A 72,089-nucleotide genomic window follows, 5' to 3' on the forward strand; every position below is an offset into this window, starting at 1 on the left:
AAAGTAGGCCTCCGCTTGACTTGACTGAAAAAACGTTTGGCTATAACGCGAAAGGCGCGTGCGTCTGAGGAGCGGACCGCATAATATGCCAGCTAAATGTGTGTTGCTTCGGAGTGTATGAGCGCAGGAGGTCCGCGATGACTCAGGCGAGGAAGGTACGGCTGTGGTCATAGTTAGCACTTGTGTGTGTCGTAATCTTTTGTCCCTCGTCTCTGAAGTTTGCGCTATAGTAGCATCAATGCATTACCAACTAGCCAAAACATGCACATTGTAGTTTATAAGCACCTGTAGCAGGGAGCACTGCGCTAAAATCACGTCGTGGAGTAGGAAATGGGCAATGTCAGCTGCACAGCTGGTTGGGAGAGCTCGGGAAATGGCCTAACGCTTTGCGTAATCGGCAGCCCCATTGGTTTACCTGTTGCCGGAGCTGAACACCGAAGTGCTGCCAAAACCAAAACGATAGAATGGCTGGAGTGAAACATCGGAAATTGCCGCACAGTTGCTGTGTGTTTCCGATGTCTAAAACGCTTGCAGGCAGCAACCCGTAAGGAGGGAGGCCGGATCAGTAGACGGATGCGGGCATAGGTACGAGCAACGTCAAGGAGCCTTGCAGTTGTTGAGTCATGAAGCTCACGAAGCACGCTTGAAGGAGTGCGTCGATGAGCGGCAAAAAGAAGCGACGACTCGCCGAGATGAATGTTACAGCTGCAAAAGGTGCCCTTGATGAGAAAGAACAGTCGGGACAGATTCTATTCAGTCATTGAGGCTCCGCCGGTAGCGTAATAAAGAAACTTGGAGGTCGCCTTCACGCGATAGCGTAATGGGGACCCATTCGCCAGCCTCGCTTTGCTTCTCGGCGGGCACCGCAAGGAAAGAAACGTCAGTAAATGAGCCGCTCCCGAGAATGCGTCTTGGCAGTACACTCGAGAAGGGCCTATTCCTTTCGCGAGGTGCCCACTACGCGTCCGTAAGCCAGCACGTGCACCTGCACACGTTGTTGATACTGTTGTTGACAACGATAATTCATTATGCCTGCGTGATTTGTAATTGGTGGGCTTTTAAACCAACCACTCGTTGCGCAATTCACATGTTATGACGCCTGGTGTGATTCTGTGCTTCTGCCACGCAATGTTACACGTGTTAATGACAGTCCTCGCACTGCATAACAGTGTTCCTTTCCGAATCAATTTCAGGCACGGGTGTGGCTCTGTGTAGAACCCCTGCTTGTCACGCAGAAAAGTCCTGGGCTCGAACTCGAACGGAAGATTTCTTATTACTTCTCTATTTGCATCTACCTTAAATTTTCGTTCACGGATAACACTGATTTTTCGCTCAAAACCAACGACGCCGACGCCGGAATTTCTGTGAAAGGGGCTATTTAACGCTACCGTGTTAATAATAATTTAGTGCGATTTACGAGACAAAATCACGGTATGATTATGAGGTACGTCGTACTGGGCTGTTCGGATTGACATGGCCACGTGGGATTTGGCCGCCTGTTAGCCGCAAACGGCTAAGAAATGTTTCTTAACTTTTGAGTGAATCAATAATTTTTGTACTAAAGGAATTAAACGGGTCTATGTAAAAATGACATGAACTAATGATAGCGCTGTTATATTTTGATGCTAACCGTGACAAATGCTGCTGTTAAAGTTCATGAGTTCACAGCCGAAGGAGTTGCTAAAGTCCTTAGTTTCTTTTTGTTTGCTCTAAGCAGTTCCTAAGAGAGGAGCGCGCGTTTAAAGTATTTTGTGTTCATGATGTTTTCATTTTTATTTCAGTATGAAGACTTCATGGAGAATTTCACGGTAACGCAGATTCCTATATGAGATGTTTATTCTGCTTGCAGTCCGGCCCCTCGCGTGCCTCTGTGCACAATGAGTGATTAGTACGTTTGTAATGCTTGGTGCTAACGAGCCGTGTTCACGTTTTTAATGAAAGAACGGCAAGGGTTCTCGAGGCATGGGTGAAATGTATATTGATGCTTAGGCCGAGGGGCCACAGTTAACATAGTCGTTAATGAAGAATTACGAAAAAGTGGAAGAAAAAAAAAAGGCTTGAAAAAGGTGACAATTTCGTGTCTGTGCGGTTGCCTGATGGTAATAAAGCAAAACAAACAAGGCGGTAAAGCAGACAGGGCAAGAGACACCCGCCTGTCTGAACGTCTATAGCGCTTGCGGCGCTTTACCTTATTGCGTTGTCCTATCTTGTTCTGCTCGAGTATCACCCCCCCCCCCCAAAATAAAAAAAAAAAACGAAATCTGTTTACAAGTACAGAATTAAGCACGCACAATGCATATTGATATATATGTGATGCAAAGTTTCTGTGAAACGGTTATTTAAACACTTTGACACTGCTTGTCTTCTGCAGCGCATTTTGTAGCAGAGCAATAGCGTGGTTTACCACCAAAACACCGATAAGCTAGAACTCTGCCACCCAAATCATTTATGCGACTGTCGAAAAAACTGTTTGCAGGACTTGCACTTTTCAGCTTCCGGAGACTGGCCCGTCCAGGGGTTGCTAATCTCTTGGACTGGCTGACCTTAGTCGCAAATAGGTCGACTTATCAGGTGCGCCAAAACCAGGGGAAGAGGGGAGTTCGCCTTAACGTAGAAGTTATGAGCTTGCAATGGTTATTCAGAAACAAGTACCACTGCGCGATGCGGTTACACGCGATCAGTGCTCCGCCGAGGGGGCAGCATATCGGCTCCTTCGTGAGCAGTGTTGTCGTGCGTGTGGGGAGATTGGCATTATGGGACAAGTGCGGGAACGTTCGCATGAAAGGCTTCCCTTTCAGAGACCAACCGTTTCACTACTCACGGCAGATCCGATGAGGCAGAGCTGGGTGAGCGCCCTACTACTTTCAAAGCCAAAATACTTTCCTGTTGTGCACTTAGCATGCCGAGAGCAATAGTAATGCTGGTACAAACACCCTTGATTCAGTAGAAAGCGACGGCCCAAGGCAACGGGCATCTACAAATCGTGTCCACGTCCGTTGTGTCGCCGTCGTATTGTACATTCCACAAGTCCGCTCTGTTAAACAAAAACAGCGGTGCTCATCTTGTGCCATTGGAAGCACCCTGAAGGCACATCTGCAAATAACATGCAACGCAGACGCATTGCTTCTGGTCGATTCCACGAAAGATCAAAAAAGGGTGTATATTTGATGTTTCCGATTTTCCTGATAATTTTGTATGTTGTGCACATATCACTGCACAGCACGAAATCGCAGTTCGTTTTCAAATAAAAAATTTTTTCAACACAGCAAAATTCGACAAGTGTCGCTGGTTGACGACGTCCATTTTACGAAGAGTGCGTTTTCGTAACTTCGGAACCATGCTGGCAGCTACTCAAGCTATATATTACAAATATCTTTCTTTTTCGCGGAAGTAGAAGTAAAGAGGAAATAGCTCTTATCATTTCATGGAATTTTGAGCAAATTATGTATTTTTAAAAATTCACGAAAAACGCTGCGTTTTTGAAAATCAGTCAAATTTTGGACGCTATGGCTACTTCTGTGAGCATCCTAGCTTGTTCATATTTGCAGTATAAATAGGCCTTTATGTGAATAATGAACCTCTGCATTTGTATTTCTCTAATAATTTTCAAAGTAGTAAATTTTCATGCTCGAAACACCAAAAAGAGAAAAGTGCTCCTCAAATCGAAAATCTATAATAAAAAAACCCCAACCTCAATTTTGTTCAAAGCCCCCAAAATGTTCTCAAAGGACTGCAGAATGATATTATGAAAAAACATGTTGCATCATTTTTATTAGAACAAAAGCAGAAAATGTCAAATGTTGTGTTTCCAGAGCGTGGTGGCTACTGCGTAAAGGACATTTCTAGTAACAAGAAAATACAGTAACACGTGTTTTTTCTTCTCTGAGCTTCGCTAAACAACAGTTATGATCTATTGTCGGAAAGTGGGAACTGTTTCGTAAAGAAAAAAAGATCGTTCCAAATAAATGCATTTGCGACACCGCTTATATTCCTCGTCGACGGGCAGCACGGATATCTTCATTCCTCTGGATAATTTTTGTTGAGTAAATGCGCTTACCGTATATAAAAGCAAGGAAGCTAAACGCGAAATTTGTGTAGCCGAGTCGATCATGCATTGTAAGAATGTAAGAAATCGCAAATGGCGACATTGGTGAACGGCGAGTACCGCAGTGCAACCTAAGCACAGCAGCCACACATTGTTTGCAAGGCTTTGTCGCTCTGCACGAGAAAATGCTGGGGTGTAGATTGTGTTGGTTACACGATACATTTTTCACCGCTCGTCGCTCTCCCGCCCGGTCTCTGGATCCGCACCGTGCGGATCGTGTGGCGGATCGAGTGGCCCGCTCAACACGCCTTCGTGTGAACGGAGTAGCATGCGTTAGGCGGACAGGTGCAAAGGGCGGAACGATAGACGCCCGCCTGAGCAGACGACAGCAACGAGCACGGCTGTGCCAGTCAGCCAAACACCACCTGAGATAGAAGTTAAGCATCCAAATTATGCTTCGCTTTGATGCGATCACTGTCCTACGCTCTGAAGGTGGCTATGGGTAGGCGTTACAGCCATGACCGAGATTTTGTACGGACTGCCTCATGGTGCACAAAAAGAAAATTCCGCTGCAGCGGAATTTTCGTTATGTAGAAGGTATCGGATCAAGTCTCTTTTGCGAAGGGTCATGAAGTACGATGCGCGCTCAAGAGGGAAACCAGATCTGCCAGCACTGCTTCAAGAGATACAAGGAGATGCAAAACAAAGCAGATGCAATGCAAACAAAACATGTTTTGTCCGTGGCCAGAACTGCTGCCACCAATCTTCACGTAATCGATTCTTTTTAAATTCTGCATTGATCACATAAGGTTTGACAACGTACACATTTGGGCCAACAAAAACCCCTCTTGGCAACCGCTCTCCAGAAATTAATTTCCATTCATGAAGAGACCTTGGCTTTTACACCAACCTCTCAATTCTGGCACAGCACAACATCATAAGAGACGCATGGAGGGAATGCGTTCTTTAGCACTCAAGATATTATTATACTCAACTGAAATAGATGAAAGAAAAGGAGGCTATAACTGAAAGTGCCTACTGTGGACTGAGGGATGTCTAACACTGCGTGAAGTCGCAGACCACGCGAATGCATTTAATTGGAACGGTCTTTTTCTTTACAAAACAGTTCCCAATTTCCGACCATAGATCATTACTGTTGCTTAGCGAAGCTCAGAGAAGAAAAAAGACGTGTTACTGCATTTTGTTGTTACTAGAGATGTCCTTTACGCAGTAGCCACCACGCTCTGGAAACACAATGTTTGACATTTTCTGCTTTTGTTCTAATAAAAATGATGCAGCATGTTTTTTCATAATATCATTCTGCAGTCCTTTGAGAACATTTTGGGGGACTTTGAACAAAATTGAGATTGGTTTTTTTTTATTATAGATTTTCAATTGAGGAGCACTTTTCTCTTTTTGGTGTTTCGAGCATGAAAATTTACTACTTGGAAATTATTAGAGAAATACAAATGCAGAGGTCCATTATTCACATAAAGGCCTATTCATACTGGAAATATGAACAAGCTAAGATGTTCACAGAAGTAGCCATAGCGTCCCAAATTTGACTGAAACGCAGTGTTTTTCGTGAATTTTTAAAAATACATAATTTGCTCAAAATTCCATGAAATGATAGGAGCTATTTCCTCTTTACTTCTACTTCCGCCAAAAAGAAAGATATTTGTAATATATTGCTTCAGTAGCTGCCAGCATGATTGCGAATTTACGAAAACGCACTCTTCGTAAAATGGTCGTCGTCAACCGGCGACACTTATTGAATTTTCCTGTGCTGAAAAAAAAATTTTATTTGAAAATGAACTGCGATTTCGTGCTCTGCAGTCATATGTGCACAACATACAAAATTATCAGGAAAATCGGAAACATCAAATATACACCGTTTTTTGATCTTTCGCACCGTAAATCTCCTTCGTAAAACCGTAAAATCTCCTTCGCACCGTAATTGTAAGAGTTGCATGTTTAAAGACGGCAGGCCTTAGCCAACCGGCTAGCTTCTCGATAATATGGAAATGCAGCTGGCTCTAAAAGCGCAGCTCCAGAGATTCCTTATAACTGCCGAAATGCACTTGGTACATGACTGAGACGGGAGCAAAGAGACACGGGATGGGGAATGTCGTTCTTTCACCGTCCCGTGTCTGCCGCTGTTTCTTCCCGTCGTGATAGGGGATGGATGGATGGATGGATGGATGGATGGATGGATGGATGGATTGATGGATGCTATGAGCGTCCCCTTTATAACGGGGCGGTGACATGTCTGCCACCATGCTCGAAGAAAAAAGAAAAACTTCCTTGTTTCATGCTGGCCTAATACCTTGTCTACATTGTTTAAATCTATCTTATTATACCAAAAAAATTTATAAATTCACGGTCTATCTCTCTGCCTCTTAAGGCAGAATGACCTTATTCCCCCCCCCCATTATTTATTTTTGTACTTTATCTCTACTCTTCTGCCACCAATACTCTAACCGTCTCTTAAGCCTGTTTCACATGCAGCGATTTTGCTCCAAGAGCGGAGCGGCTGCCGTCGCGGAAGCCCAAAAACAGGTTTTTTAGAGCGACCAGTGGACGCGCGATCGAGATCGCCGGAGTTGGAAAAATTCGCAAGCGGCAGAGCGGCTGCCCAAGGTCAACCAATGGGGGAGCAGTGACGCGGGGAGCACGTGACCATAGGGATGGAGACGAGAGCAGCCGCGCGCGCCGGGAGGAACTCGCTCCGACTCGGTTTCCTAGCAGACGACATTCGCTGCAACGAGCTGGCAGTGTAGAAAACGCCGTTCTTTTCCTTTTGTTGTTCTTTACTGCGCAACCATCAAAGCAGACAAATCGTTTGCACGTGTCATTTTGTTCTTTTGTATTTTTATCGAATCGTGACACCAACATAGGTCCGGACAGGGGGAACCTACGACACTCCGCACTTGTTCGCAGTAGACGTTTCAGTTTTTTTTTTTACTACTCTGGTGCAGCGCGTTCGAACAGTTTACTGTTTTCTTTTCCTTTTTTTTTTAGTGGTCACGTACCCCGAAGACGACAAATGCCGCCGCCTCTTTACTGCAGAATATCAATAGGCAAAAAAAAAAGAGACGAGCTCCTTCACAAACCCACAATGTCGTCGACTGGGCCGTTGGCATCCGCTTGCCGGCCCGTACGGCGCACCAACGCCTTGCAGCATTCGAGACCAAAAGCCACCGAAAGCCCTGTGAAAGCTTAAAACCCCAAAAACAAATTCTTTCTTTTGCTTTTCCATGGCCAAGTGTATGTGCGTGCAACATGACTTGCGTGGTAAAAAAAAAGAAAGCTGGAACAGAAATAAACGTGACTACTGAAGTTGTTTAATTGCACTCTGATAAACTGCACATTTTCATCATTCAAGGTTTAGGCGCGTGAAAATCGATCACCGAAGTAGAAGGCTGGTGAAACTTGCAACCCAAGCGCACCAAAGCAAGCTAGCCCGGAGAAAGGAAACCCGCGGATAACGGGCGCTTCCCACAACCATCACTGCGCATCGCAGAGGCGCGCGCCGCGCAAAAGCGGTGCATGTGAAACGAAGCCGCGTCCGAGCGTCCTGCAGCCGCTCGATCGCCGCGGGCCCCGCCGCTCGGTCGCTCGCATGTGAAACAGGCTTTACTTATTTCTATCGCGGACGTGTTCAGCTTTCCATTGTTGTCCCTAAAACCCAAGGCTTCCTGTAGACTCGTGCCCACAAGTATACCTGGGTGAATATCGCCACATTCAATCAGTACATGTTCCATCGTTTCCTTAGTTCCCCCGCAGCATGTACAGTGTTCGTCTTCGTTACTGAATCTCGCTTTATAACTTCGCGTTCTAAGGCAGCCCGACCTTCCTTCAAACAGTAAAGCGCTTCCCCTTGAATTATCATAAAACCTTTCCCTCCTTATTTCGTTTTTCTTCCCTTTCGGTAGTTACTCAGAGCCGGCTTCTTTTCCATCGCTGTCATCCAATAAGTCCTCTCCGCCTCCCTGACCTTCCGCTTAATGCTCCTTGTTGCCATATCGCCCGCATTGCTGGCCGTATATTTACTGGTGAGCCTCCTAGTTCTTTTTCTCCACTGCGTGTCAACACTTTTCCTATACAAATACCTGAAAACCTTCTCTGCCCATCTACTCTTCTTCATTTTCCTCAGCCTCTCTTCGAATCTCATTTTGCTCTGAGCTTCCCTCACTTCAAAGCCTGTCCATCCCATATCACCCTTCACCGCCTCATTTGTCGTCTTCCCGTGAGCGCCCAACGCGAGGCGGCCCACCGTCCTTTGATTTACATCCAATCCTGATTGTACCTCTGACTTCATGCAAACCACTGAGTTCCCAAATGTAAGCCCCGGGACCATCACACCCTTCCACAGCCCTCGAAGCACCTCGTACCTATTGTATCCCCATAAAGCTCTGTGCTTCATAATTGCAGCATTCCTCTTTCCCTTTGCTACCGCTGCTTTCTCTTGTACCTCCATATATCTATCCCCCTCATTTACCCATACTCCGAGGTACTTGTACTCGCTTACCCTCGGTATTTTTTGGCCCTGTATGAAGACCGCATGGTCTTCGTGATCATTGAATACCATCAATCCACATTTTGTTGCACTAAATCCTAGTCCTAGAGCCTCACATTCCCTTCCGCATATATCTGCCAGTCGCTGTATATCATCTTGACTGTCCGCAAATAAGACAATATCATCAGCATAAAATAGACCTGGAAGCTTCTGCTCAACCATCGTGCCGACCTGTTTGTGTGACAAATTAAATCCAATGTTGCTACCTTCTAGCGCTTTTTCCATCCTCGCCATGTACAGCATGAATAACAGCGGGGACAAAGGGCATCCCTGTCTCAGCCCCTTGCTAATTTCAACGCTGTCCTTGCTAATTATTCCTTCCCATTCTATACAAACTGTATTTTCTCGGTATATTTCCCTCAAAAGCTGTACACAGTCGTCAGCTATGCCGACTTCCTTCAATATATCCCACAAAATTTCCTGATTAACGTTGTCATACGCCCCGGTGATATCTAGATAAGCTACGTATAAGGGCCTGTTTTCTATTTTAGATATTTCTATACACTGGGTAAGAACAAACAGATTATCGTCTAACCGCCTGTCGATTCGAAATCCATTCTGAAGTTCTCCCAAAATATCATTTTGTTCTACCCACGCTTCTACTTTTAATTTTACTGCCTGCATCGCCAACCTGTATAGCACCGATGTAATTGTTAGCGGTCTATACGAGCGAATGTTATCCCTTTCTCCCTTGCCTTTATAGATTAAGTTCATTCTACTTTTTCGCCAACTGTCTGGTATTTCCCTCTCATGTAAGCACTTTTCTACGGCTTTCAGCAGTGCTTCTTTAGTGTTATGTCCGAATTCGTTAATGAGGCTGACGGGAACCCCATCTAAGCCCGGAGTAGTGCGCTTAGGAATTTTTCCTTCGGCCTTCTTCCAATTGAAATTCTCTAGTACTACATCTTCGTCGGTTGCACCCCTTTGCGTACTTTTACTCACCGGGGGAATCCCCTGGGGGACCTTTTTAAACGAATCGGCTGTTATCTTTCGGATGTAACCTAGCGCTTCATATCCTTCCAATTTATTTCCTCCTTCATCCACCATATGTTGTTGCATTGTGACAGACTTCCTACCCAGCGCTTTTAGGTGGCTCCAAAATATCCTAGGCGCGGCCTTCTTGTTTTCGCGAATCTCTGTCATCCAGCGTTCACTTTCACCTTTAATTTTTGCCTCGACTAATTTCTGCACAATGGATTTTTGCTCTAAATATATTTCCCATATTTGGTTGACTTCGTCCTGTGGCCGCTTCTCCTTTTTTGCCTGTCTGTGCTCCCGTGATGCCTGACGTCGCATCTCGATCGCTTCCCGGATTTCTTTGTTCCACCAACTTTTTGGCTTTTTCTTTCCTTTACAACAAATAGTTTTCTTCTCTATTTCCATTTCTTTCGTGATTACATGTAGCAGCTCACTATACTTCCAGTCTTTGCCTGGTAGTTAGTCTACTTTTTCCTCGACTCTTGCGGCTATATTTGTTATTTGTTTGTCATTTAGATACGAGCTGCCAAACTTTGATTCTATGTTCTTATTTTCAGTTTTATATCCCATTTGTAATATTATGCGTTTATGATCACTACCGAAGCTGTTAATGCCTTCTTCGTCTATTCTCATCTCCCTAAGTTTGTCATATATTCCTTCTGTCATGAGACAGTAATCAATGCTCGATTGCCTGTTTCTGACTTCCCACGTGATCTGCCCCTCACACTTAGGCCCCACGTTAACTATCTCAAGACTATGTTGCTCGCAGAGATCTAGCAATAACTTGCCATTGGTGTCTGAATATCCGTCAAGGTCATGAATGTGAGCGTTCATGTCCCCTAGAAGGATTATCTCGGCATCATGACCAAATTCTTTAATATCGGTGCTTATGCATTTCACTATCTCCAGATTCTTTTCTCTGCAGTTATTCCCTGTCCACAAGTAAGCTACACCTAGCCACGTTTTCTTTCCACCTACTGTGCCCGAAACCCATATGTGCTCTGAACACGTTTGTTTCACTCTCTCCCATTTTGTTCTGCTATGAATTAGCATTCCAACCCCCCCACCTCTCCTTTCTGATGTGATCCTGTTACATCCTTCCCAAACATAATTTTATTTATTTATTTATTTATTTATTTATTTATTTATTTATTTTTACATACTGCCAGTCCCAATGGGGACTATTGCAGGAGGGCAACCGAAAGATACAAGAGATACACTTACATTGAAAAAGTGAAAGTGTATGACTATAATTCTTATACGATACCACATGGATTATATAGGAGCATAAGCAATGTGGTGAAAAACTTTTACAACTCAGATATGGTACATGGTGGACCGTTTCAATAACATGCAAAAATGTCACTAATAACATGAAAAACAAATTCACTGCGTATGGCACTGAAACAATTATCATAATCAAAAGGCACTCAAGAATTTTTATAAGTAGAGGAGAGAAAAAGAACAACATCAATTCAGCTATGGGTGGCACGAATATGGTTATCAAGCAATGTCAAAAAAGTATTCAAGTCATTGCTATTGGTTATACAGCCGGGTAATCTGTTCCATTCTCTAATTGACTGTGGGAAGAAAGAATACCTGAAGCAGTTGCTGTTAAAATGGTATTCCTGTAAAGTTAATGGATGTTTGTGGCGAGACTGTCTGGCTTCCGAAATGGATATGAACCTAGAGCTGTCGATGTTTAGCTGTTTATGAATAAGTTGGAAGAGCATTTTTAGGCGTGAGAGTTTAGCGCGATTTCGTAATGTTAGTAGCCCAGCTCTTGCGATTAATTCAGTAGGTGAATCGAGCAAACTGTATTTATTGTATATAAACCTAACCGCCTTTCTTTGCACACTTTCTAGCTTTTTAGTTAAGTTATTTGTGGCAGGGAACCAGACTAAGTTAGCGTATTCTATTGTAGGTCGAATGAAGGTTTTATAGGCTAAGAGTTTTGTTTGAGGTGGTGCGGATCGCAGTCGTCTTTTAAGGAAAAATAATTTTTTTAAGGCTGAAGAAGTAACATAGTTAACATGTGCCTCCCATCTAAGGTCACTAGAAATAACTAATCCAAGATACTTATGCTGTTTGAGGGAAGTCAGTAGCGTGTTGCCAATAGTGTAGTCGAAATGTGAAATGTTTTGTTTACGGGTGACTCTTAACAAGGCTGATTTTTTTACGTTTAATGTCATCTGCCATTTCGTGCACCAATCTGACACAGATAGCAGAGCATTGCTGAGGACCACATGATCTGAAGGGGAGTTAATTTCTTTGTATATAATGCAATCGTCTGCAAAAAGCTTATGTTGATTCCGATTGATTGGGGCAAATCGTTAATAAAAATCAGAAATAGAATAGGAGCCAAGACGCTGCCCTGTGGTACACCTGAGGTAACTTCCGTTAGTTCCGATGTTTGCTGGTTTATTTTCACAAACTGCGTCCGCTTGGTTAGATATGCACCAATCCAGTCTGCGATTGGTCCTTTACCTATTGTCGCCTGTAATTTTTTTATAAGTTTTTGATGCGAAACCGGGTCAAATGCTTTTGAAAAGTCGAGTGAGATAAGGTCAATCTGCTTTTGATGGTCAATGGCTGTTGACAATTCATGTATTAATTCGGTAAGTTGCGTAACGGTGGAAAGACCTTTACGAAACCCGTGCTGAGACGGTGTCAAAATGTTCTCGTTTTCAAGGTAAGTAGTTATATGTTTAAGAATAATGTGTTCAAATATTTTACAGGTTGTGCTCGTTAAGGATATCGGGCGGTAATTAGCGACGTCAGCTTCACTACCCGATTTGTGAATTGGTATGACCTGTGCCATTTTCCAGTCATTGGGCAGTGAAGATTTTGTTAGGGACATGTTAAATATAATAAACAGATATTTAGTTATCCATTCGGCGTAACGGGTGAGGAACTCATTCGGTATATTATCAGGCCCTGGCTGTTTCTTGATCTTTGTTTTTAGCAAGAGGTCAAATATACCTGCTTCGTTTATGCGGAGAGGTTCAATGGGGTTTACGCCATGAGTTTCAAGAGGTGGTGGGATGTCGTTGTCTGTAGTGGCGGCTCTTCCAAGTCTCTAAGGTGTGTTTCTGTAACCGCATAAACACCTATCTGTTCCTTGTTTAACTGTCCCTCAATCTCTAACCATTTTGCCTTTTTTCTGCCACCCTGCATGTTAATGTAACTAATTGCAACACGCGCCTTCTCCCTTCTTTTACCTTTTCTCTGTTTTTTCGCTATACTACCTGTCAAAGAGTCCCCCTGGTTGTTTTCCTCATTACAAGCAACCATGGGCACCGAAGGGCCCGCGTGCCCCCCAAAAAAGCTACTGCGCGTCCTGCAAGACGCCAACCCACCTCATGGCCAAGCCTCCTATCGAAGTGTATTCCGACTCTTCGAAAACCACCCCACCTGTGCACCTCTGTGTTTATTTCCACTACCTCGATGCCTTTCTCTCTACTCATCTGCCATATCTCTTTGTTTGCGTCGACAACCGCTCTTTGCAGGTTGCCGTCACGCACCGGTACCTCCGGTATTGTGCATACCACTATCTGCACCTGAGGGGAAATGGCGCGCATGTCATCGACCCCTTTCGCCAATGTGGTCGCTAGTTCGGCTGATTCGTTACTCAAGACGTCGTTTAGACCTCCCGCGATTATCACGAGGTTACGTCCATTAGACTTAGTTGCGAGTTTTGCGTTAGCTTGTCTCATCACTGATCCCAGCCTATGGCCCGGGAACTTCCCTATTAAAACTCGTTTGTCGCCTCTCACTCTTTCCTTGACTGCTTCTGCGCATGTAGCTAAATTCGAGTCCCCGGCGATTATCACGTGATCCGACTTTTCTGCTGGACTTTCCCGCACCTGGCCACTGCACCTGTTACTAGCGCGTGCTACTGCTGTTGTTTTGTCCCCTCTCGTTCCCAAGACTACTTCGCGGAAGACTACTTCGCGACCAAAATGTACAGCGCCATCTCTCGACAATCCCATAAGCTCAATCCGCCATGAACGAAACCAGTCGCATATCGCAGCCTTTCAGGTGATAGCTACTAGTTTATTTTATTTTCGTTCTGCGATGTCTTCCCAATGTTTCCCGCGCTGTTCAGGCAACGAGGGAGCCCAGGTAACGTCGCGAACAAAGAAACACTATTTTTAACCGAATTTATCAGTCACCTGAACGAAGAAAGAGATGTACCGACGCGAACTTGTTTCGTCGGCAAGGTCGGCACTGTGCTTTAATTCGGAAATGATCGGCGCACAAAAGCGCTCTTCAACGTCAGTTCTTATTTCTCCGTGGAATTCAGTTGCTCGCCTGCAATATAAGGTAGACTTGCAGAACAATATCACGATATATGCATTGTAAAACCGACGGCCGACTTCGCACACGCGCGAGAGAGCATGATTGATCAACATTAGTTTGTCGGTGTTGAAGATCGACGAAAGCAAGGATTTACGTACGTAAACGTGTGTAAGCAGAGTCACAGACGCTGCTGCGTGCGTTCGCGGAAAATCAGTGCCGCCACACAAGACTTGATCGGCGTAACGTAGATCCCAACAGGCATCTCTTTGCAAGCTTTGCGAGGCAGCGTGCGCCGAAGTACATAGTCCGCATGCCGCGTCTGCCCTTCACTTTACACCTCCTTATCCCTCCCCTTTTATTGTTCTTTTGCTTTCTTCGTACAGCGTGTGCTGTGAACACTGAGCCAAGAGTTACGGAGCCGTACAGTAGGTGGAGCTGTTTGTCCAATAGATATCGCACTCATCTTTCCGCTGATCGCGGGCCCAAGCCGCCGTGGGATGCGAAAGCAAAGAGCGCAATATTTCACAAAAATAGGCGAATAACCGCACACGTATAGCGTTAAGAAAGCCAGAACGACATCACTAAATCGGCGCCATAGATTACGACCACAAAACGCTATAAACAACCAGTGCGCATGGAAAAGAGCGTTACTCGGACCGCTTTTGTGTACAGTTTAAACGCGCGAGTAATATTTTTGCTTGGTTTGCGGCGCATCGCTCATGCATATGTCCATGCCGCGTTTATTTAAAGAAAAACTACAACACACAATACAGCGGAGGCTGTGGAGATACTTTCGGCTAAAAAACGAGCCGAGGCAAGCAGCACAGTGCTGCACAAGTCGCGCAGAAACAACAAGGTGTCGATATCTGACGAGTGCTGATGACGCGTGTATATAATCGTCGTGCTAAATACAATGCAGGTGTATTGCAGCTTGACAGTCACATCTCCTCTGCAACGAAGACTTACCTCTGATCGGAGGCAGTTCGGCTTTGCGAAGCAGTGCGCCTCTTGCAGCTGCCGTCCGGATGAGTTCTTATGCGCGCAGAACTCCGATATTGTGTGCTCGTGGATTTGTGGCAGCACAGTGAGATTCTCTGACCATTCGGCTCTGGGTGTCCAAGAAATCGGCAGCATTTTCTTGGCTCGAAAGCGCCGCGAGCGACTGCTGCTCACCCTCTCCGTGGCCTCTCCTTGTGGAGCCGCGAGCAGACGATTCCGCGACGGCGCCCAACAAAAAATGGCGGAAGCGCCCAGTGTTGCCGGAGCACCAAGCATTATGAATATCCCCTATTCTTGTGAAAATAATGAACGCTTTTCAGTTTTAACGCCGGAGCTGTTCAAGGCGGCCGTGATGTGTTCCAACGCGCAAAAAAAAAAAGAAAAAAACTTCGCACCGCGGTGACGTGCTCGCGCGTTGCCTAGCACAGTTGCGCCCCTGCTTCGCTAGCCCATACGCTGCTCCGTCCTAAGCCCGCCTGCCTGGACACTGCGCGAAACCACTCGTTCCGAAACCACTTCGTTCTGAATAAAGCTGGCGCGTGGCAGTGGCGCGCGGCGCCAGACGCAGGCATGGGGAGACCGAAGAAGGTTCGCACTGCCAATAAGGAAGCCGCTTACCGGGAATCACGGCGCGCTGCCAAGCGACACTGCTGGACTCGGCTCGTTTAAAGTAGTCCGCGTCGTAGTGCAGCCGAAACGGTGAGAGGTGATTGTGCTCGAATCGAATGGAAGTTGCCATCGCTTGACATCACTTCGTATAACTTAGCATAGCTTGTCATGGCCAGCTAGGAACCGATCAGCTCCACAGTGCCTTTCCTTTAGTTTTGCGCCACTGTTTTGCGAACTTCTTGAGTGGACGCGGAATTTATTGTGGCATGTTTTGATGTAAGCAAAACAAAGACGTAGCTGAAACGGAAGAGCAGCTGTTTCTTGGCGTCTGATGACGTTGGAGCCAGCACGTACAAATAGGACTCGCGGCGGCGTTTGTGCCGTTGTAGCGTCATCATCATCGTTTTCCAGTCACCAGCTCTCGCGCAGCTCATGCCTAGAGCCCGAGGCGCTAGCCAGAGTAGAGCGCGCTCACGCTCCTCGCGGTCTGGACGCCTGCAGCCGCTCCATTTAGCCTTGTGGCGAGGCAACGGCACGGCCACATCGGCCCCCTTCGCGTCGCTTCGTGTCCATCGCTACACTGTCTTTAGGCGCCTGTCAGACAAAACTAATCACGAAAAGTGTAACGAAGGCCGCAATAAATGGAATGCGCCTGCTTCAGCGCCAATAAAACGGTAGGCCATCCAGTAGGCAAGCAGCTTGTGGCGAATTAAGCGACAATTACAAACGGCCAGAGGCGATCTTCTGCGCACACATGCCTGCACATTTTTAGAATGATGCCGTCGTCAAATATTGGCAGTGGCGCTTCTGGTGCCGCAGTGACGTCACAAACTCAAACCTCTGGGCGAGTTTTGAGTTTGTGACCACTACCACCATGACGGGGCAGAACAAACGGAAGAGAGCGTAGCTTCGCATTAAATTTCTTACTTATAACGTGTGTGACCGACGTTGCAATGGTTACTCAAAGGAACCTGTGCCGACCTTTACCACGTACGGCAGCCGAAAATGAGTGTGGATTGCTTAAGATGGGTAGGTTTGACATTGCAAGTGAATGTCAGGGCAATTGTAGGAAGCCCTCTGTAGTACGCCTACAAAATGCAGGTAAATACTGCCAAGATTACTACTGCTGGTGTCTGTGACGCCTACATATTTTTTATTTCAGCCCGAAGTGAAAGCCGCCACTGGAGCTGCTTTGGTGGAGTGCGAGCGGTCAACGTGAAGTGGTTACAAGCACAGGGGCTTCTTACAGCCGCCCCAAGACTCGGACCGCATTGCTCAATAAATCTTTAACACTAAATGTATTAGGTTCATAGAGGCCTGTCGTTGAATAAGCGAACGAAATATGAGGTGCACGTAACACTCGTTACTTTTTCTAGGGTGCTTTCATCAGCGACGATTCAGTAGTGGGATCGCTGAAACGACTTACTCAATTTTCAGTGGAACTTTGTCAAATGCAAGAAATCATAAATCAAGCAAAGTTACTTCTATTCCTACTAAAAGTGCCTTTGTTATGGATCAGAATTAGGTATACGTCTTTCAGATAGCAATAAGCGACAACGCAGATAAGAATAGGAAATCTTCTGATGCTTGTCTATAAAAACAAGAACATTTGCTTCACGGCTGCAACAGCACGGACTAAGAAATAAGGAGAAGCCAAAGCACAGCTGTACCTATTCACAGAAGTGTATTACATGAAAGCGAGAAATTAATAAGGAAGAACAGTCGCGTGGTTTTTACACCTTAGCATAAACAAGTTACTACTATGACAAAAGCGTTTATTTTGAAGAGCCAGGCTCCTGCAAGTGAAACGTAAGCCAAAACCTGCAAAAAGCGCACGAGAAGAACAAAAGCAGAAGAAACATCTGGGTAAAATTTGTGGAAAACGGCCATATCGGTTTAACTAATAGGAACAACCTTAAAGGACCCCTGACACCAAAATTGAAACCTCGAGATGTTTGTGTTGTTTGACTTTCCTGTATACGGGGGCACATCTGACCGATTATTAGTGACGAACGTTGCCTTTAAGATATCTTAATTTGGTTTTAAAACAAGCGTGGAGTGCTCACTTGAGTTGGCTGCACCTCGCGACATCTTGGTACGACGTACATAGAGGCCCCGCGTGACGTTCCACGAGTAAAGCAAGTATTGTGGACGGCACAGAAGGTTCGCGGGGCGCACGTGCACAATGCGACAACGGGCACCCGGCGAGGCCTATTGTTCCGCACCCCTCTTGCTTTGTTGTCGGCCTGCTCTCGAGGTAGTTTTCGTGAGGGGAAACGCGCTTAACAGGTTTAACCCATACCGAGGCACCCACATACTTTCAATCTCTACCGCGCGCGGGGCCCCGATTTGAAAACCGCGCTTTCAACGTCACCACAGCTTGTGTGCACGTGGTCTTTGACGCTCCCCCGCATGGGGCGCCAGTTTCTTGTGGTTTTTAGGCGGGCGTTTTGAAGTGACGCTAAAATGGTCGTAGTTAACTACGCTAGAATGAGTTATGCGATACGCTAGAGCATTTACGATTTAACTTAGGGATTGCCAGACACAAAGCTACAAATTACAGTAAAAAAGTCATCAACGAAAATTTGGCTGTCAGGGGTCCTTTAAGGCAACTTCACGCTGGTGGTGCCACGCCTCAATGAACAACGGCGCTGACCGGCCTTCCTCAGAATTCCAGCGAAGCCAGGAGAAGAGATAGCCAGTTATACCAGTGGTCGGATACAAGTTTAGAAGTCTGCGGAATTTCGTCGTCAAAGGCGGGTTCACGCAAGCCTGCCCCAATGAGCGCGCACTTCGGACTGACGCTGAAACGGGCGGCCGGCGACCTCGCTTTCGGATAACGCTGCCGAATGCATGAACGGCGAAGATACGACGAAGTTTAGACGATCTAGATTGCGCCGTTCATGCGTTTGTAATTTGGCGTCTGTTCGCCATCGTCGTATGAGGCGAACGGACGACAAATAACATTGGCATAAACAGCGCCATTTGGATCGTCTGGACCTTGTCTGTTCGCGTCGTCCGCTCGCCGTCGCCGTATGAGGCGAACAGACGACAAACAACATACGCATGAACGCCGCCGTTTAGATCGTCTCGATTTTGGCGTCTGTTCCCCTGCAGGCAATGCATTTCTTATAGAGCGAACAGACAATCGCAGGCGATAACAGAGTGGCGTTGACGCGCAGTACGGCAGCGCTCACACACTCTTCGTACCTGTCGATGTGTTCTGCTTCTGGCTGGGCATACGTTCACGGACAACATGGCTAGAGTGCCTCAGAATGAAAGAGAACTCATCGTGGAGTTAGCACATGAAAGAGTACACGCAACGTCAGATTGCTGCGATGACTGGTGGGTCGACGCATACGGTGAACATAATCATAAAGGCGTACAAAGAAGAGAAACGAATCTGCGACGCACCGCATGACCGCCGCCCTCGAGCTACCACTGAGCAACAAGAGCAAGTTCTCGTTGCAGGCGCATACGCCAGCCCCTTCAACACGGCGAAAGAAGTAGGCGAATGCTGCGGTGTTGAAGCTAGTGTATCAATACTCAAGAGGAGATTCGCCGAACAAGGGTTAAGAAGTCGCATAGCAGCGCAAAAACCCCACCTTTCGAGGCGAAACAAGACGTCGAGGATGGGTTTCGCCGTAAACCATGCAGCGTGGACCGTCAATGACTGGAAAGACGTAATTTTTTCCGACGAAACTACAGTTCCTACAGTTTGGGACCAAAAACGCCGTGTGTGGCGCCCTGACTGCACGAGGTACGAGCAATGCTATCTTCAAGAGGTAGCAACGAGTGGACGTACCACTGTCAATATTTCGGGTGCGATGTCACGCGACGGACTCGGAGCGCTGCACCGCATCGGCGGAAACTTGACAGCAGAGAAGTACGCCAACATCGTGGAATACGTACTCATTCCGTACGCGCTTGACGGGTCATTTCCGGATGTTGATTATTACTACCAGCATGACCTGTCGCCAGTACATACGGCGAAGAGAGTGAAGCGGCTCCTCTATAAACGCGCCAGCTAGAATGGCCATCGAAAGGGGCTGGCATGATTGAGCACGTGTGGGCAAAATGTCCCCCACCAGCGCATCTGCTGATGTTCTATGGAATGCAGTGGAGACAACATGGGACTCTCTTAAGGAGAGTCCCATGTTGTCTCCACTGCATCTGCATGTTGTCTCCACCGGTCACTCCCACATCGGATGCAGGCTGTAATTGCCGCGAAAGGAGGCATGACGCGGTGTACAAGCAAAAACAAGACAGGGACAGGGTGTACAAGCAAAAATAAGAAAAAATGCCTCGTACGATACCACGCATCTCAGCATAGTGACATTATGTTGGCAATTGGGAATTTCTCTCCATAATTGCTTACGGGATGGGTGACTGTACAATGGATTTCTTCTACCCGCTTGATCTGATGTAATCATCTGAGTTTTGAGTATCGACTGGTATGTTTCTCATAATCGGGTGATTCGACTGCTAGGTTGCTAGCGTCCGCCGCGGTGGTGTAGCAGTTACGGTGCTAGGCTGCTGACCCGAAAGTCGCGGGTTCGATTTCGGCTGCGGCGGTCGCATTTCGACGGAGGCGAATTGCCAGACGCCCATGTGCTGTCCTGTGTTATGTCAGTGCAGGTTAAAGAACACCGATGGTCGAAATTTCCGAAACCCTCCACTGCGGCGTCTCTCATAATTTTATCGGGTTTTGGGACGTCAAACCCCAGACATTATTATTTCTACGCTGCTAATAATGAGTGTATATAATATAAGAATGGGTACACATTTTTACCAAGAAAGTGGTTCAAGTTGAGGTGGCATGACGTTGCTGAAAATGAGTCAAATCGTACAAATACCTTGTCGAGGTCGCGGGTTGCTGGTAATACTATAGATTAACCTCTCGCTGTAGCACAGTGCCGTAACATTCACAAGTAATGGTAAGCGATACAAGCTACGCGTTAACTAGATTCAGATTCCCCTGACCACCATCGTAAGAAACTTCGCAGAGTGATAGCTCTCGATCAGGGTGTTGTAATTCACTTCCTCAAATTCCACCAAAGTCATTCGTCGTAGTCACTATTGGCACCTTCTTTTAATGAGCGATATGGCGAAAGGTAAAGTGATTGTAAAATTCACTATATAAACTACAACACAAAGACAGTAAGGCTTTCGAAGGTTGGACAATCAGATTAAGCTTAGAAAAAAAGAGCTTCCTAGGAAACATTCAAGGTAGCGGTCAATGAGTGCCATGACCAGCATGATACTTGACCTTATTCGCTTCACTCTTCACACCGCGTCCTGCAGCGTTTCATGCCGGCCTCGAATATGTTCTGTCCAAGCAGTTAACCTCAACCATTCGAAAGGTTTGCTAGTTCTAAGTACTTGGTCTTGTACCAAGCAGCACAACCTAATATGGCGAGTCTTCTGCTTCTGTGAGAAGGTTATCCAGATTGCCGCGAGATTCGTGACCAGCGCCGTTTCAAGCTGCCACATTGTATCTGCAGCGCGCCAAGAGGGGCTCTTAGGATTGCCGCGTGTGCGGCCGCAACTTCACTTCCAAAGCCATTATTGCCGTACTAATTGTAATTACCTTCCATCACTTTCGAATAGCTATAGTTTCTCTGCGTACTTTCAGGCCGATTTAGCATGACTACGGGCTCTGGGACCTGAAAAGGAAAAACAGTGTTCAGAAGCAGCGTTGTAGCCAGTTGTCCTCAGCTGCTTTTATACAGCGACCGTACCTGAATTGATCGTGCGAATAATTTGACAATTTTCTACAATAGGGTTTAAAGCAATTACAAAAAAGCGGTTACAGGAACTCTTTAAATAGTAAATACCGACAAGCAATGATACCAACGAAGGATTATGTTTACCCTCGAGCCACTGCACAAAGGTTGGCATTTTTTCCACACGTACTGCACTTTCGTCAAGCAGGCATTGCACTTGTACAGATAGTCTGCAACTGCACGTGTAAAACTTCATGCTACTCAAACAAGTAAACTGTACACACAGAATGCAACGACTGAGCTGCAACAGTAACACTCCGATAACCCAATGTCGCCATCCCTGGCAGGCACATATGTTTGATGAAGCTGAAGCGATAAATACCTTCCTAGTTTTGATCGTAACCTGTGATCCTCTGGTAGTGTCTGTTTGCCTACTTTGTCTCCTCGGGTTGTGCTTATTTCTATCTCCCAACAAAGAAAGTGAAACAGGTCGTAAACGTATCGCTTTTTAAATAAAAGTGCAAGATGATCGTTGATATGGTGGTATATACTCCTGAGACCTGAGTGAATTTGTGGCCACACAGGTGAAATCAGAACACATTTTTGGAATGCACACACAGCTGTATCAAACCAGAAAAAAATTGCGTCTGTACGGCAAACAGTTTTTGCACAGCAGTGTGTGCATTATAATGCACACTGGGTCTCAATGCACGGAAAACGAACGACACTCGCCTATAACGAAATTTTACATTTGCTCGCAAAAAGCACGCTTGTTTGTTGTGAAACTGCCTGGAGAAGTTTCGCGCAGATGTTATGCAAAGAACGATGTTGCACGTGATACACCGTAACTTTGTGCGCTGAGCATAGGCGTGCGCAGGGTTCCCCATCAGGGGGGGTGGGGGCGAAGGTTCATCGCAGTGTCCTCCCAACTAAGGCAATGTACGAGGCAGATTTTGCGCCCCCCCGCTCTCTTCGGTGACTAGGGGTGTCAACGTATGGGGCAGATTTTGCGCCCCCCCCTCTTAGGTGACCACAGGGGGCGGCCGACCCCCTGCACCCCCCCCCGTGCGCACGCCTACTGCGCTGAGATTATCCTGGGTTTCGGCACCTGGAGCAGGATCCCTAGTTCCCAAGCTCTGAAATGTGGCTTGCTTGCAGTTCTTGGCTCAGAAGGCATGGGCCCGACCTTGGCTTTCAGTAGCTTCCGTGGTGACTCATTATGGAGCTTTCCAGTAGCGTACACAAAGCTTTGCATTGGTTTTTCGCGCAACCACGCATGCCTCGTACGCTTCCGCTTGCGGGCTCCCGTTCAGTGACGGAAATAGCGGGCCGCAAACGCTAATGCTAACTTAGCGAACGCTATTCGAAAACTGCCTATTCTCAAATTTTGCACCTGTCTTCCGGCAACAGGTAATGAGGAAGGGACAGCCTCATCGTATGAGAATTCTAGGTCCGAAGTGTCGTTGCTGGTTATTGACTCAAGAACACGTTTCTGTATCACTGATTCCTAGGTGAAACAAACGCCAAAGCTTAATGCCAACGAGTAACGAACCACATGAGATTGGCAAACATACGCAGGAAAAAGCACTCATTGAGACCGAGTGTGCATTATAATGCACATACGAAGAAAACAGCTTGTGATAACAAAAATACTCGCCCTTAGGGTAACATCACGTGCCCAAACCCTTCCTAAGTAGATTTAAACAACAATTAAGAAATATCGCACGATGATTATTGAGCAATTTGTGAATTACTTGGACGCCATGAGGAGAACGTCGAAGACGAGAATGACGACATGTTTCAAAGAGGGAAAACGGGGCTTCCACTGTAGTATGCTTCCTGTATTGCTAACCAGATGGCACCACATGATAGAGAATGCTATTGCACCAAGATTGTTGGCTCTAATAGTGGCGCGAATTTCGAAAACCGGGAAAAAAACAAATGTGCATTTTAATGCACGCGGGGTCTGATGAGGATATATTTGCAAGTAGTACCAATACATTGCGAGCTGCCTGAGTATATGCGGGATTTGCATTAAGATTTGGTGCGATGACACAAGTAATTAGCACCACGCACAGCATGGTGAGTGTTGATCACTAGTGACTTAGAGGTAGGAGTTCGTAAAGACGACTGGTAGTTTCCCCTTGAAATGCCATTTTGTTTGATATGCATGATGACATGGTGCGACGAAGACCGACGGCAGTGATGCCTGATTGGTGATTGCGCGTCACTAGTGACTCGGTAACAGCGCTTCGTGAAAATGACCATTGATCAACCCATTCAGAGACCTTTCTTTTGATATGCATCATGACTATGTTCAAAGAAAATAGATGACGAGAAATAAGAGGTGAACTATGGTTATCACTAGTGACTCGGTAATAGGTCTTAGCAGTAATGACCACTCGATCCGTCTTGAAGTGACATTTCCATTGACATGCGACATGACATATTGGATATGCATTTGAAAATGACTTTTCCAATTAGTGATTCGTAATCACTAGTGATCTACACACACAGCCTCTTCGTTGGAACCATTCGATTCGTCTTGAAATTGCCTCTGCATTGATATGCAACATGGCCAGGTGCATTGAAAAGAATCAGAAAGGCCACAGTGTGGTGTTGATCACTAGTGACTTATAGGTAGCAGTTCGTAAAGACGACTAGTAGTTTCCTCTTGAATAGCCATTTTGTTTGATATTGTCACGTGGTCGTGACGTCGACGAAGACAGCAGTCAGCACGTCCGAGATGAAACTGTTTATTTGGCCGAACTTGTGGCCGGGAAACTGAAAGTCAGACTACAGCAATACACTGATAGCGTCGAAGAGGGCGTCGACCGTCGATCAACTGACAAGAGGTCAAGCGTGTCGGCTTTTATACAGGCGCTATCGAACTTTCCAGCGATATCGCTGGTGGCGGCGTTATCTCTCGACAAAGCTGGAACATTCGCGTGCGGCGCGCAATCTTAACAAAACGATCTACAATGATCGGGAAACTTCGCGAACAATGTGGCGCGGTTTGCGCTGAGCGTTGCTGACAGTCTTGGGGGGTGTAGCTTCAACTCATGAAACATAAGACACGCGGCAATATGCATGTTGACATGGTGCGACGTAGACCGACGGCAGTGATGCCTGATTGGTGATTGCGCGTCACTAGTGACTAGGTGATGTCGCTTCGTGACAATGACCATTCATCAACCCATTCAGAGACCTTTCTTTTAATATGCATCATGACTTTGTTCAAAGAAAATAGATAACGAGAAATAAGAGGTGAACTATGGTTATCCCTAGTGACTCGGCAATAGGTCTTAGCAGTAATGACCACTCGATCCTACTTGAAGTGACGTTTCCATTGACATGCGACGTGAGATATTGAATATGCATTTGAAATTGACTTTTCCCATTAGTGATTCGTAATCACTAGTGATCTACACATCCTATTTGTTGGAACCATTCGATTTGTCTTGAAATCTCCTTTGCATTGATATGCAACATGGCAAGGTGCATTGATAAGAATCAGAAAGGCCACAGCATGGTGAGTGTTGATCACTAGGTAGGAGTTCGTAAAGACTAGTAGTTTCCTCTTGAAGAGCCACTTTGATATGCATGATGGCATGGTGCGACGCAGATCGACGGCAGTGATGCCTGAATGGTGATTGCGCGTCACTAGTGACTAGGTGATGTCGCTTCGTGACAATGACCATTCATCAACCCATTCAGAGACCTTTCTTTTAATATGCATCATGACTTTGTTCAAAGAAAATAGATAACGAGAAATAAGAGGTGAACTATGGTTATCCCTAGTGACTCGGCAATAGGTCTTAGCAGTAATGACCACTCGATCCTACTTGACATTTCGTTTGGTATGCATCATGACTATGCTCAGAGAAAATAACTCCCACTGAAATGTGAAAAATCATTTTCACTAGTGACTAGGCACTAGAACTTTTTAATAATGACCACACTATCCTTCTTTAAAGACATTGTTTGACATGTCAAGATAACATTCACTTTATCAAAGACACGATTAAATGGGCGTCGGATAGGTATCTGGTATCACTAGTGACTAGCTGACATGTGTAGCACTTTGTTGGTAACATGACAGGCCATTTTTGCCCATGCAATAGCGTTAATAAACGGCTTAGCTTGCATAAGGATTAATAAGAGGAATGTGGACAATAGGTGTTTCGGGTGTGCGTGTGATCAAGGCAAGCTCAGATCGTAGGTGAGGGGGTGATCCAACATGACAGAACAACATTAAGGCCTGGAAATAACGGGCACTGAAAGACACTTTCAGCCTTGGAGCTCGGTCGGCCACGCATTCCCGTGTTGCAAGTCATATTCAGCGCCACTGTACATGATTGCTTTTGCCTGATTAAGTGCGCTGCTGTGAAAGCTTTCACACCCATTGCCCCGCCACGGTGATCTAGTGGTTATGGCGCTCGACTGCTGACCCGAAGGTCGCAGGATCGAATCCCGGCCGCGGCAGCTGCATTTTCGATGGAGGCGAAAATGCTTGAGGCCCGTGTACTTAGATTTAGGTGCACGTTAAAGAACCCCAGGAGGTCGAAATTTCCGGAGCCCTCCACTACGGCGTCTCTCATAACCATAGCGTGGTTTTGGGACGTTAAACCCCAGATATTATTCACACCCATTTAACTCTTTCCCTGGAGAGTTTTTTGGTCAAAGGCGATACCAAAATACCGATATTTCTTATTTGGCTGGTTGATTCTAAGCGTCTTGAAACAACTGATAAGTTATTCAGGCACTTTATTAGCACGGTGCATGCGATATATTTTTTGTATGTTAGAAAATATGCAGATTGTTGACTTCACCGCACTGAGTGGCAACAGACTTCACCGCACTGAGAGGCAACAGACTGAGTGAAAATCAATTGCAAGAAGCGGCTAGATTGCGATTTGGTGCCCTTTAAGGTTTTAGCCATTATACCATCCGGGCCTGGTGAACTGCAAGGTTTGAGGTTGTCGATTAAGTTTGTGATTCCTTGAATATTAATAATAACCTCCAACATTGTCGAAGAATTATGAGATGGCAACGTACGAATATTGGCAATAGGTTCATTAGAGAAAAATGAGTAAAAATAGGAGTTCATGACATCAGGACGCTGATCCCGTGGAACAGTTGACCCGTCAGAGTTAATAGGCGCTATGCTATGACATCAGGTGCGTTTTGGTGAGAATGAGTTCCAGAACTTGCGATGGTTCTCTCGCACAATGCTCAGAAGGTCGAGGTGAAAATATTTACGCTTAGAGTGCCTCAGTAAGCCGGTGTATTCACGCAGCACCGTAAAGTATCTGTCCCGTTTTGGTGATTGTTACTTCGCTTGAGTTCACGGAAAATTTGTTTTTTTTTCTGGATAGCTTTCAGAGGTTACTGGTATACCAGGGCCTCCCAGCATCTCCGCGAATGCGCACGAGAGGAACATAGGCATCACTAAGAGACAAAAGTTGGCCCTTGTAGAGTGTCCAGTTTTGCTCAACTGTACGGACAGAGGCTGACCCCTGGAAGTCTTCGAAGAAAGATTCAAGGTCATTGGTCATTAAGGAAAAGTTTGCTTTGTTATAATCTCGGCTGTACTTGGTCGACGGCTGACGGTCAGCGAGCTGAATGGCTATGTTAAAAAGCAGGATGTTGTGGTGGCTAACATCTTGAACACATTGTAAGGAACTAATTTGTTCACTATCGGTAGTTAGAACTAAATCGAGGATGATACTAGCTCGAGTAGGTGTGGTCACAACTTGGCTTAAGCTGTACATGAGGACGACTTCAAGGAAATCTTTGGATGCGGCCGCCGATGCGACGCAATTATTCCAATTAATATCCAGAAAGATGAAGTCGCCGCATAACAAAAGATTTGCACGAAGAAAGCGGGAGATTATATCGGATATGATGAAATTAAGTTCGTTTGTAAATTAAATGCTGGAATCAGGCATCGCTTGGCAAAAACGAAAACCCCACCGCCTTTACGATCGGACCTGTCACGCCTAAAAACTGTGTACGACGTGTTGTTCAAAAGCTTGTCATCCACAATGTCCGAGTTCAGCCATGATTCAGTGATAATGACAAGGTCAGTGTCATCGTCTGTGATGACTGCTTCCAACGTTTCTTTTTTGGGCAAGAAACTTGGAGCATTAGTTAGCATAACCCTCATCCTGTGAAACGTTGGGCTTCTTGACGGTGGGTGGCTCGGAGGGGTACGACGGGAAAGTGGAAGGCCAGCGATACGAGTTGATGGCTACTTTGTTAATTGTATGACTGAATCAGAATCCGCGTCATAAACGAACTGCTTGTCGTCAATGGGAAGCTTGTCAAAACGGATCTTGAATTAAGAACCCATTTGCACACCAAACGTATGTAGCTTCTTACGGGCTGCGCGCACGCGCGCAGTGTAATCTTCTCGAACAGCTAAAGAGGAGCGCTTAAGTTTGGAAGCAGCTTGAAGGATAGCGGTCTTATCTTTAAACCGTGCGAATTTCACGATAATCGGTCGATGTTTGTTTTCATGGAACCGACCTAATCTGGGTGCGCGTTCTAAATCAGTCGTTGCAATCGAAATGTTTAGCTTCTCTGACATGAATGAGGTTACACGCAATTCAGACTGCGCCCAGCTTTCATTGCTTGCGTCTGGAATTCCCAAGAACAGTAGGTCAGAACGTCGTTGACGGTTTTCCGCATCATCACATTTTTCTGCGAGGACATTTAATTGGGAAGCAAGATTAGCGACAGAATCCCTTGCGCCAGAAGCAGGTTGCGGGTGCAGTGACTGAACTTCATCAACTCTTTTCTAGAGGATTTCAACTCGAGAAGAAAGTACAATCAAAGAAGCTTCAATGTTAGTTTGGGAACTACGGATTAGTGAGAGTTCGTTGAGCATGGTAATTTGGGATAATTCAAAACGAGATAACGCTTTTGAAATTGACTCGGGCGATGAAGCAGAGCCGGACGCAGGACCTGGGTTCAGTTCTACGTCGCCTGCTTCTACAAGAAGTGATACAATGTGAAACGTAAGGTAACAATAGCAAAACAGTTTGCACAGTAGTTGCGACAACTGTCAATCAACTAAGGGGGGCACGACACCGCAATTAAAAATGGATCATTAGAACGAGCACAACTTGCGTTGGCAAGGTAACTGACCTGAAGAAAAAATTAACACCATCTTCCCAAAGGAAACCCTGATGGAATGCGAAGCAGCAGCGTTGCGCACGGGTGGCGTCACGGGTTGAACAGCGCTAACGCCGGTGCTGGGGTGAGCGCTGGAAGATTCGTTTGAAGCGAGGGCTGGCGTAGGTCTTGGCATTTCTTCAGAGTGGACAGGGATGCTGGACGGGAGCTGGCGCGCGTTTCGCCTTGACTACCACGGCCTTGTGATCGGCGAAGTGCACGCTGAGAGGTTCCTGCAGACATTCGACGTCGAAGTTGAGCCCCGCCACGGTGGTCTAGTGGTTATGGCACTCGACTGCTGACCCGAAGGTCGCGGGATGGAATCCCGGCCGCGGCGGCTGCATTTTCGGTGGAGGCGGAGATGTTTGAGGCCCGTGTACTTATATTTAGGTGCACGTTAAAGAACCCCAGGTGGTCGAAATTTCCGGAGCCCTCCACTACGGCGTCTCTCATAATCATATGGCGGTTTTGGGAAGTTAAACCCCAGATATTATTTATTATACGTCGAAGTTGAAGTGAGAGACAGGTGACAAGTACAGACACGTTTCAACGCGTTCGTTAGGCGGGCGTCAGGTTTATTGCGCGTGAACCGACGAGTCGGCGGTGCAAGAGCGGCGGTCGCGGTAGCGGAGTGAGCGGCGGTAGCGGCAGGTGTTGCGGGCGAACGGACGAGGCGGCAGCTGCGGGCGCTGCGGCGAGCGCGCGGCAGGCGAGGGAGACAGCGACGTCAGCACGCACTGCGAGCGGAGCGTGACGTTAACACGCAGCTGCGGCGTGACCTACTTGGCATCGCTCCAACACCTGCGGCGAGGGGAGCGCGTTGCGGCGCGTTCGTACGGACGCACAGAGGTACAGCGTTACACAGGCTAGTCAAAGAGCTGCTTCGCATCTAAAAAATCACAGCATATCCACGGAGTGAATGATGATGAGTGGGCGAAGCTGCGGAGGTTCATCGGTAAACCGTGAATCTTCCGTGAATTCTGCCCAGTACATCATCACCGACGTGATATCGGGCGCGTTTATACTAAAGGTTCGATGAGTTATGACGACTTGCAGCTCACTTTAATTTTACATGTACGCTGTGAATTTTCATTGTTTAGAAAACCATTGCTTTAGAAAACATCTGGCGTCTTTCGTTAAGCAGCTGGCGTCTTTTCGTTTTGCATTAGAAACATCTGGCGTTCTTTCGTTTTGCTTTTAGAAAACATCTGGCGCCTTTCGTTGGTTTATTTCATCAATCAACGGCGTTTTGAACAAAATTTTTATTGTTTAATCATGCACAGGAGAAATCTCACCAGGCACTACCTTGGAGGTAAACAATCGCTGCTAATGGGAATGAGAGACAGAAGAAGTCGTCTTTTAGCTAACACTTACACTTCTACTTCTACTAACGTTTCCTACTGGAACATGCCAATGGCTGCTAATGGGGAATGAGAGACGGAAGAATTCGGCTTTTAGTTAAGGCGCACGCTGCGAATTTTTTATTGTTCAACAACGCACAGGAAAAATCTCCCACCGGCACCACCTTGGAGGTCAAGATCTGGTACTAGCGTTACGACTGGTTACGCACTACGACTACGAGGGACGAACGGGTGCCGCCTTAAGGAGCTTCGCCCCTAAAATGGCAGTTGCATGACCCTGTTCCATACGGTGGCGCGCCCCGACTTGCCGCGAAGCAACGCTGGACTAAACAGTGGCAGCTGGGGCGTGTCGGCCGTGCTGATAGTACAGTCCGGTTGCCAGGCGAGAAATGCGCTCGTGTCCACGTACGGCGGGTTGGCAGAAGGATGATTGGATTCGGGCTGAATGGGTGGGTATTCTGGTTGTGATGGTCGGTTGGAATGAGACATCCAGGCTACCTCGGCACGCTCAAAGCAGTCGAACGAAGGGCGGTGGCCCACAGAAGGGTGGCCTGCAGAAAAAGTGGCAGTTGCATGACCCTGCTCCATACGGTGGCGCGCCCCCTACATATAAATATGTATAAATATATATAATAAATATGTCGTCCAAGAATCTTCTGTAATACAAAGGTTTCAAGGCGCGCCCCTCTATAATTGGGATTTCAAGAGATGCCATAAAGGTGCTCGCAAAGTTCGGGGTCATTTTTGTGTCCATTGCAGTGCCACTTACCTGAAAGAAGTGCTTGCCATTAAACTCAAAATGGTTATGACTTAGTACAAGATCGAGAAGTGTAGACAGTACCTTGCCACTTACACCGGCCGATGAGTGAAATTTCACATACTCAAAAACCGTAGCCACTATTCCGTCGCGGTGGGGTATGCTAGTGTACAGTGAGCAGATGTCCATGGCTACCAGAAAGCTATCACCTGGGATATTGAGATTTGAAGTTTCGCGGATGAAATGGTTTGTGTCCTTTAGTTAAGAGGGAAAAGTCGTTGGGATGTCTTTTATGAGGGAATTAATGAATTCTGATATATTTTCTGTTGATGTACTGCTACTGGATACTATCGGACGTCCGGGATTGCCTGCTTTGTGTATTTTAGGGAGTAGATAGAAGCGACCGGAAACGGAATAGGCCGGCAATGTCGCTTTTAGCATTTAGCCGGTACTTTTATCTTTCCGGCGGAGAATATTTAGCGTTGGATTCATCTCACTTTCAAATGCGTGAGTCGGGTTCTTTGGAAGTTCTTTGTAGAATTTTGAGTCTGGTAGCTGTCGTTCCCCTTCCTTTAGGTATTCCGACGTGTTTAAAATTTCCATGCAACCCCCTTCATCAGCCAAATTTTACCTAAGGACCTCCGCCTGGCTTGCACCCCCTCAATGCCAGCGCTAAGTGAAACCGAAAAGAGGAAGTGGGAAGCAATCTTACTTGAAGCGTCCTTGAAATTGACGCATGTCATTGCGGGCCACAGTGAGCGTAAGGCTGTCGAGTACAGTGTCGCGGAGACCACACAGAAATCGTTGTCTATCTCGGAGAGCATGAGGCAAGAGAATTGGTAGAGTACGAGGCAAAAAAGAGACAGCGAATTTCAAAAGTTAAAGAGCGCAAATTTTACCTGGACAGTAGAACTTCCACTGCTCAGTTACATGGAGGAAATAGGGGTGGGACTCCACAAGATGGCCAGAGACCTGCCGTACATCAGCTCAACAATTAAGAGAAAAATTAGCACTCAAAACAACAGCGTAGTCTTGGTCAAAGCGACCCGATTCTCGAACATGAAGGTGACACTCACGCGCCACAAGATAGTCGAACGCACTCAAAAACTTATGAGAACAATGTCCTTAACCTGTCCAGTACAATGCTTACACCCGCGCAGCTCCAACATTTGTCGAGGGGCTTAACCTTTTGTCCACAATCCGGTAGATTCAATGAGTTTGTACTCTACCAAGACCTTACAACCTTGCGCGCAATCTCCGCCTCCGTGAATGCCTTCCTGATCGGAAAGACAGTAACGGCGAGAATAGATTGATTAGTGGTGACAAATCGTGGTGTACAAGTGACTAGAGGGACAAACACCTTGATATGTGTATATCAGCTGTCCAAAAAGATGTAATCGGAGTGTTCGAAAAAAATCTGCCATCTCGCTACAACCTATCAAAGTCAGAACAAAGAGCACTCGATGAACTCCGAAGAAAAGCCGACATTACCATCAAGCCTGCTAATAAAGGGGGCTGCATGGAAATTCTAAACACGTCGGAATACCTAAAGGAAGGAGAACGACTACTATCAGACACCAACTTCTACAAAGAACTTCCAAAAGACCCGACTCCCGAATTTGAAAGTGAGATAAACGCAACTCTAAATATTCTCCGCCGGAAAGAGAAAAGTACCGGCTAAATGCTAAAAGCGACATTGCCGGCCTATTCTGTTCCCGGTCGCTTCTATCTACTCCCTAAAATACACAAAACAGGCAATCCCGGATGTCCGATAGTATCCAGTAACAGTACATCAACAGAAAATATATCAGAATTCATAATTTCCCCGATAAAAGACATCCCACCGACTTTTCTTTCTTACCTAAAGGGCACAAACCATTTCATCCGCGAAACTTCTAATTTCAACATCCCAGGCGATAGCTTTCTGGTGACAATGGACGTCTGCTCACTGTACACTAACATACCCCACCGCGACGGAATAGTGGCTACAATTTCTGAGTAGGTGAAATTTTACTCATCGGCCGGTGTAAATGGCGAGGTACTGTCTACACTTTTCGATCTTGTATTAAACCATAACCATTTTGAATTTAATGGCAAGCTATTCCTTCAGGTCAGTGGCACTGCAATGGGCACAAAAATGGCCCCGAACTTTGCGAGCGTTGTGGTCTCCCTAACGTCCCTGTTTGTGAGCGCTCAATATGTTTTCGAGTTCAGTTTACCAACACGCCCCAAAAAATGGCAATGTTGAATTAATTTGCGAGCACCTTTATGGCATCTTTTGAAATCCCAATTAGTGAGGGGCGCGCCATGAAGCCTTTCTACTATAGAAGATTCTAGGACGACAAATTTATTATGTGGAACCACGATGAGGGGAGGTTTCTCCGGTTCATAAGGGATTTGCACGAGCTCCACCCATCGATTAAGTTCACACATAGCATTTCCAAAACTAGTATCAACTTCCTGGACGTCACTGTTTTGGTCAATAATGAACCCCTGTCAACAAAACTTTACAAAAAGCCTAGAGACCTGCAAATGTACGTAAATTTCAACAGCAGCCATCCAAGACATTACGAAACGGTTATTCCATATTGTCAGGCCTACCGGTATCGAAGAATATGCACCGATATACAGGAATTTGAAAAACACGGAGAACGCCTGAAGAATGCCCTATCACAACGAAATTATCCCGAAGACATTATTGACGATGCCATACTACGTGCTCGCAAACGTGAACCGGAATGACATAATCAAGGAGCCAAAAACAGTATCCAAAACAACTTCCCAAACAAATCTTGTACTAACTTACTCCTCATCAGTGCCACGAGATAACAACAAACTTTCCCGCCATTTCAACATAATCAGGCAAAGCAAACGACTGACTTCCATCTTCGCGGAGCCACCTCGGGAGGTGTACCGCAGGGATAAAAACCTGAAGGACATTCTTGTCAGAGCAAAAAGAAAATACCGCCAAATTGAGCCAGGGTGCCGCCCCTGCGGAGAACCTCGTTGCAAGGTATGCCCACACATGGTCACAATGCGTGAATCGAAAGCAAGTGTGGTAGAGTTAGGCAGCCGAGCTGCCGTACTCAAAGAAACAACAGTGTCAATTGCAGAACAAGGAATAATCAGTGTTTATTCTTGGGCCACGCTTTTATATTGTCATGCGGTTCCTTATCCGCTGCCACGTCAGCGCAGCTGATGACGAAGTGGAACGTCACGCAGTGGACGTTATCACATTCCTTTCCCCAAGATCGTGTTCTTTAATTATCTTCAGTGACGGAAATCGTGAGGTACGTATCGGTCTGGCTCTTTCCAGGCACGCTGGCTTCTGCGTAGGGCTGGTGGAGCATCAGAAGGCTCTTCCGCTGGTGTCTGAGGACGTACGTCGTGAGCCACAGGCAGGGACCATTCCTGCCCCCCTGTTGGTGGCGGGACCACCATAGTCGAGTCATCGGGAAGATGTTCTGCCGTGTCCGCCTCCGGATGCGCCTGCTGGGGTTTGGTGGGCGTGGTGGGAGCCTCCCGATGACCTGCCGAGTCCTCGGTCGAGGGTCGTCTCAGGGCCTCTGTAGTGATGTTTGATCCTGCATACTGGGAAGGACTGCGTGAGCGCAAATGGTCAACATGAATGTGCTGGACTGTGTTCCGAGTCTCTACCAGATAGGTCACAGGGCTAACTGGCCGCACCTCGTCCTTCCTTCCACGATACCTTCTCTTGCCTGACAGTTTTCACGTATACCCAGTCTCCTTCTCTAAATAAAAGGAACGTCGATCTCCGTCCGTCATGCTGCCGCTTCACCGTTTCCTGCTTTCTCTGCATGTCGTCTAGAAACGATGGCCTGAGTAAGGACAACTTCGTGCGCGGCGTTCGCTTCAGAAACAGTTCGGCGGGACACTTGCCTGTTGCTGTGTTAGGCGTGGTCCAATACGCCAGCAAGAAGTCGTCCAGTCTCTCCCTCAGCGGCCTGCTGTTACTCCCCTTGTCGTGCATTAGCTGCTTGCGTAGGCTCCTAACGGTTTGCACTGCCCTTTCAGCAGCCCCATTGGATTACGGGTGGTACGGCGGGCTGTAGGTGCGCCGATTACCACAGGCATCGAGGAAGTCTTGGTACTCCTGCGAAGAAAACTGGGGGCCATTATCCGGAAACCAGTTGCTCAGGGAATCCGTAAGAAGCAAACAAGCTTCGCAAGCGCTCAATCGTCTTCGCGGCTGTAGTTGAGTACATAGGAAACACTTCGATCCACTTTGAAAATGAGTCAATGCACAACAGGAATGTTGTTTTTTCGAAGTCGAAAAAATCCACATGCACTCTCTGCCAGCATCGGGCGGGAAATGGCCATGGCTCCAATGGGGGACGAGGAGCGCTGTTTTGCATCTCTTGACAAATAGTGCACCTCTTTACTGCTCTTTCTATGTCTGCGTCGAGCCCTGGCCAGCATAGCAGACTACGTGCTAGCATCTTCATGCGTGACGCACCGGGGTGTTCGGCGTGCAGCAGTCCTAACACGGCGTCATGCAACTTTGTTGGCACAATAACTCGACTTCCCCACGTGACACAACCTGCTTCCAACGATAGTTCCAAACGCCTATTATAGTACGGTACGAGCTCCGCCTCTTCGACTTGCGCTGGCCATCCTTCCAAAGTATATTGGTAAACCTTGCTAAGCGTGCAGTCATACTTGCTTGCTTTAGCGACGTCCTTAGCACTCAGTGCTGTTGTTTCAAAAACAGCGAGAGTATCTGTCTCCTCCGTGTCGGTTCCACTTGAAATAGGCAGCCTCGACAGCGCATCTGCAACTTCCATTTCAGATCCTTTTCTATACCTCAAGTCGTAACGATAAGAAGCCAAGATTAAAGCCCATCGTTGCATGCGAGCGGCCGCTAAAGAGGGAACTTGCTTTCCTGGCCCCAAGATGCCTATCAGCGGCTGGTGGTCCGTGAACAACGTGAATGTCCGCCCATATAGATAACGATGAAATTTCTTGAGGGCAAAAATGATCGCCAACGCTTCTCGCTCGATCTGGGCATAGCCACGTTCAGCTTTCGATAGCGTTCTGGATGCGAAAGCGACGGGCTTTTCTGTGCCATTTGGAAGTCTGTGGAAGAGAACTGCGCCGAGCCCATACTGCGACGCATCACAGCTAACTGCCAAGGGCTTTTTTGGATCGTAAAAGCCGAGTACTGGGCTGGTCGTGAGCAAGTTCTTCGTTTCTTGAAACGCGAGCGCACATTTGTCCGTCCACTTCCAACGCTTTCCTTTCCTCAGAAGCTCGTACAGTGGCGCAGCTCTGTTTGCCAAGTTAGCCAGGAACTTTGAGCAGAACGTTATCATTCCAAGGAAAGACTTCAACTCCGTTGCATTTGTGGGCTCGGGTGCATCCTTTATCGCCCTTACTTTTGATCCCAATGGCCTGATTCCCTCCGCTGAAATTCCGTGTCCCAGGTAGCGAACTTCGCTGCAAAAGAGCTTGCATTTTTCCATGCGCAGCGTCACATTGTGATCCCGTAACCGGGTCAACACTTCTTCCAGCTTTAGCCGACAGTCATCAATACTTGACCCTCCTATGATGACATCATCGATGTAACACCCGACTTGAGTGACGCCCTTGAGGATCCTGTCCATGAGTGACTGGAATATGGCAGGTGCACTTGCGATGCCATATGGGAGCCGCTGGTGTTGGTAAAGGCCTTGGTGTGTGTTTACCGTTACAATACCTTTGACATCTTCGTCAAGTTCCACTTGCTGGTAAGCGGAAGCAAGGTCAAGAACGCAGAATACCTTTGAGCCTGCTAACGTTGCGAATAAGTCATCTGGCAGAGGCAGAGGGTAGTGCTCAGTCAGTAGCGCAGGGTTCACCGTGACCTTGTAGTCGCCACACAGCCGTACTTTTGCTCCCCCATCTTTTGCTACCACCACCAAAGGAGTTGCCCAATCGCTCCTGGTGACCTTTTTCAATATCCCAGTTCGTTCCAAGGCGTCCAGTTCCTCAGACACAGCTTGCTTCAGGGCAAATGGCACTGGTCGAGCCTTGCAAAATACTGGCTTGCTGTTTGGTTGCAAGAGAACTTGCGCTTTATAGCCCGTTATGAACCCGATCTGCGGCGAAAACACTGCCTCGAATTTCTTCATTAATTCATCCACAGTCTGATCTTGCTCTACGGCTCGAACTTCTAGCCAGTTCAATTTAAGCTTCCTCAACCAGTTGCGACCAAGCAGACATGGCAACTCTCGTCCACCACCGTCCACTATCAACACAGGTAGGGTGTCAGTTTGACTATTGTGCTCGACTCGCACGTTCACTGATCCTACAACCGGCACTAGTTCCCCTGTGTATGTCCTTAAAGGAACAGTCGCTTTCTTGATAGTCAGCTGAGGAAACTCGCGCTGAAAAACGGATTTCGGTATGACGGTGACGGAAGCCCCTGTATCTATCTGCGTCTTGAAGGCTCGTCCTTCAATACTGACAGTGACATAGTAGGCAGACTTATTGATTTTTATACTGTATATTTCTTGCTCTTCGTCCGAATCCTCTGTCGGACTATCGATTGCATTCACTGCTTTTGTTCTGCCGGGGCGCTGCCTGCACATTGTTCGCAAGTGGCCTTGCTCCCCGCAATTATGGCACTTATACTTGCGATACCGGCAACTTGTCGAAGTATGGCGTTTACCGCAACAGAAACACTCTGGGACATCAGTTCTGCCCCGACAGCTGTCCTGTCCCTGCTACGACTGCTTTGCCTGAGAACATCAACTTCTAGTCCGGAACGCTTTTGTGAACTACTTTGGTGCTCTTCTAACGACATTTGCCGGGTCTGTGTGGAGGCAAGCTCACGGTTTAAAGCAATTTTACACGCCTCTTCGGATGTCAGTTTTTCAGATGTGAACAGCTCGCGTTGTGTATCGGTGCAGCGTAGCCCGGCGACAAGTCTGTCTCTAAGCGCTTCGTCGAGAAACTTTCCAAACTCGCAACTTCTGGCCAACTGCTTTAGCTGCACCACAAATTCAGCCACAGTCTCTTGTTCCAACTGCACCCTTCGGTTAAATCGGCACCTTTCGGCTATCACGGCCTTTCGGGGACTGTAGTGACTTTTCAACAGAGTCGTTACCTCGTCATACGTTTTGCTGGCTGGCTAGTGTGGTATTACCAGGTTCTTCAGTACCTCATACACTCGAGGGCCTACAACTGTCAAGAATACCGCTAGCTTCTTGCCTTCAGTCACATCATTTGCCGCGACGTAAAGCTCAAATCTTTCCAGGTAGGACTCGAAGCGATCACTCCTTTTGTCAAAAATGTCAATTTTTCCCACCTTCGCCATTGTAGTGATGCCCACGCCGCCGTCGTCTTCACTTCAGCAGCAACAGATGAAGCAGGTGGAAAGCGGCCGACCGGGTCCCATCCTCGTCGCCAGTGTGGTAGAGTTAGGCAGCCGAGCTGCCGTACTCAAAGAAACAACAGTGTCAATTGCAGAACAAGGAATAATCAGTGTTTATTCTTGGGCCACGCTTTTATATTGGCATGCGGTTGCTTATCCGCTGCCACGTCAGCGCAGCTGATGACGAAGTGGAACGTCACGCAGTAGACGTTATCACAGCAAGCTTCTCAGATTTCAAATTTAACATCGCCCAAAACCTTAATTGTGACTCCTATAATGTGATATACATGTCACATTACAACGTCTGCGGGCAAGAATACATAGGCCAAACGGACACGCCATTTCGGCTGTGGTTCATTAAACACCGGTACCACGCCACTTCACTGCCGAAGCTACCCTTACCCAGACATATACGCTTGCCAAACCATAGCTTTGAAACTATCTGCGTAACCCCTTTACAGTCCTGTTTCCAAAACACGCGCGAGCGCGACGGCATATTTTATTTTCAAATTTAGAACATGAACAGCCGGCATCAATGAGGTCCCTGGAAGACTCTCCTGCCTCCGAGAGATAAGCCAAAATGAATTTGGCAACACAGAATCATAATTGGGACCATGTCTGTTTCTTGATTGGCTCGTACGTGTGCAGTGTCGTTTTCTTGCTCGCTTTTCTTTTTTTGTTATTTTCTTTTCTCTACTTGTACTATGTAAAGTGCTTACGCTCCCTTACCGCTTAGAGGCGATTCACAAGGAACGGGCGGAGATGAAAGGTGGAAAGCCAACCCATTAAGGGGACACTCTTCCCTCACGTGTGGCGGCACAGGCTCATCGCACCCGCCGCGGCGACAATTTTGGGTGGGCCGGATCACGACGAAATCCGGAAAACACGATTTCATAAGCAGACATGGACTTTCAACGACTTCAGGCCATGCACAGTTTTCTTTTTTTTTTTCGTCGTTTTTTCTTACTTCGTCGCCTTCTACTCTCTTGTTTTTGTTGCTTTTTCCCCCTAATCTATCTCCCCCACCATCTCTGAAATGTCTATGACGGCGAGAAGCAAGTTCGAACTTCGACGTCAGTTTAACTCATCCCCTCACGAAGGGAGGACCCCTCCCGACACTGCCGACACTGTTGGGAAATAAACATTTATATCACTGTTGACAACGCCTCGGTTGTGTTATACCCAGTACTCGAAAAGAACTGGCCCATTGAACCATTACTCTACACTTATATATATATATATATATATATATATATATATATATATATATATATATATATATATATATATATATATATATTGTAGCGAAGCTTATTGGAACCCTGAGGTGGGTCGCCCTCTCCGGCCCCTTCTAGTGGGTTGCCCTCTTCGGACAGAGCGCAGCTCGCGCAGAGTCGGCCCCGCCTTGACTGTCGCTGTCGCTCATCTTCGCCGAGTGTCCGCCAATAAACATCTTTATAATTTGGTGGAGAGTGCTGTGCCCTTCAAACAACTACGGTCAGCATTCAATGCCCTTGGAGCTGCGATCCCGTGCCGTGCCCTCTACCATGACTCAAGATGCCGCCCAGCAAACGCCTCCCTCTGCACCGACATCTTGTCCCGGTGTCCCCCGTATCCGCGACCCTCCTGTTTTCACCGGCGCGGATGGCATCGACGTCGAGGACTGGCTCGCGATTTACGAGCGTGTCAGCGTACCCAATAAATGGAACGAGGCCGGAAAACTAAGCAACCTGGTTTTCTACCTCGCGGGTGTCGCAAGCCTATGGTACAACAACCACGCTTCCGATTTCACTACGTGGTCCGCTTTCAAGACCGCCATCGTCGACGTGTTTGGCCGCCCTGCCGTTCGTAAGCTGCAAGCTGAACAGCGTTTGCGTGAACGAGCCCAGCAGTCCGGCGAGTCTTTCACGAGTTACATTGAAGACGTCCTGGACTTGTGCAAGAAAGCCAATGCGACCATGCCTGAGTCTGACAAGATCCGGAACGTCATGAAAGGCATCGACGACGATGCCTTCACCATGTTGCTCGCGAAAAACCCTAGCACTGTGGCTGAGGTCATCACACTGTGCCAAAGCTATGAGGAGCTGCGCCGGCAGCGGCTGATGACGCGTCGACCTCCATCACGCGACGCCGACCTCGCAGGCATGTCGGCCATTTCGGACCACTCCGTCTTGCTCGCCGAAATCAAGTCCTTCGTGCGCGAGGAGATTGCCCGCCAGTTCTCTCTACTGGCCTTCGCTCACCCGCAGCCTGTTGAACAGCCGTCGAGCACACTGCTGCCTCCCCTACGCCGGGTTATTGAGCAGGAAATCGCAGAGGTCATGCCGGAATACCACCAGCCCCCTCGGGAGACTGTGCCGCTCAGTTACGCGCAAGTTGTCGCCAGGCCGCCTCCTGCGATTCCTGTGGTTCCCCCACATACTTACGCCGGAGCCGTCGCAAGGCCTCAGGCCTTGGAAGAGAGTGTGCCGGCTGCGTACGCCGACGTCGTCCATACGCCACGACTGCAGCCCACCATGCAGTCATATCAGCAGCCACCCCGTCCCTCGCGTCCTGCGACATGGATGGGACCTAGCCCGGCAAGCCGATGGCGCACTTCCGACAACCGCCCCATCTGCTTTGCGTGCGGTTGCGCCGGTCACGTCGCCCGCTATTGCAATCGCATGCAGGCGCCTCGATTCGGATCGACCGTCCCCAGCCAGTCCAGCCGCCCATACTACGAGCCGCCGCCGCCTATGTCACCGACGTCACGCCCGTCTCCATCTAACCGCCGTTCGCCGTCCCCAAGACGCCGCTCACTGTCACCGGTGCGGCCCCGTCCGGTCGCGAGCGACCAGGAAAACTAGTCGTCGCAGTCCAAGAGGCAAGGGCTGCGACGCTATCGAACTGCCAAAGCCCTCAGCAAAGCCCATCGAACGTAGTAGACGTGTTTGTAGATGGCGTGCGCACATTGGCTCTTGTGGACACTGGAGCTGCCGTATCCGTTATGGACGCTAAATTTAGCCGACTACTACGAAAAGTGACGACGCCGCTTTCCGGGCTCTCCCTCCGTACAGCCAGCGCCCAAAGTATTCACCCGACAGCGGTGTGTATAGCCCGTGTCATCATTCAGGACGCTCTGTACGCCGTCGAATTCATCATCATTTCTTCATGCTCTCACGACGTCATCCTGGGTTGGGATTTTCTCGCTCGCCACGATGCCGTAATTCGTTGCGCACCAGCCGAAATAGAGCTCTCACCATTCTCCAATTTGACGCCGGCGAATAGTCCATCGGCTGCGACCAAGGTACTCGTCAAAGACGACACAACAGTTCCTGCAAACTCATCAACGGCTGTCCCCGTCTATTGCACCGGTCTCTCCGACACCGTTGCACTCCTTTCTCCCTCTGACCGCGTTTTCACCAGGAAAGGTTTGCTGGTGCCATTTGCGACCGTGCAAGTCACTCAGGGCGACACCGATATTTTCGTTACGAACCCATCCCCGTACGTTGTTACGTTGATGCGAGGGGAATGTCTCGGCAGAGCGGAAGCCCTCGAAGACGCACAAGTTATGGACGCACCGGGTGACACGCACTGTGCCAGCTCCCGTACGCTCAGTGCTGTTACCACATCCGACTAGTCACCCGCTGACGTGTTTGCTTCCTCCATTGCTGACAACCTTACGTCGGTACAGCGTTCCCAGCTTCTGTGCCTGTTGCAAGAATTTCGTTCTTCGTTCGATGTCGCGCAAATTTCTCTCGGCCGCACGTCTGCTGTCACGCATCGCATCGACACTGGCGCCCAACCACCACTGCGGCAACGTCCCTATCGCGTATCTCCTGCAGAGCGTCGTGTAATTAACGAGCAAGTCGAAGACATGCTTCTCCGCGATGTTATTCGACCTTCTAGCAGCCCCTGGGCGTCTCCTGTCGTTCTCGTTGCGAAGAAGGACGGCTCTGTGCGGTTCTGTGTGGACTACCGACGACTGAATAAGATCACCCGTAAAGACGTTTATCCCCTCCCTCGAATAGACGACGCCATTGACAGCCTGCAAGGAGCAGAATTCTTTTAATCGCTCGATTTGCGCTCAGGGTACTGGCAAGTCCCCATGGCTGATGACGCTCGACCGAAGACAGCGTTTGTAACACCCGACGGCTTGTACGAATTCAACGTCATGCCGTTTGGGCTGTGTAATGCGCCTGCGACCTTTGAGCGCATGATGGACACCGTTCTGCCCAACTTGAAATGGCACACGTGCCTGTGCTACCTCGACGACGTCGTCATTTTCGCCCCGGACTTCTCCACGCATCTTCAACGCCTGCGGCTTGTTTTGACGCGTTTGAGCGACGCCGGGCTACAACTGAACCTAAAGAAGTGCCGATTTGCAGCACGGCAGCTGACAATACTAGGCTACGTCGTATCCAAGGACGGAATTCTCCCCGATCCAGCCAAGCTTCGGGCCGTGACAGAGTTCCCCAAACCTACGTCCGTCAAAGAACTGCGCAGTTTCGTAGGACTATGCTCCTACTTTCGGCGCTTCATACGAAACTTCGCGACCATCATATCGCCGCTGACGAAGCTCCTTGGCAGCAACGGGCCCCTCAATACGTGGTCGTCAGAGTGCGACGCCGCTTTCGCGAAGCTCCGTCGTTTGTTGACGTCTCCTCCGATACTACGCCACTACGACCCTGCGGCCCCTACAGAGGTACACACGGACGCCAGCGGTGTGGGCCTCGGCGCTGTCCTTGCACAGCGCAAACCTGGGTTTCCGGAATATGTCGTGGCATATGCAAGTCGCACGCTTACTAAAGCCGAGACCAATTACACCGTCACGGAGAAAGAATGCCTGGCAATCATCTGGGCCCTTACGAAGTTCCGACCTGGTCGCCCATTTGATGTCGTCACCGACCATCATGCGCTGTGCTGGTTGTCGTCATTGAAAGATCCCTCAGGCCGTCTCGCCCGTTGGGCACTTCGCCTGCAAGACTACGACATCCGCGTACTGTACCGCAACGGACGCCAGCATGCTGACGCCGACGCCCTGTCGCGCTCTCCCTTGCCTGACGACAGTGCCCACAGCTCAGTGTCTCCCCTTGCCGTTTCTTCCATCGACATTCACACCATCGCTACCGAACAGCGCAAGGATCGCTGGATTGCCTCACTGATAGACTTGCTGACTGATCCGTCGGCAACACCACCCACTCGCGCGTTGCGTCGTCAAGTCCACCATTTCGCCGTTCGCGACGACCTCCTCCACCGACGCAACTACAGCGGCGACGGCCGCCAATGGCTACTAGTAATACCCCGAAGTCTGCGTTCTGACATATGCGAGTCGTTCCACTCTGATCCGCAGTGTGCGCATTCTGGGGTATCGAAAACTTACCACCGCATCCGCCAACGGTACTTTTGGCGAGGGATGTACCGCTACGTGCAGAAGTTCGTTCGCTCCTGCATCGATTGTCAGCGCCGCAAGACTTCAACGCACCTGTCGCCGACAGGTCTGCAACCTCTACCTTGCCCTGACCGGCCCTTTGGGCGTGTTGGCATCGATTTGTATGGGCCACTTCCTCTGACATCCGCTGGTAACCGCTGGGCCATCGTCGCTGTAGGCCACCTCACGCGATACGCCGAAACTGCCGCCCTCCCAGCGGCTACAGCGCGCGATGTGGCCTCCTTCCTGCTCCACCGATTCATGCTACGTCACGGTCCACCTCAGGAGCTGCTCAGTGATCGAGGCCGTGTCTTCTTGTCAGAAGTCGTCGAAGCCATTCTAAAGGAGTGCAACGTTGTTCACCGCAAAACTACTGCTTACCACCCGCAGACGAATGGCCTCACCGAACGCTTTAACCGTACGCTCGGCGACATGCTCTCCATGTACGTCGCCGCCGATCACACCAATTGGGATGTCATTCTGCCCTTCGTCACCTACGCCTACAATACCGCCGCTCAGAGCACCACTGGTTTTTCTCCCTTTTTCTTATTGTATGGCAGGCACCCCTCGCACACAATCGATACAATCCTTCCATACAAGCCGGATCGGTCTGAGTGTGCGCCGATTTCTGCTACCGCCCGACTTGCTGAAGAGTGTCTCGAACTTGCCAAGACCTTCACTACGCATGACCAAGAGCGACAGAGGAGCATTAGCGGTGACAGAATCACTTCTGAGCCGACGTTCCTCCCTGGAGCGCTCGTATGGCTCTCGATCCCTACCACTGCACCTTGCCTCTCTTCAAAACTACTGCCCAAATACGAAGGCCCCTACCGTGTCGTTGAACGCACATCCCCTGTAAACTACCTGATCGAACCTACCGATCCATCCTCGGACATGCGCCGTCGAGGGCGCGACATTGTAAACGTGGAGCGCCTCAAGGCGTACCATGACCCGCTCATTGTGACAAGTTGTTAGGTCGCCAGGTGGCTCCCTTTTCGCACCCGGAGTAATTGTAGCGAAGCTTATTGGAACCCTGAGGTGGGTCGCCCTCTCCGGCCCCTTCTAGTGGGTTGCCCTCTTCGGACAGAGCGCAGCTCGCGCAGAGTCGGCCCCGCCTTGACTGTCGCTGTCGCTCATCTTCGCCGAGTGTCCGCCAATAAACATCTTTATACTATATATATATACATATGTGTGTGTGTGTGTACAATCAAACAACTGATTATGTATGAAACCGGGACAACTACGGCGTGTCTTCTAACAGAATATCACGTGAGGTACCCTGCTGGGGCAAGTGCTAAATATTAATTGCAGACGATGGTGAATGCAATTCTAATACGATACAGCCAACGTTTCGAGGTACATTGACGAAGTAGTGATTGCTAGGGCTTGATGTGCCCAAATTAGGTTATGATTAAGAGGCCGGCCATCGAGGGCAACGCTGGATTAAATTTAACTGCCTGGGGTTCTCTAACGTGCACAAATCTAAGTGCATGGGCGTTTCTGTATTTCGCTCCCATGTAAACGCAGCTGCCGGATTCGGAATTGAACCTGCGTCCTTGAGTTTAGCAGCGTGAGGCTTTCAAGCTCTTTTTTGAGGCTTTTTGACGGCAAAACTGCTTAAGCTCTTTGTAACTTTTGCTTCGTCGTGAAAAAACTGCGATCACGAAGAGGCACGTGCTCTCTTCAGAGTGAGACTTGTTAAGCTATCGGTGACTGGCGCTGCGTCGTGCAGATCCCGCTATGCCGCGTGCGAGTGTCAGACGAAAACGAAGCCGTGAAAAAGAGGGAGAGAGGAGAAAAAGCAGTGGAACAAAAAGGAAGAAAAAACAGAGAGAAATGAAGGGAACGAAGACATAGACGCAGATAGAAAGAACGAAAGAGGATGCAATTAATAGAGAGAGAAGATGTAAAATAAAAATGGAAAGAAACAGATACAAAAGGATTCGAGAAACAGAGAGAAAGGAGAAAAAAGAAAGAGAGAAATATAGATAAACAAGGAATCATATTGTGGTCTTGGGACGTTAACCCCAGATATTATTATTCTAGACAGCGGCACCGCCCGGCCAGCGTCACGGTGAGAGGGAGGTGTGAGAGTTGTAAGGCGCTTTTGTAAGGTCTCGTGCATGCGCGTGAGGGAGAGGTCACGCGCATGCACGAACCTTGAATTGAACCGTCGCCCGAGAGGTCATGGGTTCCATTCCAGGGTCATCCAAATGAGCGAAACTTTTTATTCTGGTTTTTCTTTCTTATCTGTTCATGAACATTTTAGCAACGTCACTTCTGCGACGCAAATAATTGCAATAAAGTCTTGATGGACCCCGGCATAAAACACTTTCGTCGGCAGAACAGCCAGAAGAATTCATCTTAAACCTACGACGATAGTAGGAGCGTCGCCACAGGCTTCGTGTTTCTCTGAATCTGGGATCCGTCCTGCGTTGCCATCCTGCTCATGCAAGTTCGCGATGAAAAGAACCCTACTGCAGGTAACGACCTTACCGTACGGAAGCTGCTTTTCAGGGCCACTGCTCCTTTCAGCTAGCCACGTCAGGAGCGATGCGACGACACGATTCTATGCCACGAATGCGTGAAGGAAGCCACGCAAAACTCTCCCCTGCTATCGCGCCTGACGACACGGATTATTCTGGCAGACTGACAAACGACCACAACGAGACGGATCTCAAACAATGCCGTCTAACGATGCCAAAATGGCTCACTCTTATTGATGTATGGATTACAGTAGCCTCCACGGACGCCTGCACAGTTTCGGTGTTATACAACGCGTGTTCATGCATAGCTCTACCTCTACTGCCCTGTGTCTGTAAGGGGTGTGGGCGGGGGCATGCCTCCCCTCCTCTGGGAAGAGTGCAGTCTGCCCGTACTTGCCTGCGCCAGCGCTTAACGCTTGTTGAGCGCATTGGCAGCCCGCGCAAACTATCGTGCGGATATAGTTTAGCTGCGGCGGACGGACATGATGATTGCGTGTCATATAGTTTAGGTAGTGTTGTCATTGTTTAGGATACGCGTTAAAGTCACAGGTAACGCGTCGCCTTGATAAGCGGTCTGCGCCGTCATCATGCCAGCTTTAAGGCACATGTTTTCACGGCCCTAGCAAGCGTATTTCACTAGTATGTGTTCAGCAATACATGCAGACGTGGGAATCGAAAAACCTCACTTGCAAGGTTGAAAGATTCATAAATATATCAGCGCTGCCATTGCCAAACAGTTGTCATAACTGTCCATGTTTCGCTTGGAAGATAACACTTTCTATTTTCATGAACCCTGCGCATTTGTAGATGGTTCGGTGTGCTGTTTCAGTAATATCATAACGGAAGTCATGACACAATACGCAAGGTCAATCTAAATAGGTCGCGAAAGTCGGAACGAAAAGTGGTCGGAAACCTATTGCGACAAACATCAACACCCACGTGACGATTAAAGCGCTACTAGGTGAAGGGGGGACAAATAATGAAAACAAGAAATTAATTAAACGTTTATTTTCATTAGTTTTAATTTTATTTGTCACGAATTAAATTAGTAGATTACTTTATTCAAACTTTAGTCTTCGGTATATGGTAGAGCGGCCAATTTTTTTCGTTTATTTTCAGAAACAGCGGGCACATGCAGGCAGTCTGGTAATATGGGCCAACGGTTTTGCGCATTTTCAGATGCAAATGGCGTCGCTCGTTTTTGCGCAGTAGATTTGTGCCTGTCGTCCGTAGGTGATTTCCTCGCATAAGCGTTGTTTTCTAGTCGTGGTACTTGGCAGAAGGTAATATAGCCCATCGCAGCCATCGGGAACCGTTTCAGTGACTGTGTTTTGCCAGCGCACGGCCGGCGTGCTGTCGCCCTTCGGGACGATGAGTCCGCCACGCTACGCGAAGAAACGCTGCGCTGTCTGCGGATGCAAGAGCAACACGTGTGCAAGGTTTGTGTGCACGTTGGATTGTTATGCTACTTCTGATTTCTGTGTTATATATTTTGGGGTAATATCCTGTTCAACTGCAATATTTCGCCAATAAAATACACCTTATGTATCAAATCTGTCTTTTTCGTCTTCCCGTTATCTTGCAGGCTTCCATTATGGAGCCGTCATAGTGATAAGAAAAAGAACGTGCAGCTATAAAAAAATAGTAAGAAGCGGCGCCCTGTAAAAAAATTTCATAATTTCGCGCCCATCGCGTTAAAACGTGACAGCATTTCTGCTTCCGGTTGTGACGTCATCTTTTTCTTTTTTTAATTCTGTTTGTCCCCTCCTCACATAGATGGAGACTGTTGCAACAACTAGCCACCGGCTTGACACGTGGGCTTCTACGGAAGTTACGCTACCAGTTTACATATACCTTGCAATACGTGCGTACTTCCGCATTTTGCGATCCCATGCTATGTTGTCAGGTGATAGTTTACGGTATTCGCCTCGATATCTTTGAGTGGCACGCTCTCGCGTGTGACGTCAGAGAGAGGACTTGGGTGCCGCTCTACACGCGTGCGCTCGCTACGTGAAGGCTGCTCGACGCTGCCAGCCAGTCTGTCCTGGGGTGCTTTGCAGGATGGCCCGAGTTTGGCGAAACTCGGTATCTTTCCGAGCTCTGGCGACACCCCCTTTTGAACAATCTAATAGTACGAGAAGGTGAAATCCATCCCTCAGCGCGCGCTCCGTTCCATTGGTTACGATGGAACGCGGCGTCATGTCAAGGGCGGTGGAGAAGGTTGGGTGGTGTCGTCAAACTAGAGGCGCCTTCTTTCATTTGTTTGTCGTTCCACTGAGTGCAGACGTGCACCCATGCAGGAAAAGTGGCAGAAAGCTCTACTAACTATATTTTTTATGTGTGCGCGGGCCGTTTGAATTCATTTTCAAGCGTTTAATGTCTGCAGCAACTATCCTGTAGAATAATCAGCACCATGATCAGCACCATGGCCTCCTAGATTAGTTCCAACCGAGCGCCTTAAACACCGCTGCTAGAGCTAATCGCCGAGGCCACGTGTGTAATCACCATGGTCGGCCTGTACATTCTAGCGCGTTGCTCGGCCGGCGCGCGCCCTTGTCGTTCTCTTCTTCATCGTCTGCTCGGTCCCAGAGCACGTGCGCCCGGCTGATTAGCTAATTGGCTGGGCGGCATACCTAGCTAAGTCAGGACATGCTATGACGAAGCTGATCTTGCTAAGGTCGAGCTAACTAAGCCACGTGTTACTAGACCATGCTAATGAAGTCGTGTAAAGCTAATAACAAGGTAATTGAGATTATGATAAATAACATGACGCTAATTAGGAGCGTGTCATTAAAACCAAGATAATCAAGACCTTACTCGCCGAGATCGTGTTAATTAGAATCGCACTAATTACGAATATGCTAATTACCTATGTACCATCCAGGACCTCTCAAATTGAACCTGTGTAATTAATACCGTGGTAATTAAGACATTATCAATTATTGTAATTAACGCGACGCTAATTATGAGCGTGCTAATTAGAATCGTGCTCATTAGGATTACGCAAATTACCTCTGTACTATTCAGGACCTTTCGAATTAAACCTGGGTAATTAATGACGCGGCATTTAAAACATCAAATAATGCTAATTAACACGACGATAATTAGGAGCGTGTAATTAAAACAAAGATAATGAAGACCTTACTCACCGAGGAAGTGTTAATTGGGATCGTGCTAATTATAATGCTAATTACCTCTAAACTTAATTAATGTTGTGATGATTAAAACATTAACAATTAAGAAAGGACTATTCACTATCATGTTAGTTAAGACCTTCCTAAGCAATAGCACCAATATTGAGACCGAACTGACACGGTGATTACACCGAATCAGACCAAGCATACTGAGTAGACGAGCCACGTAAAAAGGTGTAAGAAGCTAGGTGTTCATAAGCTCCACCGATGGCCCAAGCCCTGCACAAGCACTGCAAGCTGAACAAATTATTTTATATGCAAAGAAGCTGCTGAGTAGTGTCCACCGCATGAAACACTTGACAGGCCCACCGGCACTATGACAGTCACGAGTTGAACTGGGGCCTTTTCAGAGTCAACGAGTTTGTGCCCGAGTTCGCGCGTCAATCAATTTGATTGAAAGACGCCCGCGGCGAAGAGCGGGTCCGCCCACCGCGGTTCCTCTTGCCGAGGAGCAGTGCTTACGCAACAACGCCAGCGAGCGGCACGATTCATCTATCAGCTTAATCGCACAGACTATGCACACACGCACGAAGAACTAAAGGTTATATCATCACGTGGCTACGGTGCCTCACATTCAATTTCACCGCTCTCACGACGTACCACTCACAGCTATGAAGCAAGTGCCCCTGGTAGGATTTGCGGCGAGAAATGTTACTATTCTTTGTTTTCGGAGACACTGTTTCTACCGATTCGCTAATACAAAAAAAATGTTCACACGTGTAATGTAAGTATAGCAGTAACCTGTCCATTTATTTATCTGTAATATTCCAGAGAAGCGAAGCGAGCTGCACCAGAGTGCTGCGTGGTCGCCCTTGTTGCCTTCGAGAGTGGAAATTTCCATGCACAAAGTGGAACGAAAGAATTTTCCGAAAGAGGACAAACGCCCACGAACACGCCCGTGGGAGGCGCGATCATCAGTTGCCAAAAAGATAGCGCGACAATCACGCTGACGTCGCTGCACTGTCAAAATGTTGACTGAGTGGCGGCGCTGACGCGTTCGCACGCGTCAGCGCCGCCTTTGAAAACCACCGCAAATGCGGCGCATGCGTTTGTGACGCCATTCTCATTGTTGTAGCCGTTTTTATCAACGCTTATATCGCGCGCTCCGCACTGTCTTCCTGTGGTGACCGTCGTAAGGCTCGGAGCAAACTCGTGTGCCATCCTGCATAGCACCGCTGCTCGAGTTATTGAAACATTAGTGGGCAAGTTCATAAAGCAATTTGTGCTCAATGTTCAAGCAAAATGCCCCGTGAAATTGAGCGGAGCTGCCGCCAGGGGCACGTTCAGTCGATTGCTCGTGGCGTCGTCTGCTAGCCATCTGCATGTAAGGCGACCATTTCTTTATCGACTGTTCTATGGACGTGGCACACTAAAATTACTTTCTGGCCCGTTTACTATCACTGAGTTCAGTGTTCGGGCGCCGGATTCCGTGTCTGCGTTTAAGCTCAATATACCGCGTGCTGCGCGTGTTCGGCTGCCAAGCCTGCTCATTCGGTTCAATTCCTTTGTTCAGTGTTCTGAGCGGATGGCAAACGACGTCATTCAAATAAATTAAGTGGTCTTTACAGGCAACAACCATCGACTAAATCTATGTTTTCATCGCCTGTCGTGTAGGCGCGTCGTAAGCACTTGAAATTTAAACAAGAAATAAAAAGGTTGAGAGAACGTATATAGCGTACAGCGGCTTCGTACTACAAACGGGTGGTTGTCTATTTTCCCTTTCTTGAGAGAATGTGTCAAAAGGGCACGACGGCGATATGAAGTATTCATAGGTTGTGCGGAGTTCTTTTTTTTTGCAGCATATGTTAATCCATACGTTAATAAATCAACGTTTGCTGACTCGGTCACGGTCGTTTGAGAGTATGCTGAATAGAATTAGTGTAATCTGTGGGGCTGATATCACCCCCTGTAAAGTCGTTTGCGCCTGATGGCGCACGCGCGTCTCGCGTATTGGCCGTAGTAGGCTTTAAAAGCCGCCGAGCGAGAGTGGCGCTGTGCTCGCACGATGTAGGCTTAGTGCGGTGGCGCCGGCAACGCCGCCTGGGTGGTTAGGCCGGCGTGCAGAAAACGGCGGGGACTTTGGGTTTGGCAGCGTGCGTAGATGGACGTCTCTCGCTGTGGGTCCGTGGGGATGATACCGCGGCTCGTTTCCCGTGGGCCCGTCGCGGTGAGTCGAACATCGGTGAAGCCGCATTGGCGGTGTATTGTATGTCTCATGTTGTCTTGGGTGTGTGTGCGATGTTTTCCGGGTATTGTATTAGCATTGTATAAGGTTATCTAGCGTTTACTAGTTGTGTATCTGATTCTGCAGGCGAGCTCGCCGTAGGTAAAAAGCAAATTAATAAATGTACACGTGTTCTTGCACGACCGCGTGAACTGTCTCCGTGTGTTGCGAGAGCGTCGATATGTCTCAGACCCCACAAATCATACTAACGTACATAAATACAAAGCTTTCGCATCGAAAGTCGTAAGAAGATAAATTTGCAATAAAATACTGTAAATCACTCTCAGCGGTCGACTCCTAATAGGGCGTGATGCGGTCACTGCACTAAAGACTTACGGGGTCCTTTTTGCATTTCTGTAAGATGACTCGAAGGCGAAATCCATCTTCTTTTTCTTCAGTCGATGTATTGTTCGTTCCCCGCCCACCTCCGAATGCTTTCTGGACGTGACGTGGTTTTGCACTGCCTCCAGGATCAGAGGCATTGCTAGCTTTCTACACATCAGCTGGTTTTGCATTGCCTCCGTGATCGATCCATCTATCACAGAGGCAATGCAAACCGACGATGTCATGTGATGGCGTCATCATGTGACGTGACGTTATGTCGTCACAATTACTGGCGGTCTGCGATGTCATGAGGAAGTCATCAGGGGACGTCTTCATGTGATCATTTTTTGCATCACTCATGTCGACGCTGCCGACTCGGGACGCCGATGGTCAATTTTCGCATTTTTTCAGGAATCCAGGAATTTCACCTTAAAATATACAACCTTGTTACATCGCGGTAAAGAATAGCAATAACCAGCCAAAGGGGCCAAAAGAATGGTGGGATCTCTTTCTCCTCTTCGCGGAATTATTCGCCGATTTTCACTATCCGTGACAAATGAAACACGAACAGTGGAGCGCGTTCCCCAACCCTTCGGGACCGTATAATGCGCGCCGTCCTGTCATCACCATTGACAGGCACGCACACTCGATTCGGCAGCCCTGCGCAATCGAAAGCATGAATGTAGCTCACGAGCGGCAAACCGCATGAGCGTATCTATCTCTTATCATGAGGGTGCGAACTGTACCACAAGCACCACTGCTGGCGTTTCATTCGGAGCCGACAGCACGTGTGACAAGTTTTAATATGCGTCCAACTCGCCCAGTCTACGCTAGTTGTCCGCAGTAAACCGCTGGTCGAATAAAGTCATCAATTTTATTTTGTCAGCAAACGTTTTGTGTACACAGGTCCATATGACTACAATTGGGAGTGGAGTGTGAATTTTCGTTCAAGTCTGTTTACGCTAACTTTTGCGAATAAGCCGTAAAATTGATCGCGCTTCGCTTCCAAAGCAGCGTAGACTCCCTTGGCGCGATGTTCGCGCTTTCACGTAAGCTATTTACAACGGCATCCAGCCCAGTCAGTGACGCTACGAACACGGGGACATGATTCTGACCGCGATGGCTCTGTGTATATAGAAGATACATTAAATGTTAACGTTTCTTAAAACCTCCTGTAATACTAGCAGCCATCTAAAGCGCTATCATTAGAAGAAAATAGAGCTACAGTAGTCGAGGAACGCCGTGCGATGCGAGCGGACTATAACGAAAATGCTGCTGTTCTAGCCAGAGCCTCGCAGACGACAAAAGCCGAATCCCCGCTTTGCGCCACCGGAGTGCCGTTCGCAGCGCCGCCATCAGTGGCGAAGGAGGCGAATCTCATTTTCTGCACAAGCCAAACCTGTCAACTGTATCTTTGTCGCAGCAAGTGAAGCACCACGCTAGACGTTCAGTTGAAGATTACCGAAAAAGTGATCGATTCATACAGCGGCCGAAGGTCGTCCATCTGACTCCTTTCAATAAAGCGGGAGTCATTTGTTTTTGTGCTGGTTTTCCATGAGTTCCCTGAAGAGGAAAAGAGTCACGGAGACTACCGCTGTCGGATCGAGCCCGCTGACCATCTTTTTTCTCAGAGTGCACGATTTTGCTTGTCTGTGAGTTTAAATTTCCGGAGAGTTCATTTGCAGTTTTGCTGAAATTCACGGTGCCCAAGAGGCAACCACGCTTCTTGCTTTTGTGTGTTTCGAGGATAAGAGCTTTTGATTGACATCGTACTATGTTGACTGACATCCCACTTATAACTGACAATAGCTAGGCGTGGGCAACGTGGAAAAAAATATGCACCGCACCAGTGCAATTATGACGCCACACGAAACAAACAATAATTACGTGGTCGTGCTGCAGGAGAGAACAGAGCGCGTGGCAGTCTAGCGGCTGACAAAAGAAAAGTCACAGTTTCACCGAAAGGGCGAAGCAATGAATACAATAGCAACAAATTGTAGTGTTACACGAAGTGAGGCTGGCAGCTAACTGTTTTATATCCGATCTCGCGTAACTACGAAACACTAGTGTAAGAGAAAACGGCCGCTCCAGGGAGGGATGCTCTCCGCATAGTCACTTCGCGTTGAGAGCGCAGCACGTAGAAGGGTATACGAGCCGCCCGCTGTGATGGCTTTCGAAAGAGCGCGCGCGTCAACGATCGCGACCGCGCCCTTAGATTCAAAGTTCAATGTGGCTGTGCGCGCCCCCCCCCCCGCCCTCCACCTTGCGCCTTTTTACATGGCCGTTAAAAGCGGGCGGGGCGTCTCCTGTCTTCTTCGACGGCAGGCCTCCCGAGCGGGGTGATGTTATCGCATGCACCCTCCGACCGACGAAAATGGGCCGGCTCGTTTGATCTCTGCTTCGGCAGCGTTCGTCGCGCCCGCTCGCACGCTTTTACCCGTGGTAGAACATACAGTGCGTGGGGGGATCTTGTCAACGTGAACTTCATACCGGAAGGACATGACGGCGACGGCAACGGTGACGGCAAAAACCTGTCGAGACTGTCAATATAAATGCTATCGCAATAAAAAAAAAACAAAGCTCGCAAAAGCAACGCGACAGAATGAGAAAGGGCATGCTCTCTTAGGATCTACATCTACAGCATGCTCTCTTCTTTTATGTTTGTGCACATTCTGTGAGGCAGTCACTATGCACAGCTAGCCGACTGGGCTAGTTGATTAAGGATACTGATAATAAACAGAGCGAAGGCAAACACGGGGACGAAATTTTTTCTCCTGGTGCTCTTCTACTGTTACATTGTTACTGCAACGGTTTTCTATTTAAGTGTGCCCACACATCCACGTGTGACGCGTTCATGTCAACAAAATAATGAGTTCCAAGTGAGCGCTTGTCCAGTGTGTCCGCTTTTCGTCCCCGTGTTTTTTTATTGTTTTTTTTTGTGTCGTTTTGTTTCGACTGTTCATTAACGCACACTACAGGCTCTCGCAATTTTCAGCTGTAGCGCGCGAGCGTCGACCTGGGATTATTGCTTTTCGAGGACAACAATCTGCGAGACCGGCAGCAGTAGGCCTATTGCTCACGAAAAATCTGTATTGCAGGCGTCGGCTGCTGTAACGGTGCTTTCAGGACGATACCATGCTAAGTGTCTAGTTGGTCTCTTCAAAGGAATAATAGGAAGCAAAAGGTGTGGGCCGCTGCTGTGCGCGACTGCAAGCAATGCAGACAACAAAAGCAAAGGGTGTTTTATTTTCAAGGAAATGCGATATCAAACACCGCGTTGGTACGTTGTTACGGTGCTCGGCTGTTGACCCTTAAGACGCGGTTCGGATACCAGTCGTATTTCGGTGGAAGCTAATTTCTAAAGGCCCGTCTACTTGGATTTAGTTGTAGGTCAAAGAACTCCAGGTGGTATTAATTTGCTGCGCAGTCTTCTACGGTATACCTCGTAATCATATTGGGATTTTGGAACGTAAAACCCCAGCATTTGTTACTATATGAGACGACTAATGCAGCGAATGATTTTATGTACTCATGTGCTTACCACTGCTACTCCTGCAGGTTGTCGCCGTCGGCGGTCGCACGATATGCGGGAAGTTGTACTTCTTTTGATTTCAAGTAATGGCTTCGTGTTTAGCTACACGTTCGCTAGTGTTCTGCCAAGGCGGCTTGCGGACTTCATGTTAGCTTCTACAAAGAACAGTCAGAAGCTGCGAAGATCATCCTCGTACATTGAAGCACTGAAATCATTGAAAGCCTTTCTAATAAGAGTGAGAATAGGGAGCAATCACGAAACTAGTTTTTCGGGAAGTAGTTTTTCACCATATGAAGCGCCCCGCATACTCCTCATAATGGACGTGTTCGGCAGTTCAACAACCAGAAGATTTCCAACTACTTTTCTGGAATTTTTGTATCGCGTACACCTACCCTCGGCTGTGAGCGCCGCTTGGGTTCGTGACAGTGTGCGTGCAAGTCTTATTATTACGTAGATGTCACGCTCACTGAGACAAAACCAAGTCTATAGACTTTATGCAAAACCTGCTGCCATCTAGCGGCCGCCGTGCGCACTTCCGCCATGTTGATGGCTAAGCGCGCTCCGCTTATGCACACAGGGAGCGTACGTACCGACGTGCGGCGGCTGAGAGGAACGCCAATGCCGACATATATTCTTTTTCGTGAGCCCTGTTGCTTAGACTGAGGAAATTGGAGTGCTGAAAAAAAGTTTAAAGGAAAGTAACCTCCATGTTACTAGATTTCGTCGCGGCCGACGAGAAGCGGCAGATCGTTCCGCTGCTCCTGCTTACGACTAACGCCGTGTAGTATGTGACTGCATCGGCGCTCATCATCGGCTCTCTTTCGTGTCATGCCGGAAGCAGACAGTTTTCATGCCGTGTGCTTGCAGGCACAGACAATCCGGCTTCGTGCACGAGCTTCAAAGCTACATCGCGGCTACTCGCGCATGCCTGCGCTGCTGTTGACACCATTTCTTTGAGTATTACACTGCGATAACAATTACATGTTAGACAGGAAGGTGAGAGCGCGTCATCGATTCTCAGCGAATGGACCGATTGTGCTGGAGTGTGTTCGTAGTTTATTTTCGATTGTGCAGTTTAACAAGGTAGCACTTGGTGGGTTGTTTGCGTGCGTTTCGCTTCACTGTGTGTATTTTTCAAGCATTTCATGTGCTATCACTGCCAAATCCAGAGTTGCGGCCCGGATGACCTGACGTCACCCACCCACCGCGCCTCCCAATCTCTTACTTCTTTATTTAATTTATATCCCAAGAAGAGCACATACCAGGCTCTTCCAGAAACTGATCCCCCTTCGGAAAAATCATGTATCCACCCCTGTGTGCTATGAAATCTTCACAAATACTTGTGTGTGGCACTTTTCGTATGAAATTGAAACAAAATGCTGTTCCGGGAAATGTGTTACGCTCCACCGTGGGTGCGCTACCATTGGTTACGCGCTGAGGTGGCTTCGCAAGCGTTCAGTCGTCGACGCAAAACTGCCTTGCGGAAACGGTTTGAAATTGTAAGGCGCCAGTAGGCCCCGAAAGCGACGATGTGAACGCGAATACTCTAGGCGTATAGTGTTATTTACAAGCACATGTCGAAAGATTATTCAATAAAATGAATATGAAATACGCTCTGAAACGGGTCAACAGCCCTTTCTTACCGTCATCGCTGTGCCTACAGCCGTGTCGCGCGCTAAAGCCTCCTCACAACCATCCTACACTACACGCAAAGTGTTCAGATGGCTAACAACGCTTTATTCGTTACACTGAAAACAGACGGACAAAATTTATAACCTAGAGCAAAGCTTCATTCTCAACGACGGTGACAACTACATGCGACTCGGTGACAAACTTGTACCTTTTTCTTGTTGTGAGGCAGTTCTTTGCACGTAATAACTGTCAACGTAATAACTAAGAAATGCCGGTAACGTGTACAGGCCGTTACAGACTCGTCTGACATTTCTGTGGCCCACTTGCCCACTATCAGAGCAGATAGATGCAAAAAGCTAAAGCAGCGACAGCAATACCATTCGGACACAAGCCTCCAACATGGCGCCGAATCGGTAGATTCTTCAAACCTCCGACAGGTGGCAGCAATTTTCCATAAGGTCTATAGTGTGTCCACAGAAAACGATGGTTCACGCGTCAACAAATGAAGCCATTAGCGGTCAAGGCGGTATAAAGAAAGCGGCGTATTTACGACGAGCGCCACTTCGTAGCGAATGTTGTTGATGCTCGTCTGGGCATGGCCTCAGAGATTGCGCGCCGGGTTTTGGAGGTCATGGCCTGTGGCAAACACTTGACGCGCATGGTGACAGTGTTATCCCATAAGGCTGTGAAAGCATGTTTACTATTATAAGGTGTGGTTCCTATGCGCACACTGTGACCGCAGAAGTAATTATTTAGCACGCGCACAAGTGTCAAATCGCACACGAGCCCATGTTTGCAGTGCAAGCAGGCGCCTCCGACACGAAGCCTGCCTGTGGTTCCAATGGCCACTGCTACGCGGCTTTCAGTGGCGCCCCTGCAGGTGCTGCGCACCGCCTATACCTTCCTTTGGCGTCATTGTCGGTTGGGCTCATTAGTTTGTGTACAGCTAAGAAACGAGCCCTTGATCTATTGTCCTTCTTGCGATACAACGAGCTTCTTTTTTACCTTGAAGCCCGAACTTAACGCCCAATGCATGCGCCAAAGGACAATTTTAAATATCCTAATAAACATGTGTCGGGTATCCAGAACAAGTGAATCAATTAAGCTAAGTGGCGCATTTATTTGTCCTCTGCCGCTAAAGATGTAAAAAAAAGCAGTTTGCTTCCTCGTTGATACGTATCACTCCCGTTCTGCAGGTTCCGGAGCAACTTTCTGCCTCTCGACATGTCTTCGTTATGGAGCAGTTTCTTCAGCACCGTGATCACGTACCTAGGAGGGATAGCGGCCAGCCTTCTGACCGGTATTTACGAACTGTTGTAAACTTTCTAGCTGCGTGTGAATTGATTAACACGTATATGGTGAGACTGAAGACTTTCGTCCTGAGACGGCGCTAACTAGACAAATAGGAATGGGAGGAACGCATTTGGCAGGCATTCTTAAGTCCTGGATGGTAGTTCACCTGTGCTTCTACGAAGAGGCTTCATCTCATGTTGAGGACGACGCAGAGAGCCACAGAGCCAGGGACAGAGTGTGTCAGGGAAGAAACGGGTGCTACATCTTAGTGGAGGTGAACAAGAAGAAATGGACGTGGACGGGGTAGGTAGCGCGCAGGCAAGATAACCGCTCGTCAATAAGAGTAATTGACTGGAGTCCAACACAAGGCAAGAAGGGGGAAGACAGCAAGCATAGGAGCGGGTTGATAGGAGAAACATTCCAGATACGTTTGCCCTGCAGTAGGCGCAGTCAGGCTGATGATGATGAAGATATATGGTAAGATTTTGCTGAATACTATACCGTTTTTCGCTTCCCTGCCGCCAATTACGTATTATATTGAACTCGTCTGACAGGCGAAATTGCGCGCCCCGACCTTACTTGAAACGTGCGCCTCGAGAAAACAGGTTTACATAATTTAGTCTTAAAAACTTCAAAGCCGTTCCACTATGGAACACCGGTGAAGCGATTTGCTTTGTTTAATTATAACTACATTTTTTTTAATTTGGTGGTTGTGGTAAATGACACTTTGCGATGAGAGCACAACACCTACAAAGCTATGAGCCATCTGTTGATCCCCAGTAGAGATAAGCGCGCTACCACAGGCGACCACAACCTGGGAGGGGGAGCACCCCCCCCCCCCCCCCCCCGCTGCTTCTATATCCATGCGTGGCGACGAAATTCAGACAAGGGTACCCGCAGCAACGTACTAAGAGTATGTTGATTTTTTCCTGTTTCTCAAGCGGCAAAATTGAGCACGCAAGAGTACAGGGGTGGTCAAAAGTTCCCAGGCCGCAACGCCCGGCCGCGGAGCAGCAGCTCGCTGCTATCGGGGCGCTGCCATCGCAATCACGCCTTGGCGCACGCTGGGCCCGTATTCTCAAACGATCGCAAAATGCGATAGTATCGCGTTTGGTGACGTAGAATTTGATGCGTTCAATAAGTAAAAAAAAAGACTTGCCTGTGACGTCATTGTTGCAACTGGCCGTTGGTACTACGAAGGTCTCACAACACGGGAGTGAGCGCACTGTACGAGCGCAGAGCAACCCGAGTACGGCGTTTTCGAGCGTGTGCTGCTGCTTCTACGCAGTGGCCAGGCTTGGCTGTGGCTACTTGAAGTGTAAGACGTGTTGAAAGTGCTTTCAACGTTTTTTTGTTCGATTATTTAATGCACAGTATAATATTTAAAGAATACAACTTTGCGTGAAACGTATTTTCGTTGAGCGTTTAACACGGCGTGCTCGGAGAGTCCGCTGTAGCGTGCAGCCGCAGCGACATCGTCTCAAGATCTCAACATGTTGCCGGCTCGCGATAAGCCACGCGAGCAACGCACGGTTCATGCTCCTGGGACGTTCAAACCACGAACAAACACGCGCTGGCAAAGAACGAGTGCTGATAACACCCCAAGGTAATGCTCGATGAAAGCTTCAGCGTAAAAAATGCTGCGTATATCCACCGAGGATTGAATACTAGAACCTACCGCCTACGTCACTGAAATGCTAGACTTCACCACGAACCGACGGTTAACGGTGCCTTCGCTTATTGCAAATGTGTCGAGAGCACCGTCGAGCACCATGACGCAAAATTGACGTCGGCGGAACTACCAGATGGCGCCCTAACTTTTCCGGTTTGCTCAATAGCCAATCAGCGCGCACCAAAGGCGATACTTTTGCGATTGTCGCCTTTTGGGAATACGGGCCCTGGCGTCCAGCGTGTGCGTGAAGGGGAAGGGGTGTATCCCTCTCTCTTTCTGGCTCTCCTTGATAAGGCTCCGACCGTGTTCGTATGCAGCGAATTGGCCTGCGCAGACGGCTGAGAGAGCCACCGCAGTGCCAATGGAATGTTTAACGCACGATATTGTTTTTCAGGAAGCCCAAAACCAGGGTAATGTATAGGGTGTCTAGCTAAATGTTGCCGCATTCATGATGCGTCAGTTTTCCGGAAGGCTGCCGCCTCCCTACACGCTACACAGTAGTAAAACATCGAAGAGCGGTCAGTGAAGGAACGTGACGCACCAAGTTTATTCGTCGCTTTCTTATCAAGGAGAGCAAGGACTGGAGAGAGATGCACCCCCCCCCCTCCAGCGTGTGCAAAGGCGTGATTGCGATCGCAGCGAGCGGCTGCTCCGCGGGCGGGCGGTGCGGCCTGGGAACTTTTGACCTCCCCTGTACGTTGTCGAAAATAGCGCAGCTAGATGCCATCTGAACATGCCTACACAAGCCTCATTGGTATTTTGATGACAAGGTGAGTGCTTGTCGATTACAAATATAATTATAATAAATAATTTAATCCCATTACCAAACATTATTAGCGGATACTGCTGTGTACTCAGAACAATATCTACTAAGGTTGCTTCGCGTAACTCCGTTCCTCTTTTTTTAAATTGTGCGGCGTGATTGCTGGGACACCCTGTATTCATAGCTGTGCATATAGAAAACATGACGGCAAAAACCCGCCGAGGGTGTCTGCATGATTGTTATCGCAATGAAAAAGATTGGTTGACCTCAACGAGAGAAACCAACGACATCGGGTTTGCCGTTAGGTGACGCCCATTAAGAGGTGTTTTATGTGGTATTTAATTTGTAAATTAACTAAGAACACCTTTGCAAAGTTTTTAATATTCACTTTGAGACCAAGTGGCGGTCGGTGTGATTGCGCCCCAGACACTCACAGACGAACGGCCACTGGCTGCTACCCGCTGCATGAATTCGGGCATGTACAAAATCGGGTAGATGTTTCAAGCCTACAATATCAGGTCACCACTCTAAAGATTTCCGACCACATCCGATGTGCTAACTTTAAAGGGAAGCACGCAACAGCTGTTTGTGACCCCAGCTATGCGCGAACGATGCAACCAAGTGAACGCCCGAGCTTGCATGCTGCCGCTCAAGCGTCTCCAGACAGCTTGTTCGAGAATGACGTATTACGACAGACGTTTCGAGTATGGGCTTTAGGTGACCACAGTTCCTGTTTTATTAGAGGAGTGCTCGACAACGGAAGTCAAATATCGTTCATCAGAAAAGATATGTCTCGAAACCAAGCCTGTCAATAATGAAGAAGTTAGATGTAGACGTGAATGGTTTGATAGAGTGTCGCGCCAAAAGAACAGCTTAACTTAGTCAAGGTGACTTTAATCATCCAGTTTGACACGTCAAGCAAGAAATCGAGGCATTAGTGGTTCCTTTAGTTTGCGATCATTCGAGTGAACCTCTGCAGTCACACACATTTGTGCAGACGCTGGTTGCTGGAAATATGTTTATTGCTGACTTTGTTTCGCTTCCTGGCCTAAAGACAGAAGTCGGCACAAGCTTACACACTGGAGCACATCAAATGTGGAGGATAGTGCTAAACGACGTTTGTTCGCACGATGAAGTCACCGGACTAGCTGCGATCAACACAAAGCTCGCTTGGACCTTTCAAGGACCGGTTGAATGTGACCGGCACATTTTTAAGGAAGCCAGCGCGCACGTTTCTCTACTTTACACGAGTTGCGCAGAAGCTAACGCGTCTGAAGCCCTACAGCAATTCTGGGATCTAGACAGCATAAGCATTTCTGACCCTTCTTCTCACAACAACCAAGTAAATGAAGTGCTACGGCATTTCGCGGAGAAAATTGCCTTCAAGGACGGGAGATATGAAGTAGCGCTTCATGGAAGCGCGTCAAGACAGATCTCGTAGACAACCGAAGTGTTGCAGTTCGACGATTACGAGGTTTAGTGCGGAAATTTCAAAACAACGAGGAGCTCATCCAGCTATGTGATAAAGCGGTCAGACAGTACGAACTGCATAATCGCGCTGAAAAAATCAATGGATCACAATCGGCAGAGAGATTTTACTATATGCCACACCATGCTGTTATCAGAGAATCATCCTAGACGACACGGATGAGGGTGGTTTTCGATGCTTCGTCACACGCACGTGGAGCAGCGTCTCTGAATGAGTTATTAGAAGAAGGACCGAAGATGAACAACAAAATTAAATTGTTGGTGGATTTCAGGCTGCTCAAGATTGGACATACTGCCGATGTACCAAAGGCGTTTCTTGAAATGGTCATTCAAGAGCCTGACCGCGACGCTTTACGGTTCATATGGTTTGACCGCACGCCGATGCCAAGTGAACCTACACCAAAAATTGTGGAATATCGTATAACACGAGTGCCATTTTGAACCACGGCAAGTCCATTCCTCTTGCCAGCGACGCTCCAGTACCATTTCAATCACGTCGATTCTGCGCCGAGATCAACGGCAGTGCAACTTGCTGAGAACTCCTAGTTCTTCAAACGAAGCCTTCCGCCTCTTCAAAGAAGCGAATCTCATCCCGAGAAGAGCTGCGATGAAGCTGCAGAAATGGTCCACTAATGATGATAAGCTCAGACGACATGTCCCTAAAGGATTGGACTCCAGTTAATCAGGGCCTCTTACAAAGGTTTCCTAAGGGATACAACGGCTGGCAAGCATGTTCTAAATATAGAATCCCTGTTGGAGCTTCTTGAAGAAAGCAACGACATAAAGAGATGTGTCCTTCAGACGACCGCACGGTTTTTCGACCCATTAAGTTGGCTATCACCGTTCATCGTTAGCATGAAAACGCTCTTGAAAAAGTTGTGGGAGCATAGTACAGCGCGGGAAGAAGTTACGCCTTAACCACACAGAAACGACTGGAAAACTTTGTCCAAAGAATTGAACGGGTCTCAGCCGTTCTCATTCTATTGGCCGCGAGATCGACCTATAGGTGGCAGCACCGTCGCCGCGTTAGTGTGGAGAGGCCGTCGATGGCGCGTATACAAATGCACACAGCGGCGCTTCGTTGTCAGCGGTTTGAGCCTATTGTCAGCGAATAAAATGCGTTGATTGAAGCTGACTGGTAATATATACGCTCTTCATTTATTTAACTATTGAATCGATGCACGAAGATCATCCAATGTTACTATACTAGTGAGAGAAGCGCAATCTGCCGATGAAAGTGATGCTCGCCCTGGATAACAGTCTGCGCTTACGAACTATATAATGTTTTTTTTTCTCTATACGTGTTTGGCTTGTGTTCTATGTACTACGCACTGCTGTAGCACGACTGAAATAAAGTGCTTACTTCTTGTTCATTTGTATACCAGCCCATGTTTCTGCGCAATGACTTAAATAGCACCGTTCACGCGAATACGCATACGCAGGTAAGAGTTTAGCACAGATCTTTCATCGATTGATTACGTGCACGACAGTGATGCAACAAAGGTCCGGTTATTTTACGGAATAAGTGTCTTTTTTTTTTTCAAAGTAATAATGTCCGCTGCCTTCCATCAACCTATAACAACTCCACACAAACGCTCAAGGTAATATAAAAAAGGATGACGTTTCGCGTGAAATTATATGACATAAATGTAAGGCACGCCGTCGGGAATAGTTTTAACGTCCGAGTTCTTCAAAGCGTACCTAAATCTAAGCACACGGGTGGTTCTACATAAATTTCGCCCCAAGTTAAAATTGCGCGCGGCAACTCCGTTTTATCACTGCCGTGTCATTCCACTGTCTGCTTTTTTTTTAGGGGACAGTTTGAGTACCGAAGTATCAGATTTCACTTGATAGAAGTATATCGCTGTAACGGGACCACGACCGTAGAATAAAAGGACATCTGAAGCACAACTACAGCTCATCCTGAACTACAATGCTGCAGTTAATCACCTAACGACAACGCGAAAGTGCATGAGCCTCGTTTCTGTTTACCACCGAGTCGCTAAAACGCTGCATTCACACACTATTTAATGATCCCTATGTTTGGGACTATGCCAAGCGCACTTTAGGATGTGCTTGAACTATAAAGCGGCACCAACACTGAAATGATTGTGGCGAACGAAGGGCTCGACACAAATACACAACCCTCTCGAAAGTCGCACTCACTGATCTTATTACAATGCGCATGCAGCCGACGAAGCTCATTTGCTTCTGTACACCATGTTAGGTATACATACGAGCAGTTAAACTCTCGCTAACATAACAGAACAAAACGCCCTTTGAGAACGTGCACGACGTACGCGCACATGCAAACACGACGTGGCTAGCAGACGACGCAGGAAGTAATCCACACTAGGCGCGCTTCAGCCAGTAGCCGCCAGGCGGCGACTCCGCTCGATCTCGCGGCCAATAGCTGTGAGCTCAAGTTATTACTTGACACGCCTAAAAATTCACAGCTTCATGTATTACCGGATGCCAGCTCTTTTGCTTACGGTGCCGTCGCCTATCTGAGACTTGAAGATCGATGCGGTAACGTGGACGTTCAGCTTCTCTTTTCGCAGTGTAGAGTGGCTCATTTCAAAACGAATCACGTTCATACGTTTGGAACTGGTAGCCGTTGTTCGGGCTTCTAGAGTCCTAATGTTCTTGCAGGAGGCTCTAAAATGGAGACACTGGAAAATGGAAGAGCACATGTAGATGGATTGAACTGTAACGCTTTGTTGGATACGAAGCTCAGCAATCAAGTGGAAGCAATTTGTTTCTAAGAGAGTCAACGAGATACGTCAAGCAACAGATCTAGACCAGTGGCATCACTGTCTGGGAACGCAAACCCCAGCCGATCTGCTGACGCGGGGACTTTCACTTACAGATCTTGGAAACAGCCAGCTCTGGTGGAAAGGACAGGACTGGCTTTGGCGTCCGGCAGGTAGTTCGCCAAGACTGCCTGACAATCGAGATACTGGAGTTGTAGACGAACAGGATGCGTCCGAGTTGAAGACAAGCTTCCCAGTACTATTGAGCGTCACAGCAGAAGCAATTTTCAATGTTGACAAATTTAGTTCATGCTTGCGGATCACAAGAGTCACCGCATAGGTAAAGCTATTCGTGTACAACTGTGGATCGCTTAAAGTTTCATAGGGAAGGAGCACTTACAGCTATGAACTTCGAGAAGCAGAGAACGTCTGGTTTAGGCAAATACAGACAGACACTTATGCCAAGGAGAGAGCCCAACTTGAAGTTGGACAAGACTTCGACAAGATGTCGTCGATAAGAGACCTGAATCCCTTCATGGACGAAAAGGGCGTCATGAGGGTTATAACTCGGCTTCAGAACGCCGACGTCACATAGAATGAGATGACGCCTGTGCTACTGCCGTGCAACCACGTGGTCACGCGCCTCGTCATATTTCAAGCTCTTTGGTGGTGTCGGCGATACCTTAACTGAGCTCCACACCCGTTTGTGGGTGCCCAGAGAGCAACGAGCCGTGAAGCGACTGCTCCGAAAGTGTGTGATTGGTCCGCGGTTCCGAATCAAGGCTGTCAGTACCAACGTTACTAGAGCAAACTCAGTTTCAGAGCTCCGTATCTCCGCCAGCGGAGGAGGGTGGTCCGAACGGCGGTCGCGAGAACTAGCGGCGCTGCAGTTCCGTCTTGCGCCACTATCGGCGCGTCGTCTGCTGCCACGCCATAACGCTGTGGTCCGCCGCGCAGTTGCTCGCGGCAACTTTCTTATTGTACTAGTTAGGTGGATATGCATAATGTCGTCTGTATGCATTGTCCCGCGTGCGTTGTTCATTGATTGGCTAAGAATTGATGTTCGGTCTATATTGCCACGCCCACTTGTTTTATTTTGATGTATTCGGGTTTGACCAGCGAGGAGGGTTATCAAAGCTCGACGCTGTCCGAGAAAGCAGTGTTCGAGAAGTTTCGCGATTGTAATAGATCGTTTTGGAAAGATTACGCGCTGCACCAGAATGTTCCAGCTTTGCCGAGAGATAACGCCGCTACCAGCGATATCGCTGGAAAGTTCGATAGCGCCTGTATAAAAGCCGACGCGCTTGACCGCTTGTCAGTTGATCGGCGGTCGACGCTCTGTTCGCCGCTATCGGTGTATTGCTGTAGTTTGACTTTCAGTTTCCCGGCCACAAGTTCGGCCAAATAAAGAGTTTCATCTCGGACTTGCTGACTGCTGCCGTCGTCGACGTCACGACCCCATGACAATATTTGAGCTGTCTACATTGCGCTTAACTTCCAAGCATAGGAGTTTCTAAGCGAATGAGGGTTTTCAGAGTAATTTTTATAACTACCACCACAATTTTAGCCGCTGCCGTCTTATCTAGACCAAGAACAACCCAACACGTTTGTAAAAGCCTTTATAGTGCACAAAGAAGCGTACTTACTCGAGATACAAAAAAAACGTTCTAGAAAAACAGTAGTCATGTTTCTACAATTTATTGAAAAAAATTTTCTCGAAAAACATCACCAATGCCTTGCAATGCTTACAAGACACGTTTTCACGACGGTTAAAGGGATACTCACCCAAAATCGGAAAATTTTACGAGAACTCGGTAAATGAAATCTCAGTGTGCTATTACATCGAATAGAAGTCGTCTCTGAGCAGTTATTTCAGCGGATAGTTGTATTTTCGGTGTCTCATCTTTCTACGTCGCATCCTTCTACGGTGCCTTAAACAATTCGAACAGATCGGCCGTGATGTGAGGACCGAGCAATTATTCGCGCGTGCTCTGTCGCTAGAAGAGTCGTCAGTATTCAACTTCAGTTTTTCAACTTCACCCAGCAGATGGTCCGTGCCCGCAGCACTTTACACTGTACGACAGCCGTTTGCGTTTCGTGCTGTAGCCGTTCACTACGCAGTTAAACTGCTCGTGAAATACAATTATCTTTTGCACAAGTAAGTCTCCGTTCCCGAAGCAAAGTGCGGGATTGGGCTAGTTGGTATTCCATTATTAAACTGCTCAGCGCAAAAAAATTGACACGGTACACATAGAAAAGACGAGGACCAGCGCTGGTCCTCGTCGTTTCTATGTGTACCGTGTCAAATTTTTGCGCTGAGCAGCCCGTTCCCAAGCCGGCGAGTGTAAAATATTCCGCACATCTTGTTCAATACCTTGTCGTAAAATCTCTCGAAAATTTTTCCGCTGAGCAGCCCGTTCCCGAGTTGGCCAGTGTAAAATATTCCGCACATCTTGTTCAATACCTTGTCGTAAAATCTCTCGAAAATCCACTGCTTTGAAGGCATAGCGACAGCTGACAACTGATCGAATGTTAGTGTGATGCAACTCAGTCTTGGTAGCGTATATAGGTAATCGCCTGCCTTTCGTTTTGCTGTTCTATTTCTGGCGGCTCCTCCAAATTGGGCACTGGGCTTTCGCGGGACGCCGTGCGTTTTGGGGGGGAGTTGCGCCTAAACAACGAACATTTTGGCTTTGACATGTGGGGTGGAAGTGCTGGGAACTAGAGTCACTGTATATGCTACCTTTAGGTAGCAGAGTTGCGCATAGGTCCGGCTAGCAACCACAGCTATGCGGTGAAGTCGCTCTTCGTTTTTGCAGGCGACATGCCTACCGTGTCGCCGATTAACCTGTCTGGCGTGTCGAAGACCGGCGATAAACATTGGCTGTCGATGGCCAGTGTTAATTCAGTTCGCTGCAGCGGCGGCGTCGAGAAATAAAAAAATTGGCCCAAGCGGCAGCTTCTCCGCAATGCATGGTTGCTAGCGGCGTTGGAAGACAGATTTGGACAGAGTTAGAAGACAGAGTTGGAAGACTGGGAACAAGCGCGGCACGGTACCGGGCGCAAGTTCCCACTTTCCACGTGGGATCAAAACTTCTTGTCCCGCAACAACACGATGATAGTGCTTTACAATGTCGTCACTCTCAAAATGAACGTCACAGACCTTGCATTTCGCAGTAAGGTTTCTATCTTTGCGATGCAAAGCTTGAATGGCGTATGGTCTTTTGGAGGTCCGAAGAAGTGTCGTGAAGCGGAGTCGTCGTTGCGGCAGCCGCTCTTGCAGCCCGGCGCAAATCAAGTTGGCATACCGCACTGTGAATCTGTTCACCCTCGTTACGCTTCGTACATCATGCACGTGTCTTCGTACAAGACGCTAAGCGTGGTAAACAACAGTCGCAAAAATGACGAGCTAACAAAGCGCAGACGACGCTGTAACCCACGTGCGCTCGTACATCGGCGGCGCCGATCACAACAAGCGCCAGCCGCGGGAGCTAGACGTGACTGCAGCGCCACTAGTTCTCACGACCGCCACGCGGACCGCCTCTCCGGCGGAGCTTTTAAACTGAGTTTGTTCTAGTAACGCTGGTCAGTACACCGACAGCCTCACTTCCCGGTGATCGTGTGTGCTACCCCCGCAGGGGCATCTGCGCAAGCAGGCATTTGGTGTGTAGCGACACCACGAACTCAGGCTAACAGGGGTTTTGACCGCTCCTACGTCTCGCCGTCGTGGCATTGCCGTGTCCGGCGAAAAGGGGATTCTGGGGGTTGAGCCAACGCCGGGTGATTGAACCTTGAAGGCTCCCCGGCAGAGGCAACACACCCCTTTGGCCACAGCTTCACGTAGACGGCAACCCCGGGCTGATCCACCCAGGGGAAGTCGGCAGTTGCCTTTTGCTGTCTCTTTCTCTCCACATCTTCATCGTTCTCTCTCACTTTAATCTTTCCTGTCTTCTCCTCTTTTCTTTTTACATCCACCCTTCTCGGCCGCAAGGGTTAACCTGATGTACATATCCCACCCTAGATAGATATATTAGATTATAGTAACGGCGTACTACTGACGTTGTGCGGACCTGTTTACATGCTCTGCCGCGTCCCTTCGTTGGGCTCCGTGGTGGGCGGTAGGCGTCGTTGCCGAAAAAGACCATATTTTTCCTTGGTATCACCGAACCCCTTCTGCTTTGATAGCCCTCCAAAAGGTGGCACACCGATGGAAACGCACAATTCCTTTTGAAAAAACGAGACCGTTCCCCAAGTACCACGTCATCCATTGCAAGAACCCAGACAAGAAAACCCGCAACATCTCACCATTTCTGGTGTCCAGTTGTCTCACAGAGACCATCGGAAGTGGCTATAAGGCCACCAAGATGGCCAGAGGCGACATTCTGGTGGGGACTAAGGACAGAACATAGTTTCAGAAATTAGCAAACCTTGTAGCATTTGGGGACAAGCCCATAACTGTCACTGCTCACCGAACGGTGAACACCGTCAAGGGTGTCGTGTCAGATGACGACCTAATGGACCTGTCAGGCGAGGAACTCCTTACCGTATGGAAAGATCAGAACGTCGTACAAGTCCAGCGTATAAAAAACCGACGCGAAAACAAAGAGTTATCGACCCGGCACATAATCTTAACCTTCGCCTAAAGCACACTACCGATTAAATTGAAACCGGCTACCTCAAACTACGCGTGAGACCATACATTCCAAATCCGCTACGCTGCTTCAAGTGTAAACGGTTAGGAGATTCTTCCCAGAGTTGCCGAGGGCAGCTAACCTGTGCAAAATGCGGCATGACGGCACACTCTACCCATGATGATTGGACGGCTGAGGTACACTGCGCCAACTGCTTTGGTAACCACCCGGCTTATTCCAGGTCCTGCGCTGTGTGAAAAAAAAAAGAAATTGTAGCCATCGAAGTCACACACATCAGTTTCCGTGAGGCAAGTCAGCGTGTCTTGCCGCACTTTGTCGGGAAAACATCTTTCGCCGTAGTGGTGCGACGGGGGCCAGCACCACAGCGGCATCAGGCGGCCGCCGAAGCCACGCGTAGCGTTCCGAGGCTACCGCCATCGGCCCCCACGGTGGGAGCAGCCAAAGGTGCCCTGCCTTCCTCGAACATGGCCATGCCAGAATCCTCTTCCAACCATGGCACCTCGAAGGTCAAGGAGCTCCCTTCGACCTCTAGGCTGGTCAGGCCAAAGGCTTTGTCTTTGAAGGCGAAGGCAACACTGCGTAGAATTGAAAACTGAGTAAGCTGGTAACGATTCATAGCTGGTCAACACTGCGCGCACACCGCTCGCTAGAGCGCCTGTCCAATGCCTCGCACGAGGCAATGGACACAACTCAAGTGGAAAGGTGCAGGCAGCGCCAAAGGAGCGGCGAGAACCCCGCGACTGCTACAAAAAAGATGAAACCCTAATTACGGGGCCTGAAAAAGGATCTGTAAAATACACATGTACACTTTCAACATGGACATATTATTAGAAGGGAACGTGAGAGGAATATTACACAACCTAGATGACATACAGGAACTCCTTAGTAAATTGTGTCCAGAAGTGCTGTGCGTACAGGAGACACACTTATATCCCAGACACACAAATTTTCACCATCAGTATGCCCTTTTTCGGAAAGACCGCCAGGATGCTCTCGCATGATCTGGCGGGGTAGCCATCATACATGACAGAAATGTAGCATGCCTTTCACTTTTCACTCCGAACGGCACTGGAGGCAGTAGCCGTTCGAGCTACAGTTGGTAACAGATTCATGACTGTCTGCTAGATGTACATACCTCCACAGTACCAGCTGCACAAACACGAATTTCAATCTTTCATAGACGAGTTGCCGGAGCCTTACCTTGTTCTAGGTGATTTTAATGCTCACAGCTGCCTGTGGCGCTACTCTCGCACCGACGCACGAGGCTACCTCATTGGGAATTTTCTCTTTTCCACGGGCGCATGCCTACTAAACAAGGCAGAACCCATGGTTTTCAGCCTCCCGATCAAAACGTATTCATCCATCGATCTTAACATCATTTCTCCATCTATTTTACTAGATTTTGACTGGGCAGCGGCTAAACATCCTTATGGGAGGGACCTCTTTTCAATACTCCTCAAAAGACAAATAGCAAATGAATATCAACCCCAGGCTCCTCGGTGGAAGGTTGACAGAGCCGATTCGGAGAAGTTCCATAAACTTACTAATATGTCGTGGGCGGATATGTCTTCTGTTAGTGTTGCCAGTGCTGTTGAGTATTTTACTGCTTTTATAATTAACGCTGCCGCTCAATGTATACCGGAAATATTCAGGGCGACAAGGAAACGTCGTGTCCCCTTGTGGAACGACGAGTGCCGCAAGGCTCGGAGGTGACAGAACAAGGCGTGGACACCATTGGCTGACTCCCCCACAGCTGAAAATCTAGTATTGTTTAAGCAAGTGAAATCCCAAGGGAGGAGAACGCGTCGGCAAGCTAGGAGAGAAAGCTGGCAGAAGTTTCTGTCAGAAGTAAACGCCTACACCGACGACGGTAGAGCCTGGGACCGGGTAATAGAATAAGAGGACAACACACATTTTCACTTCCTTTAGTAAACATACAGGGCGACAACCTGGAAGCCCAAGCCAACTCCCTCGGTGCGCATTTTGAACATGTTTCCAGCTCGTCGCACAATTCCGAAACGTTTAAAAATACAAAGGAAGTATTGAGGAACAGAAACTTGAACGCAAATCCACAACAGACTAACCATATAACAGACCATTCTGCCTAGCAGAGCTACATGCGTGGTTGAATTGCTGCAAGAATTCTGCGCGTGGCTCTGACCGAATAATGTATGAAATGCTAAAACACTTATCCCAAGAAACACAGAGAACTCCACAGCCTCTATAACACAATATGCTTTTCCGGCGAGATGCCGTCACCTTGGAAAGAGGCTATCGTAATTCCTATCCTGAAACGGGCTCAGGACCCATCTTTTGTTATGAGTTACATGCCTCTAGCCCTGACCAGTAGTCTCTATAAAGTATTTGAAAAGATGATAAACAGGCGGCTACTACATTTTCTAGAATCCAGCAATTTTCTCTATCCATACCTGTGTGGCTTTCGACAGGGACGATCTACAACTGACCGTTTATTACGTATCGAGGCAGCAATTTGCGACGCATTCCTCCTTAAGCAGTTCTTTCTCTCGGTATTCCTTGATATGGAAAATGCCTACGATAAAACATGGCGGTTTGGAATACTAAGAGACCTCTCACATTTATGCATACGTTGTAGCATGTTGATTAATATCGAGAGCTATCTGTCAAACCGCATATTTCGTGTCCGAGTGGGAAATGTTTTCTCGGACGTGTTTGTCAAGAAACTTAAGTACAACAGGGTGGGGTGCTTAGCTGTACTCTTTTAATTTTAAAACTGA

Source organism: Rhipicephalus sanguineus, chromosome 1 (genome assembly GCF_013339695.2).
Source record: "Rhipicephalus sanguineus isolate Rsan-2018 chromosome 1, BIME_Rsan_1.4, whole genome shotgun sequence".
Classification (NCBI taxonomy): domain Eukaryota; kingdom Metazoa; phylum Arthropoda; class Arachnida; order Ixodida; family Ixodidae; genus Rhipicephalus; species Rhipicephalus sanguineus.